We start from the raw sequence: 72,089 nt of genomic DNA, 5'->3' as shown, positions 1-72,089 counted from the left end.
GTACTCAATCTGACAATATAACCGCCTCAACTTCTTCCCACAACCTTTCTTACATAGGCGGCTGTTCATAACGGACCCACAACAATCAAACATAATCTTCAATAACACAATATCATGATGCAAAAGCTCTATTTTGCTCTCCAAAACCTGTGTAAATGCTGAATTCTTCACCTGTAACTTGTAAATCTACTACCGAGTGCAAAACTGAACATCTTCTATGCTTGTGTGAACTGGCTGTTTGCTGCAGAAAATTACAATTTTTGGCAAATCTAAGCATGCCAATGCGTCCGGAACGCCCAAAAACATAAAGATAGACTCCTGGATCACTGTATTCCTAGTTCGGGTGAGGGAGTTATGACCAAAAAACCTCTCTTTTTTGTTGTTTTCCAGAGCTGCGGAAACCTGTGTATTGACTGTAGCTCCTCAAACTGAGCTCTGATACCACTTTGTAGAGTGCGCAGATGATGGAGAAGGTAGAAAAGAAGACTATGCACACACACCAACACACATCGAGACACACACACACAATCGTTACCCTGCAGCAGCCATTCAACGAGCTGCTCTTCTCTTCTTCCTTTTTTGAACTATTATCCAAAGTATATTTACAACATAGTATAGTCAGTGTCCGGCCGCCCATAGCACTATGGACATATTCTTTAACATGCAAATCTGTAGGCGACCTTCCATCGCTTAGCTTTGGATGACTTCTTCTTTGACAAAGTGGGTACAACCCGACTCTCTGAGCTTGAAGCACTTGCTTGGCCAGATGCCTCTCCCTTCGGGGTCATGTGTTTCCAGGCTAGCCTATCTTCTCCTTGCCTTTGGCTCGAGCAGCCCCTTTAGGCCACTTTGGAGTTATATCTTTGACTACAGTTTCTTTAGGGAAAAGAGGCCTCACCGTTTGCTTCCCTTCCTTGACGTGAATGATTTCTTTGGGATGAATGTCGATGTAGAAGACTTCAGTCCTTTCGCTGCCTTCGTTGTTGGCACTCATCGACCGTCTGCCTTGGTTGACAACAGTGATGGCACTTCACCAATATCCCACCTGATGCTTTCGATTTATAGTTAGAACGAGCGACACGAGATGGAGGATTTACCTCTTGAACGTTGATGACACTGCAGCCTAGCAGTAGCACCTCAATGAAGGCAGCTAGTGCCTCCTTCGCCTCCTCTTCTTCCGTCCTCCAATTAGAAAACTCCTTCAGCCACTCGTCCATGATTGATAGTGGGCGTCACTTTCAGCATTGTAAATTGAAGGGTCTTACAAAAGCCCTCCTCTGTGGGGGCACCAAATGACGGACGCAAAGCGGACACCGAACCCCGACGGCCTCTAAAACGCCGGGGGCCGAATGGCGCGTCTTGATCCTGCCACGGTAAAGTGAACAGGGGGCACCACCTATCTTTGAGCGGGTAGGACGCAAAACCACGATGATATGAACACCGCAAGCCTACACACCGAGAGAGAGAGAGAGAGAGAGAGAGAGAGAGAGAGAGAGAGAGAGAGAGAGAGAGAGAGAGAGAGAGAGTGAGTGAGTGAGAGAGAGAGAGCGAGAGAATATCTGCAAATGATGAAAACCCTCGGGGGTGTGAGGGTGAATTATTTCTGCAATATTTACAAGGTGGCATGCCATGGTGGTAGAGAGGTAGGGGGAGGAGGTGGTGTAACCTACTTGGTGCGTTCTCTAAGGCGGCTCAATGATTGTGAATACTTACCACCAAGAGCATGCATACGTGTATGCATCGACCATTGGAGTCGAGAGATGGATGTGGTTCCCTTCGCATGGTGCAATTCCCAAGGCAAACCCAACACACAAGCCCCCTCCTCGTGATGGTGATAGTGTCAATCCTTCCTTCTACACTCTACCAAATGCTTGGTTCCTCATGAATTGCCCCCCCACCCGATAGTGACCTCTCAGTGCCAATTAATAGGTGTTGGCTGCTTGGATTATGGTAATCCCAGTGTGGTTAGGGTAAGCTTAATCGGGGAGACAAAGCAAGTGGTGGGCCCGCTGTGGTTGACCCTTGCTTTGTTTTGGGAGGTTATTAAAAGATGGGAATCTCTAGGTGGGCCTTTGTGAACATCACCTAGAGAGAGGATATTTACAAAAAAATGGAAATTTACAATGGCTCGGGTGAAAACTGAAGATAATGATGGAAATAACCTATAAATTATTGGGATGGCGTCGTGGTTACGTGTTGCCGGCGAATGGCGTGCTGTTGGTGCATCGGTGTCGAGCGTACTTCTTTTCGGAGTTGGCTGGGGCATGCCTTCGACGCATTTTCTCTTTTTGTTGTTGGCGGCGCGTGCTTTGGATCCTTCTTCTTTTGTTTGTTGATTTCATAGTCATTTTCTTCGTTGTATCTGTGGTGCGGTGCATATATGCGTGTGTGTGTGTGTGTGTGTGTGTGTGTGTGTGTGTGTGTGTGTGTGTGTGTGTGTGTATGTATTCGTGCATGAGGGCGGGTGTGTGTGTGTTTTGTATAGGTATGTGTGTTCAAAAACGTGCGTGGAAAGGGGGGGCTATATATATATAATATATATATATAGTTATTATTTTATTTTATTTTTCTTCTAGCGGATGGCCGGCGGCCTATTTTTTGCGCAAGGTAGATGGGGGGTAATAGGGGTAGAGAGTGTGTGTGGTGTGTGTGTGTGTGTGTGTGTGTGTGTGTGTGTGTGTGTGTGTGTGTGTGTGTGTGTGTGTGTGTGTGTGTGTGTGTGTGTGTGTGTAGGGTGTGTGTGTGTATTGCGAACTGCGCCTGCGCGAGGTGAATGGGCGGGTGTGTGGGTGATATGCGGACTGCTGCGCGCAGCGCCGATGGGAGAGAGGGGAGAGGGGGGGTGATTGTGTGTGTGTGTGTGGGTGGTCCTATGCGACGTTGCCCGAGAGAGAGAGAGAGAGAGAGAGAGAGAGAGAGACAGAGAGAGAGAGAGAGAGAGGATATTCTTGCTTGTGTGTCCTGAGCGCCCGGGTGAGAGAGAGCGAGAGTATCCGCGCTGAGCCTTGAGAGAGAGTGTGTGAGGGAAAGGGAGGGGTGAGGTTTTGGGATAAGAGAGAGAGTGTGTGTGTGAGGGAGAGGGATGAGGTGAGGAGTGGGGTATGGGAGATGTGTGGGTGAGAGGGAGAGGGGGGGGGTGCATTGTCTTGAATGGGAGCTTGAGGACGAGGGGGGGGAGATAAGTCAATGGTGGAGTGAGGGAATATATCCGCGGGCCAGCCGGGGGGGGAATGAGGCCGAGGAGAGGGGAATGAGGCCGATGGAGGGTGAGGGGAGCGGGTGGGGAAGAGAGAGGAGGGGTCGTGGAGAGAATATTAGCGGGCCAAAGGGGGGGGGGGGTAATGTGAGGGGGAATGTAAGGGTGAGTGTAAGAATGCGGAGAGCGGAAGGGGGGGGGTTTCCATGCGGCTCACACAGAGGGAGCACAAGAGAGGGGTCGGGAGTTTTTTTTTTTTTTAGGGCTTTTGCCTGGCCGGGGAGGGTAAATTGAGAGAGAGAGATATTAGGGAAAGGGGTATGTAGGGAAAATGAGAGAGAGAGAGAGAGAGAGAGAGAGAGAGGGAGGGAGTTTTTATCCAATGCCCGTAGGGCGGGGGGGGGAATAAGCTACGGTGGGGGGTTACTGAGAGTGGGGGGGTGAAATGAGTTTTTTTTCTCTTTTTTCGTTGATTTCCGAAAGTCGGCTATTAGTGGGTTTGTTTTATATCTTTGCATCCTCACTAGTCTAGCATCTGGTTTTAGTGGTATTTGATGTTGGCACACCTCTGGATCTACTCCTTTCATATCAGTGTGTTCCTAAGAAAATACGTCCTTGTATTTTTAGAACAGTGCCTTTGCTTTTTTCTTAATCATTTGAGGGTTCTCCTCTGACCCGAGATTCCATTCTTCTATTTCTTGGTCATCTAAAAGCAACCAATTTGAGCCTCCTCCCTTTTGCTTAGCCAATGACTCAGCTTCCTTTTCAATCTTAACTCCAACATCATAAGCATTGAGTGGGTTGCCTAGTTCTTCCAATCCACGCGCCATCTCTATTCTTTCAGTAGCTTCACTTGAACTGATTGCATTCATCTAACGCTATTCAACTACTGGTCTAAATTTCAACTTATCATGCTATGATTGGTCTAGCTGTTGGCTGTTCTGGCTGTCCATTTGTTCGACTAAACTGTTCTCTCCCCATTGTGCAACTTTGTGAGCTGATCTAGGTACTATTTCCTTTGCCTCTCAACCTGCTCTTTGTCCATCAAAACAACATTCAAATCTATTTTTGTCAAATGGAAGATGTTTATTAAGGTTAAAATCATCTCAATTTTCTTTTGTTCCATATTTCTTGCCAAAGCTCTTCTGGTCTAAGAGACGTTTTCCAGCTTCTTGTATTATCTATCTTTATTTCAATTCTTCTATTGGAGCCCTGAATTGTCACTGTTTGATTAGCATAATCATGTACTGCACCAATAGTTTTGAGCCTTGTGCTTTCTTAGCTTGTAGTCAACCTAAATGACTGGAACATTGTCATCCCTAATGGATGCTAGGTTTAGTGCTCTTACTTCAGCATCTGCCTTTCTTTTCAGGTTGATGAACTTTGCGACTTTTGGTAATGTGCATTTGATATTATCTAAGTCTATTTTCAACTTGTGAATTCTTTCACAGACCTCTACATATATTTTTTCATGTTCATTATCAGAGCTACAACCTGAACTAAAGTATTTCTCTTCTATTTGGCTGTCTTTACACTTCCACTTAGCTGACTTTCCTAGTCTTGTAGCTGGTTGACACTGTGATGGATTCTCTGTCTGATCCTTCACCAGTTCGATACCTCCAGCTTTGGCCAAGTCTAATCTAACTTGTCGTACTTCTATAGCCAGACTGTGACTACAACTATCATGGATTCATTCAATCTAGATATTTCCTTCTCTCCCATTTGCTGTAAGCACTCTTCTTGAGCCGTTGAAGGAGGAATCTAGATTTTTTAAATTTTACAAGCATTTAAACACTAGCTATTCTAGAATCTTCTTTGCTAGATTCTCTGTAATCTTGGTTGCCATATCTCACTGCTCTTCCCATTCATCCACTACCTTCTCTTTGCCTTTCACCTTCCATATGGCTATCTACTGCTCCCACTTCTTATTCTCACCAGTTTGTTCCCTCTTAGGTTTCTTTGGAATTTCTTCGATTACAACCCCTTCACTTTTGGTCACTACCCTTACTAGTACTAGTTCAGGTGCCTTCTATTCAAGTCCTTCTAGTTTGGCAGCATCTAGGCACTAAGCTACAAATTGACCATATTTCCCACATGTATAACAATTTAATTTATTTTTTTTTAAGTCACCCTTGCCTTTGGCCCAACCATTACCTCCCTGATATCTTCTCTTCCATTACCAGTACCCATGCTAGTTTCAATTTCCTTGGAGCCACTTGCTCCATCTGCTTTCACTACTTCAAGATTCGTCAATGCAATCATTCCCTTTTTGAAATGGTGAATCCTATTTCTAGAATTATTCCACACATGCCCATAAGTCTTGCAATATGTGCATTCACAATATTCATTAGATCTCTGGTCTCTTGATTTTCATTTTGAACATTAGATCTCCATCTTTTGGCTGAAGGCCTTGTCTTAGCTATTTCAACAATTTGCTTTGACATTTCTTCCATCTTTTTAGTCCACGTTGTTGGCTTTATCTTTCTCATCAGAGTCACTCTCGGATGAGCTGGAAGTAGTGCTAGACTCTAACCTTCAATTGATGACTCACTCTCACTAGATTGTCTTTTCTTGTGGCCTTTCTCCTTTTTGGCTTGCTCCTCCAATTTAAATGCTCGTTGAACCAGATCATTAAATTTTTTTGTGGGCGTTGGAACTTCATGTTCTCTTAACTTTGTGCTTTTAAAACCATTAAGGAACTAGGTTTGCATCCTTTTTTCTGAAGGAGGTCTTGCAATTGTTTGGTCAATTCCTTAATCTTCTCCACATAGCTTCTGATCGTCAATTTTTGAGTCATTTTCCTTGCTTGATTTTATCTAGTTTGCATAGTATGTCCTCATCGCCCCTATTATTTGAATAGTCTAAACAAAAAGCTTTTATCATCTTATTGTAGGATATGAGTTGGCAAGCTGGCTACTCTTTTAGTTTCCAAGGAAAATATGCCACCTGTTTGTCTTCATCTATGTCCTTGAGTTCAACATATTGTTTGAAAGCGTGGATACGTACATCTCGGTCAGATTTCTTCCTTTGAAATTGCAAAATAAATTTTCAATTAATAGAACGTTCATTGTTACTGGTTATGATCTTGTGAGTTGGTTTTCTATCTTTGGATCTTCTTTTACTGTAATGGTTTGTATCACCTTCCTAATCATTGTCTTCTTCAATCTTAGTCACTATGTCTTTTTCAATATTTTTTGTTGATTTATGTCCTTCTGATTGGTGACTTTGTTTTTTGCCCTCGCTTTCCTCAATACGTTTCTTACTTTGCTAAGATCCATGACATCATGTCCATCTCTTTGCTCTCTCTGCACGCCTTCACTTGGAATGGGTCAAATGCTAAGAATCCCTTGATTCATCAGTTGTCCTTGGTTGTGGAGGGGCATCTGTCTAATGCCCAGGTTCTCTCTCAATATTAGAGCCTTGCTCTGACTCTTCCTGGATTCGATTGACATGGTCCAAATCATCCATGAATCTGGTAGCTAGCCTTCTGCCACGTGCAACTTTTCTCGGCGGCATGGTTGATTCTTGATAGCTCTAACATCAATTGGGGAGATAGTCCGCCGGCTATCAAGAGAAACTTAGCTCAAGAAACCATGATCTCCAAAATGGAATGAGTTCATCACTTATGCAGCTATTCCAAGTTGGTTAGCTAGAGTTAGTTCAGATCAGGTTATGACTTCAGATCAAACAAGAGTGGATGAAATGTAAAGACTCCAATTAAAATATAGACGGAACTGGGAAATGAGATTGAAGATTGAAACTAGAGACTGGAACTATAATATATTTAGATTAGTGTACAAGCCAGTACAACAATGTGAGCCAAGTCTACTCTGAGATCAATTAGAGTTATAAAGATACAAGAGCATAAAGAGCTCCAATGATACAAAGAAATGATAGTGTAAGTCCTATTGATCAGAGAGATAGATCCATAAAACTGAGTAGTGAGCCCTATTTATAGCCCTTGGGTTGGGCCTCTGAATGACTATACACTGTACCAATTATCACAGTAACTGGCCTTGGAATTACCAATCCAGCCAGCTCAACCGCCTGAGTGATTTTTTTTGGAGGTTGTTCCCACCATACATAGAGGGAACGACGAAAATTGATGTTTGCTTCATATTTTATAGTTGCCTTCACCATATCAATTTGCAAGCGTCGGCCTAATGGTAAGGCATTGATCTAGCAAAGCAGATGTTGTGATTTCAACCCTGGCCCCGACATCATTTTTTCTTTTCCAAAGGACGGCTCATGACCGATCATGAGCCGTCGATCCCATTGAAGGTGGGGGGTTCATTACTGTTATGTTTTGTGTGTGTGTGTGTGTGTGTGTGTGTGTGTGTGTGTGTGTGTGTGTGTGTGTGTGTGTGTGTGTGTGTGTGTGTGTGTGTGTGTGTGTCTCTCAAAATGTGACCCCAAAACCCTATGGGTCAGTGATTTCAAGCATGTGGGCTAACCACTTCACACAACACACATCATGTACCCATGCCCATGTTTTGTAAGCTCATAGTCTACATAAAAATGGGTTGTTCATGTTATCTTGGTTTAGTTTTAATGGGACATCTATGGCCGCAACTATCTAGTGTTATGTGCATGGACTTCAATGCCTTAGATCTACTCATCTCCCTTCACTAAGTGTCATCTATTATTCACTTTTTTGGAGGAGTGGTGTAAATGGTAAGAGTCATCTCTTTGTTAATATTAAGGATGTTTGCTTTGATAGCACTTTCCTCAGGGACAAAATCCGTACTCCTAGGAGTTGTCCCATATTGAGCTGTTGCAACAACTTCCATACAAAGGTGTGGCAGTAGTTCCGTATTGAACGCTATTGAAAGAGTCAGAACCCTAGTGAAAACGCTTATAAATTATCTCATTTTGGGACCTTTAGAATCTGAGATGACTCTTACGATTCTTAGAAGATTTGAGGAGAGCCTACAAGAGGCTATTGTTGACCATTTGTATCCCTTGAGTTAGAACATGATCCCAAGCTATGAGTGAATCATTTTTAAAGTCTTCTATCTATTGCATCACTAAGTTTTGAGTCTAAATCTGAGCTTCTTTGTTTCCAACTGTAATCTGAATCATATTCTAAGTTGTATCTCATTCAGCGAATCTATAATCTCAACTTATTGAGTCCGTTAGTTCATTCTATTTAGTCTATTTTGATGTTTTATAGTCTCATAATGAGTTCCATTTATTTGAAGTCTGGTGCCAGAATCATCTGTATATGCCATGTTTGATTCTATGCCATCTGATTCTACATTGTCTGGTCATGTGGTAACTGAAGTTCTAAATCATTAATCACACTTGACCAGCTACTCTCATATTGAGATTTCCTATCCAGTAGCTCCTAGTCCCCAACTAGGGAAAAGCTATCAAGCTCCAGCTCTTTCCATTTTGATAATGATGTGAATCATATCAATACTATCACTAAAGGGTTAGAGCAAGAGTATGATAATATTCAACCACATTCTCTGGGTGAGGACACAAAAATGGGCCGGGAAACAAAGAGTTGAAGCACATCAAGCTTCACAACAATCAAAGTCTTTAGTATGGTTTCAAAGATTCTCTCTTTCACATAGTGCCAAGATTACTACCAGAAAGGTAAGGCTAAGGTAGACACTGATTCCACTAGACCAGTGAGGCATAAATACAGACATTCTCAATCAATGAATAAAATTCATAGAGGAAAGGAACCTAAAACAACTAGAGATTGACACTGATTATTTGTTAAGCCAAGATGGCAAGAGAAGACCAATGAAGATTGCTGAAGTTGCATTGTTGGAATGTTGAGCTCAATTGGCTGCAAAGCTTCTTACCATATACCAAGTGAAATGGCATGAACTTTGTTGCCTCCATATATGTGGTTTGATATGCCCACAAGGAACCATCCAAGAAGTCATCCCACAGCTTTGTCTTGTTTTGCACCATCTTTCTAATGATTCATGCAATGACACCATTAGCCTTCTCCACAAAACCATTTGATTGTGGGTAGTAGGGTGTGCTATGACGATGTAGAATGTGAATCTCTTCACAAACTTCTATGAGTAAACCCTTCCTGAACCCTGGACCATTATCAAAAACAATCTCCAAAGTGTGCCAAATCTACAACTAATATTAGTGTAGAAAACCTGCTCATTGTTTTCCCATTTACCCTTGCCACACTTTGAGCCTCTACCCACCTAGTCATGTAATCTACAGCCACTAGAATGTAGAGTTTACCATTTTTTGTTCTAGGAAGAGGACCCATAGCATCAATGACCCACTTTTCAAAGGGTCCATTTGCAAGCACTATTTGCCTCAGTCCATGCACCAACCTTCTATTTCCATTTACCTAATAGTTGTGACAACTTTTACACCAATGTTGGGCATCCACATGCAAGCTTGGCCAAACATACCCCACAAGCAAAATCTTCTTCACGGTTGATTCTTGGACAAAATGACCACCACATGCCTCTTCATGCAAACCTTTTAGAATGGCTGGAATTTCCTTGATAGTTGGTACCCTTCTGCACACTTGATCCTTCCCTCTTTGATAGAGGGAGCCTTCTAGGAAGAGATAGAACCTTGCCTTCTTCATGAGTCTCGTCCTCTGAGCTTTTGTGAAATCTTGTGGAAACTCACCCTCCAAAATGTAGCCAATAATGGGAGCCAATGACTTTAATCCCTGGTATCTCGGTTCTTGACAGTTGTTGCCACCATGATGACCTGCACTTCTTTCTCAACACATGTAACTGCTTGTTGTACAAGTAAATTTGCATCTTCATTATGTTTCCTAGGAATATGATATATTTGCACTTCTTCAAACTGATTAAAAAACCTATGAATGGCATGAAATTTTGTCTTTAGGCTTTCATTCTTGCATGCTCAAATGCCTAAAATCTGCTTCACAATGAGAAGTGCATCCCCCTTTACCATGAGACGTTGTATATCTAAGCCAATGCACATCTTTAAACCAAGTAGGGTGTCGTATTCTGCTTCATTGTTGCTAGTTGAACCTGGTAGATTGACCTTCTCTTTCATGACCTTGAGCAACACTAGCCCTCCCCCTTCTCTACTTGGGGCCCGTCGGAAAGCTCCATCAAAGAATAAGGTAAAAGCATGAGTTGTGGCGATGGTAGTTTTTTTACTTTTGGCACCTTAATCTCCTTCTCATGCACCCTATAAGTGAGAATCCCTGCCAATTGTGCACGCACACTATCTTCTACCTTGAAAGAGTGTTGGAACTCTTGCAACTCCATAATCCACTTTGAGATCCTAGTACTAATATTCATTTGAGATGACACCCAAGGAAACAAATTTTTTGCAATGAAAATTACAAAGGTTTTGGTAGCAAGTAGGATCTACACTTTCTCACCGCAAACATGAGAGAAAGCATCATGATTTCGACTTCTGTATAGCTTCTCTCTAAAGCATTCATGACCCTACTAGCAAAGTAGATGGGTTGCATCTTGGTACTATGGGGATCTTCTTGTAGCAAAACAGCACCACTTGTTTCTTTTCCATCACTAGAGCTAACAAAGAATGTGTACTCCCAACAAGGAGGCATGAGTGTTGGTAGCTCTGACAGAATGAATTTAATGTTACAAAAGTACTCTTCAAGCTCATCAGACCATGAAAATTCTACTTCTTGTGTCAACTTTTGCAAAGGGTGAAGTAACTATGAGGCTAAGTGAATGAAGCGTGACATATACTACATCTTTTGAATGAATGAGATGACCTCCTTAAGACTCTTGGGTGATGATAACTCAATAAGAGCCTTTGCCTTTGAAGGATCCACCTCGATGCCTTTCTAAGAAACTTTATGACCAAGCAAGATCACTTCATCCTCACCTATGTGTCACTTGTTGGGGTTGAGTAGACCTCCCATGTTGTAGAGCTTCTTTAGACCATCTTCTACCCTTTGTAGCTGTAATGATTTTGAGCTATAAATGTAGAAATAATCAATGAACACCCTAATTGACTTTCCAAAGAATGATTGAAACACCATGTTCATGAAACGTTGGAAAGTTGCAGGAGCATTTGTCAGGCCAAATGGCATGACTCTAAAAGCATAACAACCCGAAGGAGTGATGAAGGTTTTTTTCAATTGATCCTCCAATGAAATCCCTATTTGGAAGTAACCTGAGTAGCCATCACACACAGTGTACTTCTCATGATCAGCTACCTCATTTAGTATCTCATCCTGAAATGGGAGGGGAAAGTGATCTCCTTTTGTTGCCTCATTGAGTGGAGGGTAATCCACACACACCCTCCACTTGCCATTCTTTTTGGGAGTGACAACAACGGGAGAGACCCACTCTAAATTCTCCACTGAATAAATGAAACCTGCTGCTAGGAGCTTCCTTACCTCCTTGAGTAGAGCGTGCTCCTTGATGACTCCTAGCCTTCGTAGCTTTTGAGCTTTAGGTGTGGTCTCTGGCTTTAACTCAATCTTTTGTTGAATAGAATCTACTCCATGCACGTCGATGTAGTCTTTAGCAAAAAGCTTAGGAAACTTCCTTAGCACACATTTGAATTGCTCTCTTTCATCCTTTGTAAGTGTTGTAGACAGCATAGTTTCTAACATTACTTCATCTTGCACATTTTGGTTCTCTTGAGGACCTACCTCTTCCAAGCCTTGACAAGAGGTCTCTTGGTTTCTTGGCTTAAGCCTTACCCCCATGACTTCGATGGAACGCTCCTCTTCAGTAATGCTACCGCTACTTTCTTCTTCTGAAGTGCCTCCAACTCACTTTGAGATGATTCTTCATGGAGCTCCTCTTGACGTTACTCCTTCATGTCAAAGACAACCTTCTTATGATTTTTATTCCTGCAAACCAACTTCTCACTTTCCCAATTCTGCAAAGCTCGCATTTTCATTAGCCATGGTCTTCCTAGGATAAATGGATAGCCACTTCCCTTGGTCGACATAACATAGAAATTCACAGCTTTCTTAGTGCCGAAGGCCTCCACAAAGACATTTTTACAAATGCCTATGCACCTAGCCTTGCTATTGTTTGCCATTTTCACTTTCATTTTAGGTGTCTCATGGATGTGCATGCCTAGTCTTTGCATAAGTCCTTCTGTCATGATGCAAATTTGTGCACCCCCATCCACTAGACCTTTCCTAACCAGCCTTCCTTTGACGTAACAATCTAGCACAGGTGTAATATCCTCATTCACTTCATCTTGTGCAATTTTTACAACAGGCACACTCTCTTTTACCTTTTTCCTAGTGCTAGCTAACTGCCTTTGTTAAACCCCTCCTAACTTGTGGGCATAATGCAAGAAACTGAGGCCAGGAGATATCAGAACCCTTACCTCTCACGTCTTCCAACAAGTTGTATGGAGCCATACCATGTCCAACGGGGAAGTCTTGGAGGTTGATACGACGTCGAGTTCACTTGGCTTCCTTGGTCTCCTTCGCCTTCTTTTCTCGTCCACGGTCGCTTTGTGACGTTGAGGCAAGCTTTTCCATGCATGGGAACCCTCCCATATATCTTTGCCCTTTTACCAAAATATTTCCTATTATATAAGTTACTTTTGATTTTTCTTCCCTTTTTCACAAAAGTTTTAGCCTTTATTAAATAAATAAGACTTATGCTAATCAATCACGATGTAGCATAAATAAGTAAGCTTTCTTTGTTGATATCTCTTTTGACCTTAAATATTAAATATATATAAATTACATTATATAGTTTAGTATTTTCTAATATATTTTTCATGTATATATATTATTCCACCCTACCAAATATTTTATTCACTAGTTTTCATTTTCAAACCTCAGCCCCACTTTCAAATTTCAATAATACCTCCATCTAGATGATTGCCAATCTTTTCAAAACTCTAGGTCATGTTTTCATACACATAAAGGAGCTTCCACTTGAAGGCAAGAGAGAAGTCCACTCAAAGGGGACCACCAAAAGACCTTTGCAGCCACAAATAATACATTATTTGGCTGAAATTTTTAAGTAGAGAAGAGCCCTGAATCTGAAGGAGCGTTCAACATGAAAGATGTAGCTCGTGATCTCAACTTTTAGCTCAATTGTTTTCAGAATTTTTGGAGTTATGAACACGGAGATATGATTTTTGTAGTGGACCCTAGTTTTCTCGTGTAATGGTGACGCAGGCCATCCCCAATTTTCTTCCCTCTAGAATGGCTATGGTTCTACAAGTCTTCAAGCATGATTACAAGAGACAAGGCTCTTTTAATGAGGTCTTGGCAAATCTAGAGTGATTCTATCACCATTTTTGGAGGATCCATCCTCATCAACAACTATCCACCTTTGACAATCTCTCTTGTAAATTTCTTACCTCTCTCTTCTCTCCCTAATAAGCTTATGTCTAGCCAAAGCTAGACTATTGTAAATATCTCCTATCCTCTACATCCTACCCACATCCTCTCATCTTCTCTCTCTATTGACTCTGGTATTTTAAATAATGAGGAGATAAGATGGGAGCCACAGTCACATGCACCCCATTTTCCTAGTCACCAAAGTGGGACACTCACCTCAAATAGAAATATTGTTAAATCCTCCCCTCCTTCCCTATATAAGGAGGCCATGAGAGCTCACTAAAACACACACACACACACACATACACACACACACACACACCTATCCATACACACTCTTGTGCTACATGCTTGTAGCATAAACCCTAATCACATAATCACAACACCATCATCATCACCATCACCATGCACAAAAGATGAGCACCACACCTCCACACCACTTGTAATTAAGGGTTGAAGGCACAATTTCAAGAAGAAGAAGGGTGGACACACTCATGATCTTCCTCGCTATCAACTCCCATCTCTCCATTATGCCTCCTACGATCTTGTTCCCTTCTCATTTTCCTGCCATACGCTACCTATTGTATTCATCTTTTGCAAGCAATCAACACACTCCATCTTGGTGCCATACTTTGTGTCGCTTTGGATACATCTCATTGTGAGTATGGTATATGCTTGTTCTTTGCCATTTTTTTTTCTGCTTATGTTAAGGTGTGCGGATTCGCCACCATACACACACACACACTCTCCCTCTCATATTCCTATCATCTTGCTACTTCCATCTTGAGGTGTGCGGATTCACCACCTTTTGTATGAGAAGTGAGCATACTTGCATGTATCCCTGACCTCATTATCTTTCTTACTACATGCACGAGTAGCGAGCCCATTCTCACTCACTCACCACTCCTCTCACCTTATTCTCTGACCACCCCATTCCACATTTGGGTGTGGATCTTGAAATTGTTTTCCATGGCATGTTTCATTGTGTATATGTATGCGTCCTAGCCGCATATCTTGCTAGGTAGTGCCCCTATTGCGTATTCCCCATGATGAGGCCATTGTGCATAGTCTTGGTGTAGAGGCCACCGGGTCTATTTTTTTCACTTCCGCCTCTCATTTGGTGCCCCCACTGAGGAGGGCTCTTGAAACCTTCAGTTTACAAGGCTGACATGTTTACTTCTCTTGATGGACGAGTGGCTTCTTGAATTCTCTAATTGGACCACTGAAGAGGAGGATCTTCAAGAAGGTTTGACTCAAGTCATCAAGACACTCTTGCCAGGGTGTTGTATTGTTAGCATAGAAGAAGTGGTAAGACCCTCTTTCCCTACTCAAATTGTTTACATTTCTCATCATCCCCGCAAGCGTAAAAGCAAGGCACAAGCTGCATCATGCTCACATTGTAGCCAAAAACCGCACCTTCGACATGAGTGCAACCCAAAGTGAAGAAAAGTCCATCATTTTCTCCCTCGACATCCGCACAGGCGTTCTCACATCAGTAGGCTTTCAAGTAGCACCAGGCTTCTCTACATCTACGTCCACATCTTTGCCACCTATTCCATCTACGCCCACAACAAGCCTTCACAACTTGAGGAAGCTACTACAAACGCGTGGTCCCTCCCTCTCACTTGCACCAAAAGATTCAAGGGTTTTCCAGCGCCAACAATCACCCCGTCTCCAAAACAAAAGGGTAAATCCTCCAAAGTCTTTCTATACCTCACTCTCATCTCATGAGCCAGGAACTAGAAACAACAGCATGGATTCTACGTCGTCTACCGAGTGAAGTGGCGGAGCTTGTCATCGACAAGGTCTTTGACACAGGTTTTGCTTGGCGGAAAGACAAGACCCTCCACCTTCAAGGGGTGTTGCTTGTGAATCAAGGCTATGATGACGACTTTACAGCTTGCTATGTATCCATCCAACTTGGATTAATACAAGTGGTAAGACTCACCACCTACCTCATCACACCTGTGTATACACTAGATGGCACTCTATCTTGCAGGAAAGTGAAGTTTCTCAAAGAGAGAGAGTTCAAGCTTTTCCAAGAGCTTGCTAGAGGGGCAGTCCTAGAGCTAGAAGACGAAGACAACCTTGTCCTGTGGTACTATAAATTTGACCTCGACTACCAAGAGCTTTACACCTCCAACTATAACCTTCCACCACGAAGGAGAGAGCCTTTCCGAATTATCATGTGATGGACCCAGCGCATCAGCCTTTTGCAAGGAACCAAACTTATGCACCACAATGAATTCAATCAATCAAAGTAATCTTGGACCGCAAGATGTTTTATCAGCAGATCATTACAACCATGTTTGGTAGAGAACGACTGCAAGAGATAAACACCTCTTCTCTGCCCTTTATCCTCCCTATGATTAATCATGAAGTGTCTTTTGATGTAGTTATTTTCATCCTTGTATGGTATGTTTTCCATCTACCGAGCACCCATGTATTGAATCTCTATTTATATTATTTTTTTTTAAAGATTTCTAAGTCGAGTTAATTTTCTCACTCTCACAATGGCAAGTGTAGCATTTCCAACCTTTACTGGTAAGGTGGGTGAGGATGCTGCAGACTTTCTAGACAACTTGGAAATAGCATGTGTCATCTCTGCGAGAGATGATGATGCTTCGCGCTTGCGCATCTTCCCACTTCTAATGAAGGTGGAGGCAAGATCATCATACAATGCCTTGGCACAAGCAACCAAGGAACGGTGGGACTTATTAAGAGCAGCGTTTGTCAAGCGTTTTGGAGAGGGCACAACATCAGAGAAGCTATGGCAATTGTTGACAGAGTAGAAGCAGGGCAGTATGCTGGAATACACATCATATGAGTCAAAGTTTATAGATTTATGGGGGCGATGGGTTGCATCGCTAAGAGAGGATGAGGGGGCACCTGATTTCCTAAAGAAGGATCGGTTTGTGGCTGGGTTATGGCCAACTCTTAAAGAGAAGGTGAAGGGAAGGTTTCCTGCTACGTATGAGCTAGCAGTTGAAGTGGCCCGCCTTAAAGACAAGAAGTTGCGCCTACAAGCCAGGAATATCGATGAAGAGGAAGCAGTTAGGACCCGACCACCTCTAGCACCACCTACAACAGCCGCCCAGAGGATTCAACCACAAGAACCAATTGAAGATCAGCAAGACCTGCTCAACGGAATCACCAATCAACTTGAGAATCTCTCAGTCCATTTGATACAACAAGGGCATGCACACAATCGCAACCAAGAGCAAGGGAGGGGACAACGAAGGAAAAACCAAGAATACCACTGCTACAATTGTGGGGAAAATGGTCAAAGCATGTACTATTGTCCACACCCAAGGAGGCAGAATTTCAAAAGAGGAGCCAGTCAAAACCAGGTTTCACCACCGAGAGCAAGACCACCACCCATTCAACCACAACCATCACCACCACCACAACCTCTCATTCCACCCTTACCCCCACCACCAGTTGGCAATCAAACAGTAAGCATCATCAGTCTTGAAGGTAAAGGAAAGGAGAAAGTGGAGGAGGATAAGACCAAAGTTAAAGGAGTAGATGCCATAGGGGTAAAACGCGCTAGGCATGGTGAATCTTCCCAAAAGGAAGAAAAGATGAAGACTAAAGGGGAATCTAGCAAAAAGCCGTCCAAGTCACGACGTAAAATTGACATTGTAGATTTCTCTTTGGGTGAATGTTCTAAACCATATGATTTAGTTCAAGATGTTTCTGTGTAGGGCCAAAAAATCACCTGGCCCCAATTACTCCACCTAGCACCTAGGGTGAGGAGACAATGGACAAAGATGGTTAGCACGAGACGACCAAAGCCAAAGATAGCTGGGGCTATCTCTGGGAGGAATCTAGATGACATACTACCAGTGATGGATGCTTACATCAAAGGGCAACACATCTCCAATATCTACATCGATGGTGGCGCACAAATATGCGTCATGAGTGAAAAAATGATGCACCGTTTGGGTTTAGAGGTGAGTCAGCCGGCACCATGCCGAGCCAAAATGGCAAATAATGTAAAAGTTCAATGTGTTGGTGTTATAAATGCAGTTAGGATAAAGGCATTCAACACCAAGGTAGATGTGGACATCTTTGTCATGCCACACAAAGGGGAGGGCTATCCTATCATTCTAGGGAGGCCTTGGCTTATGGCTATGAGAGCTAAGCAGGACTGGGACACCGGCATAATCCAGATGAAGGATGCAAACGGGAGGCCAATACTTTACGACATGAAGACAGGTCGGCAATGCGACATGGATCTAGAAACCTCTATGGATGAGTTTTCTAGTGGTGACTCTTCAACCACTTCAGAGGAGGAGTCAACAGTGAGTGAAGAAAGTGACAGAAGCATTGAGGTGATGGGGATCATTCTCAAGGACCCTAAGAAGATGGAGCAACCTGATTTCTCATCATCAAACCAAGGGGAGACACCAGGTATACAACCTCTGGTAGAAGCACGTAAGCTACATCAAATGCTCTCTAGTGAGTTGTGTGGGAAGGAGTGTGAAGATTATATTTTGATGCTAAGTAATTTTACCACATTGTTCATTGATGAATATGATAAAATCACTGGCATCATAGTAGTTCAACATCACATTAAGCTCAAGGAGGGAAGTAAACCTGTAGTGCAGAAGCTCAGGCGGCTAGGAGTAATTCAACAAGACGCCCTGCTCAAAGAGGTGAGGAAATTGCTAGAAGCCGGTTTTATCTATCCTATTGAAGACTCAGAGTGGGTTTCTCCAGTGGTAGTCACACCAAAGAAGAATGGTAAGTGGAGGGTTTGTGTTGATTACAAGCCTCTTAATGCAGCCACAAAGAGGGACCATTTTCCTCTTCCTTTTCAAGACGAAATACTCAATGAGGTAGCAGGACATGAGCGCTACACGATATGTGATGGCTACTCAGGCTACTTCCAAATTAGCATCGCTGAAGAAGATCAAAAGAAGACAACCTTCATCACACCATGGGGATGTTTTGCTTAGAGAGTTATGCCTTTTGGTCTCACTAATGCTCCAGCCACTTTTCAGCGATATGTGACATTTGTTTTTCAGCCATTCTTTGGAAAATCAATCCGTGTTTTTATTGATGACTTTTGTATCTATAGCTCTCGCTCTCTTCATTTGGAGAAAGTTTATGAAGGTCTAGCTAGGCTACAAGCTTTGGGGGGCCAACTCAATGTGAAGAAATGCCACATTGGTGAAAGCAAGGTTACTCTTCTTGGCCATGTGATCTCGGCCAATGGCATTGAATCTGACCCAAGCAATGTTCAAGCCTTGGTGGCTTTGACCTCTCCCACCACAACAAAGCAGTTGGTCTCTTTTCTTCAAAAGGTGAGGTATTTGAGTAGGTTCATTCACTTGCTCTCCCAAGTGGTTCTCCCTTTACAACAAGTTACCCATCAAGAGATCTTCACTTGGAGTGAAGAAAATGAACAACAATTCAATGAGGTAAAACAAATTCTAGCTTCACTTCCCACCATAGCACCTCCAAAGTGGGACGAGCCATTTTATGTAAACCCTAGTGTGGGCAATGACACACTTGGGGTTGTATTGATGCAAAAGGATCCTCAAACTTCTTTCATGCGTCCTATCTACTTCTCTAGTCGAATGATGACTCCATCAGAAAAGGGATACACGACAGTGGAGCACATGGTGCTTGCATTAATGTTTGCTACCACAAAATTTCACTCTTATTTATTGTCTAGACCATTCATAATCTTAACAATGGAAGAAGTATTTCCTTATGTAATGCAGCACATGGATGTTTCTTCTAGGATTTCCAAATGGCTCACAAGGCTACAAGAGTTTGACTACACAATGCAAGTGGAGAACTCCACAAGGGCCAGTCTAGGAGGTATTCTCACTCATCGCCACTATGAAAAGAAGCTAAAGATAAAGCCAAATGATCAAGATATTACACCTGTACTGGAAGTCCCTAAGGTAGAGGAGGCTCACTCTCTTTTCTTTGATGGAGCCTACAAGCGGAAAGTGGATAGAGTTGCAGCAGGCATTGTCATCTTCAACAAGCAAGGGAATAAGGTTTTCTCCATTGGGAATCTCTTGGATTCTCACTCTAACAATGAGGCAGAATATGCAGCCTTAACTCTTGGGTTAGAGTGGTGTGTGACACAGGGCATTCAACGGTTAAATGTATTTGGTGATGCCATGCTTTTAATAAAACAAATACAAGGAACTTGGGCTTGTAAAAATCATAGCTTGCTAGGTCATTTGCGCAAAGTCAAGGAACTTTTAGGAAAATTTCAAGTTGTACAATTACATCATGTCCCTCGAGCAGAAAATCAAGAAGCAGATGCTCTAGCTAGAGAGAAGTTGCAAGATGTTTCAGTGGTGGGTGCTATCAAGTTGAAGCTGCCTCTCTTCCAAGGTAGCGATGCTATGCCTGACATCATGAGTTTCTTGGACACAGGAGAGTGTCCTAAGGATCTTACTAAGGGCCAAACGCAGTGGCTTGTGCGCAAGTCAACAAAATACCGCCTTATCAATGACGACCTCTACTGCAAGGGTAAGGATCAAATTCTTAGGCGTGTACCTCTCTCTAGAGAGATCACTGAAATCATTTCAAGTTGCCATGATGGTGTTTGCGGAGGACACTTTGCACTTGACATCACTAGTAGAAAGATTCTACAATCCGGGTTTATATGGCCTAGTCTACATAGTGAGGCGGTCCGGGGCGGGCAACAAGAGAGGCGACCTCTAAACACCCCTCAAGGCCCCCGTGCTGCTCAATTGGGGCTGGGGCAACCACAAGCACAACACAACAACAAACCCACAGCCAAACCCAAACAAGATAGGGGCACCACCTAGTTATGGTATGCGAACTAGGACGCAAGAGAGATTTTGGCACAACCAAGAAGATGCACCACACAACACACACAAGAAACCTCACACCAAGACACACATGAAATGGACCAGAGAGAGCTAGAGCAAAGGGAAGAGAGAGAGGAAAGGATCTTGCGTAATACCTTATTTGTGACTTGCAAATGGAGATGGTTCGTTATGATGCTATCGTAGAACTTGTACAAAAACTCACTCAATGCTTAGTGATTGCTAAACATTGCCAAAACACACACACACTGTCTTAGGGTGTGGGAGACCTCTCACCACAATACCCTCTTACAATGGACAAAAAACTGGCAATGAAAAACACACTAAAACACTTTCTAAAATCAAGATCAACCGATAAAAACCCAAAATACACAAGTCACCTTGAATTCACCAAACCGTATTGCACAAATGGAAGGACGAAGATTTGAACGTCGAATCACGCCTTTGATGCACCAAACCTCAATTTATTGATGATGAAGGAGCATATACAATAGTGGTTTTGAGATTTGTGGAACTCACGCTCTCTCACTTGCAATGTGTAGCTTGAAGGCTTCTCTCACACCAAGAGTGAAGCTCACAAGTGGTTGCTACACCTAAGTCTCTCCTCACGCATAGAGTGTTGGGGTGCTATGTGAGATGTTGAAGGTTGTTTTACAAGAAGGAGAGGGGCCTATTTATAGGTTGGAGACCCCTCATTAAAATTATTGGAAATCCTAATTTACAAGCTAACAAATCAGGATTATGATTTTTTTGAATATCAAAACATTGTGGGCCTTCTTTGTCTGCTTGAGTCATGGGTGTGGGCTCAAAAGAGAGTATTATTGATGGTAGATAAGGTGAAAGTAAGTAAGGAGAGAGAGAGTGAGAGAGTTACTTTGTACATGTCTTGAGGTGAGGTGTCTTTTATGGTTAGGTCAATGCTATTTTGTGTTAGTATGTTAGTGGTTAGTGTTAGTAATCACTAGAAAGTTAATGATATATTTACAATGGGTAGAATGGGGTGGATGGTTGGAGTAAGATGGTTGAATGAAGTGAGCAAATCCTTGTGATGGTGAAGCTTGAAGAAGTTTTGGACTTACTTGTGTAGGTTCTCAAAATGACTATCGATCTTCTTCTTCGTCTTCTCTTCTTTACGCCACCGCCGCCAAGGTTGATCATCGTGATGAAAATGGTAATTCCGTTGATGAGATCTTTTGATTTGCAGAGGTTAAGCATGGTACACATGCTGAATTTATGTATATATATAAGGAGTAAGATAGAATTGTACTTTGGAGATAATAGAGAGAGGCATAGAGATGGTGTATGTACATGGAGAGCTCATATGAGAGCTATGGGAGTAAGTAGGGAGGTTAATGGTGAAGAAGGTGAGAGAAACCATTGAAGGTGCAGGTTTGAGTGAGGGATTGAGAGAAATGTGTGTGTGTGTGTGTGTGTGTGTGTGTGGACAAGTGTGGAAAGAGGTGAGAGAAGACTATGGGCTACTTGTGAGAAAAGTGGGCAGACTGGGTTCCACTCAAAAAATCATATCTCACCGCTGGTAGCTCCAAAAATCATGAAAATATTTGAGGTGATTATTCAAAGCGTGGGCTACATTTTCTTTATTGACCACCGCTCCAAATTCAGAGTGGAGATGGATATTAAAAATCCCGCCAAAAGACCTGTTTTTTCTTCACAAAAAGTCTTCAGTGGCCCCCTCCTTTGTTGAATTTGTACAATGCATCCAAGAGTGAGCCCCTCCTTTGTCATATCATAATACAAAGCATCCAAGTTGCCCTTGACACATGCATGGAGGAGGATTATTGGTGAATAAAGAAATATATACATGGTGGGACTAGTGTATGGACTATTCATGGACTTTAGCTCAATGAGCACATGGTGTTAGAATAATGAGTAAAAATAATAATAAAAATATAGAGGAGTTATGGATATGGAAAGATATTGGAATCATATGATATGGTACCTCCTTGAATTATTTTGGGTGAAAGAGGAAAAGGTATGCAAGTAAATAATATAATAAAAGTAACCAATGAGTAGAAATCAATTTTTTGTTTTCACGAGGGTGAGGGTGAAAATGTGGGAGTGATTTGTATAAAGGAAAAATATGAGGTTAGAGTATGTACATATTGGCAAAAAATATAATTATGGTGTAAGAGAATGAAAGAAGGTGTACATAGGTTTAATAAAACACACACCTAAGTAAAAATATTTAAATAAAATACCAAAATAATTATAAAAAATCCATATATTTAGGCCATATATACAATGAAATATTTACACACAAAGAGGCCATAATATACTTTTATTTTTTTATTTATTTTTATTTTTTTGGCTCAACTAGCCCAGTGACTAGCTAGCTGAGGGTTTTTAAGGAGATATGGAAAAAGTCCCGTAACTCACACACGCCTATGTACAGTGAAATGGTAGGGATAGCCATAGTGTTTGGGTGAATTTGGTAGGGTGAGGTAGCTTACTATGGCAATTATGGAGAGCCGAAAAACAGCTATCAATAGGGATGTGCATCATTGGTGTAAAACATGCAAGGAATGTCAAAAGGCAGGGGATAGGAGGCTCACATATGAGCCACGGACTCCTATAATCTCATATGGACCATTTGAGAAATGGAGAATTGATGCTATTGGGCCTTTGCTAAGGAGCCAATCAGGTAAATTTTATATCATCATGGGTGTGGACTACATGACCAGGTGGGCTGAAGCAGTTGCCACCACCTGGATTACAGCTAAGGAAGTGGCTAAGTTCGTATTTGAAAACATTTGTTGCCGTTTTGGCACTCCTCTTGAAATAATTTTTGACAGGGGACGAGGTTTTAGAGGAGACCTTGTAGGAGAGCTAATGGAGAAGTTAGGTATCTCACGACGACACTCAACTCCCTACTACCCACAATGCAATGGTTTGGTGGAAAAGGTAAATGGTATGATCTGCAAGATCATCACTAAACATGTAAACAATCACAAAAGTGATTGGGACAAGCATCTTATGGCTGCACTTTGGGCTTATCGCACTTCATTTCGCACATCCCTTGGGTTCACACCATATCACTTGGTGTTTGGTAAGGAAGCCATTTTACCCATTGAAGTACAATTGGCTAGTCTCAGGGTGCTAGCTGGGCAGGTGGAACGTCCTAATGCTCATCTCCACAACCACATTCTTGATCTAGAGAGGCTTCAACTAGACAGAGAAGATGCTATCAACTATTATGCAACACAGGCAGAGCAACGTCGACTTACCTTCAACAAGGGACTTAGGGCAAAAGGTCTCAAGAAAGGTATGTTGGTCCTACGGTATGATAACAGGTTTGACACTAGGAAGGATAAAAAGTTTTCACCCAGATGGGAGGGGCCATTTGTCATTAGAAACCGCTACGCCAATGGCAGTTACCGATTGATGGATGCAGATGGTAGGCTCCACAAAACACGTGTCAATGGATGGAGGTTGAAAAAGTACTTTTTGAGGTTTGATCAAGCACCTATGATGGAAATCCCCGAGGAAGGAGACTCCTCCACCTCAATTGAAGAAGAATCAAGTACAACGCTAGAGGCATGAATACCTCTAGCCTTCGGGGGAGGGCTAATGAGGCAAACTTTTCCATGCATGGGAACCCCCCCATATATCTTTGCCCTTTTACCAAAAATTTCCTATTATATAAGTTACTTTTGATTTTTCTTCCCTTTTTCACAAAAGTTTTAGACTTTATTAAATAAATAAGACTTATGCTAATCAATCACGATGTAGCATAAATAAGTAAGCTTTCTTTGTTGATATCTCTTTTGACCTTAAATATTAAATATATATAAATTATATTATATAATTTAGTATTTTCTAATATATTTTTCATGTATATATATTATTCCACCCTACCAAATATTTTATTCACTAGTTTTCATTTTCAAACCTCAACCCCACTTTCAAATTTCAATAATACCTCCATCTAAATGATTGCCAATATTTTCAAAACTCTAGGTCATGTTTTCATACACATGAAGGAGCTTACACTTGAAGGCAAGAGAGAAGTCCACTGAAAGGGAACCACCAAAAGACCTTTGCAGCCACAAATAATACATTATTTGGCTGAATTTTTTAAGTAGAGAAGAACCCCGAATCTGAAGGAGCGTTCAACATGAAAGATGTAGCTCATGATCTCAACTTTTAGCTCAATTGTTTTCAGAATTTTTGGAGTTATGAACACAGAGATATGATTTTTGTAGTGGAGCCCAGTTTTCTCGTGTAATGGTGACACAGGCCATCCCCAATTTTCTTCCCTCTAGAATGGCTATGGTTCTACAAGTCTTCAAGCATGATTACAAGAGACAAGGCTCTTTTAATGAGGTCTTGGCAAGTCTAGAGTGATTCTATCACCATTTTTGGAGGATCCATCCTCATCAACAACTATCCACCTTTGACAATCTCTCTTGTAAATTTCTTACCTCTCTCTTCTCTCCCTAATAAGCTTATGTCTAGCCAAAGCTAGACTATTGTAAATATCTCCTATCCTCTACATCCTACCCACATCCTCTCATCTTCTCTCTCTATTGACTCTGGTATTTTAAATAATGAGGAGATAAGATGGGAGCCACAGTCACATGCACCCCATTTTCCTAGTCACCAAAGTGGGACACTCACCTCAAATAGAAATATTGTTAAATCCTCCCCTCCTTCCCTATATAAGGAGGCCATGAGAGCTCACTAAAACACACACATACACACACACACACACCTATCCATACACACTCTTGTGCTACATGCTTGTAGCATGAACCCTAATCACATAATCACAACACCATCATCATCACCATCACCATGCACAAAAGATGAGCACCACACCTCCACACCACTTGTAATTAAGGGTTGAAGGCACAATTTCAAGAAGAAGAAGGGTGGACACACTCATGATATTCCTGGCCATCAACTCCCATCTCTCCATTATGCCTCCTACGATCTTGTTCCCTTCTCATTTTCCTGCCATACGCTACCTATTGTATTCATCTTTTGCAAGCAATCAACACACTCCATCTTGGTGCCATACTTTGTGTCGCTTTGGATACATCTCATTGTGAGTATGGTATATGCTTGTTCCTTGCCATTTTTTTTCTGCTTATGTTAAGGTGTGCGGATTCGCCACCATACACACACACACTCTCTCCCTCTCATATTCCTATCATCTTGCTACTTCCATCTTGAGGTGTGCGGATTCGCCACCTTTTGTATGAGAAGTGAGTGTACTTGCATGTATCCCTAAGCTCGTTATCTTCCTTACTACATGCACGAGTAGCGAGCCCATTCTCACTCACTCACCACTCCTCTCACCTTATTCTCTGACCACCCCATTCCACATTTGGGTGTGGATCTTGAAATTGTTTTCCATGGCATGTTTCATTGTGTATATGTATGCGTCCTAGCCGCATATCTTGCTAGGTGGTGCCCCTATTGCGTATTCCCCATGATGAGGCCATTGTGCATAGTCTTGGTGTAGAGGCCACCGGGTCTATTTTTTTCACTTCCGCCTCTCAACGTGACTCCTTCTTTTTCCTTACCTTTTCCACAGCCACTCTTAATGCCATTTTCTTCCATGTCCACATCATTTGAATTTTTCACCTCTACCACATGCACATTTGGATCTGGCAAAGGTGAAACTCCTTCCACTCCTTGTGGAGGTGGTCTTGCTCCATTTGGCCTTTGTAGAAGCCATGGTTGTTGACTAGCTCCTTCAACTACATTCATCACTGGGTAACTCAAGTTAGGTCTCCCTAGCTCCCCACGAGGCCAAGGACAACTATGCATCCCATGTTCAGACTCTCCGCAATTCCAACATTGCAAAAGTTGCCTAGGTTGTGGCTCTCGCTCTTCAGCTTTCTTTGTTTGTCCCTTGGGACCTAGAGCTTGTGCAAGATGAATTGACAAGTTACTTAAGGATTCATTTAATTTCTCAATTACCTCTAATGCTACCTCAGGAATCTCTCTAAATGTTGATGCTTGCAATTTTTCCTTAGGTCTAGGACCCTCTATTGTAACCTCTCCTCTTAGACACTTGAGTTTTCTACACTTCTCAACGGCCCTAGTTCCAGCTGCATCAAAGGTAGCAGGTGCACCAACCTCAACTTTTATCTTGAGTGTGGGAAAGAGACCGGCTATGAATCTCTCCTTCTTTAGGAACTTTGCACCATCAGCAGGGTTAGCAACATTTCTCACCCATAGAGCCCAAAGACGTAGAAACTCTTGTTTATACATGTAGTAATCATCTAAGTCTTTTTGCTTGTGAGAAATGATGTCTTGCCATAGCTTTTGAGTGTTCTGGGGGTCAAATAAGTATTGCTTGAAATGATCAACAACTTCATTAGAGTTTTCCTTAACCTTCTGAGATAAAGAGTCAAACCAAGTCTAGCATCTTTCCTCATAACTACCTCAAACATTTATAAGCGTTCCTCATGTCCTATCACTCTTTTTATGCGGAAAGCCATTTTAAATTTGCTAGAAATAGCTTGGCATACTCGCTAGGCTCTCCAAAAAAGAGAGGATATCCTGACATTTGGCATTGGGCCTCCATTAATTGAATCGATTTCAAAGTGACACCATGTTGGTATACTTGCAATGCCCACCTCTCTCAGTTTTGCCACCACAATAGTTTGTAAGGCCTCCATATGAGGAGAAGCCAATGGTGCACATATATTTGGTGGATTCCAGCTTTGCACGCTGATGAGATCTCTATTTGTGATCGTGGATGGTACGAAGCAAATTCAGGGGCAACTTTGGGGGCCTTGGGGCGGAAGCCCCCGAGACTTTATTTTACCCTTTGTCAGAATATTCCTTTTTGTTGGAATATCTTGGCCTGACAACGGCCGGAAGACAATCGGAAAATGGCCGTCCGGTGGCTGGTGTCCGGTGGTCCATGGTCTTTGGCCGGTGGCCGATTTCTAGGAGGACTTGTCTACCCAAAAGCGGCTACACATGGATGCATGGGAGAGTCCTACTTGGTGGACTTGGCTATCTAAGGGCGGCTGCACATGGGCATTTAAAGGCTCCCTTACATCTATAGAAGGAGGCCTTCTCACGAGTAATTTGATAGAATGGTGTGCACACTTGACGCACACAACACATCCTTGTGTAAGAATTGTTAGTCCCTTGTATTCCTACTTGCTCTAGTTGTCTAAATTTCCATCTAAGCTCTACCTTGAGAGCGCATGAGTGGATAATGCCATCACTTTGTAATAGTGTGTTAATCTAAAGTTTTTGATTTTCCACTAATCTACTTTGCATCGTATCTCTCTCTACTCTCCCTGCTACTAGATCCTTATTGTATTCCGCATTTCTTTCACACCACCTTTTTTTTTCTTAAAATGATTTACACAATAACATTTTCTAAATTGCAATCTATTCTACAATAAAATGAAAATATGCATATCAAATTATCAATGATAATCAACAAGAGGCAGGATGACAGGGTTTGGTGACGCGAGAATTTCTCCTACTCTTTGAGCACCAAACATGAACACCATACGCTGCTGAAAATGGATCTTTCTACTGATTGCAACAATTATTTTAATGTGTTGAGCCCAATGTGGAGTGAAATGGAAGGGAAAACCTCTATTCCTCGGCCATTATCCATGGATTATGCATGACCTAATGCTTAAAACAAAACAAAAATATAGACGTCCAAACTAAGGTCGTACCTAATGAAAGGCAAAATAAAAGAATTTACCAAAGCATTTATCTCGGCCAACCTAAGAGGACCTAAAATCCTAAGAATTACACATTGAAATTGCAACTTAGTACTAACAATTATGTGTATCTTTTGTCTTGCAATGGGAATGAAAGGATCATACAAACTCTTGTGATTTATGCAAAATACTTGAATATTCTAAACGTTAAACTTACACAAAAACGTACACAAGCCCTCCTAAGTGGGGGCATCAAAATTGAGGCCCTCTGGGGCAGGCAATAAGAGAGGCGACCTCTAAACACCCCTCAAGACTTCTCTGCTACTCAATTGGGGTTGGGGCAACCACAAGCAAGAAAAAACAACAACAAAACCACGTCCAAACAAGTAAAGGGGCACCACCTACTTATAGAGCGAACTAGGACGCAAAAGAGGAGAATCCTTGAACAACACAAGCAAGAAGGAAGGGTACATTGTCACTAATATCAAAGCTACAAATACACACACCAAACACCGAGAGAGAGAGAGAGAGAGAGAGAGAGAGAGAGAGAGAGAGTAGGTGACATAATTAATCAATTACTAACTTTGCCAAGAAATTAGAAAATATCATCAATTCACTATAAACATAGTGGATAACTGCTCAGGATTTACTCAAACCAAGCCCCTTGTTCCATTCATGCCTTAATATTTTACATGTGATTAATTCAGATAGGGAGAATAATGCATCAAACAATGGAAAAATATCACCAGAGGTTGAATTAGAGAAGTGGATGTCCATGTTACCTGTCATCATCACCACAAATAAAAACATGAGAATGATAGTACATGTTGGTGGAAGACAAGTGTCTTAAGAAATCCACACTTGTTATTGATATCACCCTAATGCAAAAAGAACTCTAAGTGATAAATGACCTGAGAGGAGGAATCCATGAGGTGAAAGTGTTGTGGTAGTAGTACCCTCAAAAAAAGCCTAGCTTGTCCCTTCTTCTTCTCTGTCCTTTCTCTCTTGTCCTTTATAGAGAGGAGTCCTCTCATGCCTTGCTTTTCCAAGAAGTGGTATAGTTAGGTTGGTAAGAGTGGTGGGGTCCCTTTTTGGGAGTGGGAGGTATTCTTGGAGTCCAACGGCTTGAGTTGGTTAGAGAGTGGGTTCTTTTGGTTCAAAGAAATAATAATAATCCCTTGCCCCAAGCATACTCATGACATCCCTTCTGTAACCCTTTTCATTTTTCAAAAAATAGGTTCTGTGGGTGTGCTTTATCCTTAGAGGACTAAGGCTAAAGTGTTTGGGTCAAAGAGAGAGACAGAGAAAGAGAGAGAGAGAGAGAGAGAGAGAGAGAGGCCCTCCACCACCCACACTAGGTATTGTGTAAGATTATCCCCGAAATATGGGGGGCACTAGGCCCCCCATAGGGGTACTAGTGCCCTCCAATTTCCAGAGTTTGCAGTATTTTGTTTGGATCACAAGTATGTGGGGAGGCTATGCAGTTTTGAAGGTGTCCTCTCACTAGTCTCCATAGTTTGGCAAAAGGCTTGAATTAATTTCTTGATATCAATAGAGGCAAAAGGCAAAAGGCAAAAGGCAAAAGGCTTGAATTAATTGCTTGATATCAATAGAGGCATCCTTTGGATGAGTATTGCAAAACAAGATGGGTTTTAGTTGAGAAATGATTACTTTATGTGCCCAGTCTGAAGGTCGATTGCTAGACCGTTTTATGAATTTGATAGGTGGATAGGGTATGTTGTCTTTTTTTGTCAATCTTTTGATGAGTAGGCCATTGTCTATGGAAAGATTGAGATTGAGAAATTTGGTTGAGTCTTTTTTCTCATGCTCTATTTCTAGACAATCAAGATAGATTTTATGGCGATCCATAAATAAAGTTGGATCTGAGGAGTTTATCGAGAGGATGTCATCAAAGTATCTAAAAGGAGTACCCAACTTGTTGAGGATTGATGGGGCATCGGAGTCTCTTAGTGTTTGTTCTATGAAATCATATTCAAGGGAGTGGAGATATAAGTTACACCAAAGTGGGGAGCATGCGAGTCCCATCGGGATACCATTTATTTGCTTGTACACCATTCCCTGGCATTGAATGAACATGTTTGAGATTATCCATGTGTTAAGGGCTATGACCTCATCCATAGTGAAGGAAATCCCGGATTTGTATGCATGATGAGACCATGTACCTTGGATGCATCGGGTGGGAAAAATTCTAAATGAGATGAACTTTTCAGGGATCGATGTGAGGCATGTTTGATTAGTCGTGAGAGGTGTGCAATTAGCCCATTTTTCCCTTGATGAGGGATGTTTTCATAACATTTCTTAATATCCCCCGAGAAGAGGGTCTTGGCGTTTGCTGGGAGATTCAAAATACATTCGTATACCGAATCAACAATCCACCAAGATTGGATGTGGATGTTATGGCATAGTAGTGCCTTTTGTTTGAGTTTCCATGCTCTTGTTTTGAGGATCAGAATGCATGTCTTAAGGATACATTCCATGAGTAATGAGATTTCAGAGTAGCAACAAGATGCCCCACAAGTTATCCATCTAAAGGCATTTTTGTGGCATTTGTATATTGTGGTGATGTAAGGGAGTGAGCAATGTGAAGGTTGTGTTATTGGGTTGAGGTGTGTCAAGATGGAGGAGATGGTTTGCTCCACACTCATCTCGTAAGTTTGGAAATCTTTCCAATTCAGTCTCTTCCTTGCTTCTGTGGTGATGAAGTGTTTGCAAATTATTACAGGGTGGTTTGCTGCTTTATCTAATCATGTGATAAAAAACTTTTGCTTGACATTCTCTATTTCTGCATTGTGATTAGGGTAGGTTTGGTGTTTTCTTTTGATGGGCAGAAATCTATGGCAATATTGGGAGAATAGTGTATGCGCTTGATATGCATGTCTTAAGGATACATGCCATGAGTAATGAGATTTCAGAGTAGCAACAAGATGCCCCACAAGTTATCCATCTAGAGGCATTTTTGTGGCTTTTGTATATTGTGGTGATGTAAGGGAGTGAGCAATGTGAAGGTTGTGTTATTGGGTTGAGGTGTGTCAAGATGGAGGAGATAGTTTGCTCCACACTCATCTCGTAAGTTTGGAAATCTTTCCCATTCAGTCTCTTCCTTGCTTCTGTGGTGATGAAGTGTTTGAAGATTATTACAGGGTGGTTTGCTGCTTTATCTAATCATGTGATAAAAAACTTTTGCTTGACATCCTCTATTTCTGCATTGTGATTAGGGTAGGTTTGGTGTTGTCTTTTGATGGGCAGAAATCTATCGCAATATTGGGAGAATAGTGTATGAGCTTGATTGTTTGTAATATGTGAGGGTAAGCATATACACTGATTATTAATTAGGTGATCTAACACTTGGTGAAGTTCATTCATGGCTTGTTCAAGATTAGGAGACTTTGAAGGTATATGTCCGAAACCCTGTTTGCATAAGGTAGAGAGAGGGTTACTCATGAATGTTTCCAAGTTGGTAGAGATGATGTGTCCCCAAATGTCATCTACGTCGTTAGGATATCTCAAGCATTGGCATCCATGTTTATCTTGCGAAGTGAATACTTCTTTGGCATTACCAACCGTAAGTTTTAGGGGTGAGTCAAATGACCAACTAAGCATGCATTCTCCCCAAAGGGGAGTAGTGATCACACTTAGACCAAAGAAGAAGAAGCTGAAAAAACATTTCCAATTAGGTAAATCTAGTAGGGGGTTTACAAAACGGATGGGGATGAAGATCCTTTTCATTTTTTCCATCTTAGATAAATGCCAACGACCATGCGGGGCCCTAAAAACCTGTCATTTAGAAAGAAGCCTAATTTCAAAAAAGTTACATCATACAAGAAAAGCTCAATCATATAGTAAAGATTTGGCAGTGTTTCCCACATTAGAGCTAAAGGCAGCCCTATTTCTAGGTGTTGGGTGAGAGTTTTGAGTGGGGTTAGGAGGAAAAATGGGTGTGCCAGGAGATGATCTACTGCTACTCACAAATGTAGAGGGTGAGGGGTGACCACGCCTAGGAGTGGGTGTGGAGGTGTAGGAGCGTGGGGGGGTCATGTAGCATCCGCGACTACGAGTGTGCCGATTTTGTTCACCTCGAGCTCTCTTCCTCCCATCCATATGCTCGCGTGCAGGTGTTATGGCCTGCTTTATAAAGAGATCTACCTCATGTTGCATATTTGTAGTTGGAGGCGATTGATTAAACAACACTGAGAATCTGATGGCTTCCTTCAATTTCTCACGATAGAGCATGTGAATCAGCAGGCTTTTAGAGCTTCCTGCGCTTCTTTCGCCAGCCAGCTGAGAAAGAGTATTGTAGAGTTTTTGAGAGAAGAGCTGGGGAAGAATGCCTGAGATGGTGCATAATCATCCATAGCGCTTGATCGAACCAGAGCACATTGTTGTCCTTGCACTGGTCGGCCAACCCAAGCAGCTCGTAGCCACATTTTAAGAACGGTCTGTGGATATTCCAGATCTATGTCGTGCAGTTGGTATCACGACCATTAGTCGAGATGACCCCTTTAACCCCTATTACACAGCCAAGCACTGCTCTGCACCTGTGGGTGTCAAAAATTGACATGCTAAACGGCACCGCAATTAGAGATGTTTGAGGAATTTCCTTCCAAAATCTGCATCAATCCGATTCGGCTAGCTTGCTTATCACTGTTGTTCAATAGCGTGAGGACCACGCCTTCACTACAAGAAGCAAGCACAGTAAAGTTTCCCAATGACCAGGGCTTATGGTCAGCCTCAATAAGCATCAATTCAAGAAACCTGTCGGGTATATATGGGTCTGTGTAAGACTCAAAAGGCTTCTTGGTGAAGGTGGGTTGTGGGCTGGAAAGAGAGAAGTCGCGCTCTGTAATGCGTTGTTCATCCTCATCGAGGTCGGTTGGGAGAAGGGAGCTGCTGGTTTCTGTGGGTGGTGAGAGAGTAATTTCTGATGAGCAGCCATTAAGCAGGTACTTCTTGCGCTTCGTTAGCAGGGGGTCATTGCGCAGGGCCTTACCATGATTATGCATGAAGCGCCTCATCAAATTTGGTGAATTGTCTAGCCACTCCTTGCGCTCTGTTTCGTCATGCTCCATGATGGTGGGCAGATTTGTGGCCAATTCTTGCAGATGTACCACTGCATCTTGCGAGTTCTCCCTGGATAATGCATATAATCGAAACCACGCTGCTATGTCAAGCTGTCACAAGATGAGGGCTTCAGAATTTTCGTCAGCACTCAGGGCAAACCCATCAAGTTGAATTAAAGTTTGATGGAAGCTTTGCTCACGGATGCAGAGAAGCAAGCCTTGTACTATGGGGGGAGGCGTAGGAAATAATACTCCATAACCCATTTGTGAAAGTGGTGTGTCCCAGCTGTCGCCCATCTGTGGCAAGAGTTATAGAGTTAGGTAGATTCATATGCGGTGCAGTCGAGACGGGCCTAGCCTGCATTATTGCCTACTTTTCAGGTGTATAATAACTTGGTGCCCATTCTTGGGTTGGGTGCTTGGCTCCGACTGTTACACACACAGTATGGGTCTTCTTAAAAAATATATATAAAAGAAATTCATTAGACCGTCCTATGTGGCCCAAGTGTGTGAGAATACAAACCTCCTTCATTTTTTATGGGGAAAAAATAATAATGCCATACCAGATCTTGCCCATGAAGCTCCAGAAACGGAAGGCCTGGCTGGCTGTATGCTCTTAGTTCAATAACAACTATCCCCTACAGTTTAACCAATCAAACTCCAGTAACAATAATAGACCAAAACAAACTCATAAAATTCAAGAAAACCCAAACGAAAGTTTAAGAAAAGGCTAAATAGCCTACTGCAATAAAATTGTTTTGATGGAACATGGCCAATCAATTCTCTTCTAGGATTTTTCCAAAAATACTTAGCAAAAATAGCAACATTATTTCTCTGGCCCTTGTACGAAGGCAAAAGAGAGAGGGTCTTACGGACTAGAGGTAGGCCTATGGTCTACTCTAGCCACTAGAGAGAGTAGGTGACATAATTAATCAATTACTAACTTTGCCAAGAAATTAGAAAATATCATCAATTCACTATAAACATAGTGGATAACTGCTCAGGATGTACTCAAACTATCATAATAATCAATATCTAATTCTCCTAAATTATTTTCTCATGTTAAACTGATCATTTAATATGGGGAAGTGCCAAGGGAGAAAAAGCTAGAATATTGGTTAAGCTAGCCGACCGGCCACATTAGGGATCCAAAGGAGGGAAAATAGGGATCCAAAGGGGGGGCCATCTGCAAAACATCCATGTGCAACAATGGGCTAAAAAGACCCTAAGGTTCAGCCCATTAAGACTTCCAAAATGCTAAGGTTCCAAAAATCAAAGGTTGTGTCCAAAGGTCCAAGGTCAACCTTAAGGGAATTGGATGCTTTGTGTGTGTACAAAAAAGTCTTTGCAATCCCTACTTGGGAGGGGGCGAGCCTTGCATGTAGGGGATGAGAGAGAAAGCCACACACACACACACACACACAAGCTCCCTTTACACAAAGGGAATGAGGGACACATGTCAGCTCCCTAGGCCAGATGCCCACAAGGTGTACCCAATTCCTATTGGATGGCCTTGGAGGTGGACCAATGAGAATTAGGCTAGAGTAAATCTAGTTTAATTAATTTAAAAACACTTAATAAAAGAACCAATGAGAATTAGGTCCTCTAGAAGACTATTGGACAGTCTCCCAAGGGGTCCAATGAGCATTCAGTAGCCCAATGGCTTGCCTAATTCCTATTGGCCAGGAGACAAAGGGGTCCAGTGAAAGTTTAGTTGAATTATTAAATTACCTAAAGCTCTCACAAAAGGGGAAAGGGGGACACATGTCAGAAGGCTATCACTTATGCTACTTAATAGTCATTGGCTAGCCCTGGGGAGGTCCAATGGGAGGATAGCAAGAGCAATTAGCAAAAGGGCTCGCCCAAGAGAGAGGGGGGGCTGACGTTTGCAAGGCATTATCACACACACACTCTCACACAATCTATGTGAGAAGCAAGAAAAAGACTATCTCTTCCCAAGCTTTAATGGAGAGCTCATCACCTACTCCAAGCTTGTGAGATACAAGCCTACATCGAGACACTCTTGGCATGTGGATGCAAATCCAACCAAGAGCCAAGCTTCAATGCATGCTCATCTCCTCTACCATGCTAATTACTAAGCTAAGCTATGCTAATATGAGTGATTATGTGAGGAGATGTACATCTTTCTCGTAAGATACTCCTTCTTCCTCTCAATCTACTCTCATACCCTGCTAGCTCTCACCATCTTCGAAGGTGTGTGAGGTCTTGGGTCTGAGAACGGGGATAATTAATGTTGTGTTTGCTAAGTGTTTTGCTTAGTGCATGAAGCTTTCATCTTCATTGCACTAGCTAGTCTTGAAGGAACACAAAGAATTGTATTGTACAATGTCTCTCTTGATGGGAGAAACCATAATACAAAGCCTTTTGGAGGGGGGACCGGCTCCATGCAAATCTGGTCCTCAACTGTTGTCAATAGCTTAATTTCTCTCTCTTTTGAAAGTATTGTTCATGCTATCTAGCTAGGTGTTATGCTTTTTGTTGCTCTCTCCACCCAAGCACTCTTGTAATTCTCATTAGGAATCTATTCTAATGAAATGCCCACTATGTTCATGCTAATTTCCGCTACACACAAGTTTTTAGGCCATTAAATGTTACATTGGTATCAGAGCACAAGGTTTCTCTTTTCTTGCTCAAGAAGGGAGGTCCTCAAGCTAGCTATAAATGGTTGGTATTATTAATTGCCTGTGAGTAAGTAGAATAGGGATTTGTCAGCCTTGCAGTGTGCCTGCCTTCGTGCAGTTAACGGGGCATCACCGTCGAGAGCTATGGTCTTAATAGTGGAGTCCTATGGGGCTTGCCTACGGGTTAACCACTATTGAGCTATTAGAAGCTTGACAGGAGCCGGTGCTGTTTTGGTGTTGAAAGACCCTCTCTTCTATTCCTTGCAATTAATGGTATTCGAGCCATGGGTACAGTAGCTTGAGTGCTTTTTCTAAAGGGGTAAAGAGGAGTAGCAACTAGGGCTTGAAGTGCCAAAGTACACCTAAAAAGTTTACACCTAAAAGTTGTTAGAATGGCTGACAATAGTAAAGAGAGTGAAATTAATGTTGATAACTTTTATTTTGCTAATGAGCAAGCTACTAATGATGCTCCGATGCTTGTTAACTATCTTGTTTCTAGGCTTCAACAAGCCATGGGCAATCCATCTCTCCAAAGTGAAGTGCAACGGTAGCTCCATGCTCTTGGGATTCTCCAAGCTCATCACCATGACGAGAGAACACCTAGGAAGCCTCCTTGTGAGACTCCCAAAAGTGTTCTCTCTCCGATTCGGGAAGAAGAAGAGAATCCATACGAAGGGCTCAAGAATTTACTTCTTGATGATGCATCTCCTTCCCAAAGGAGAACTCAAGAGCCTCCACCGAAGGAACGAGAAAGAAGTGAGTCTCCCGCCACCTTGACGGAGATGGCTCCACGAAGACGGCGGGCTAAACGCTCTCCATCACCACCAAAGCCGAGAAGACCATCACACTCTTCTCCACACCATAATTCAAAGAGGGATGATAAAAAGCAAGAGAAGAAAAAGGCGAGAAAGAGGACACCCTCTTCTCCATCTTCTTCATCCTCTTCCTCTTATGAAAGTGATAGTGAAGACGACGAAGATCTAGACAAGAAAAAGGTGAGAAAGAGGTCACCCTCTTCTCCACCTTCTTCAAATTCTTCACCTTCTGAAGAAAGTGATGGTGCAACCTTTGAACCATCAAAAAGAAGAGGCCATAGGAAATCCTATGCCACATGGAAGAGGTCATCCAAGCTGAAGAAGTTCAAAGAGGGAGGGAAGAGCATCTCTTTCCTTACCTATGATGGCACCTTTGGTGCTACGGAAAAAGTCTTGGCCTTTATCCAACAGTTTGATGTGGCGTTTGGAGATGAGGGCTTCACGGAGTCCTCTAAGCTACTCCATGTTGCTATGCACTTTCAAAAGTCCGCCAGGCAATGGTGGTCTAGCGTACGAGCCAACGGTGAAGCTCCATGAACATGGAAAGCTTTAAGAGATTCCATTATGAAGCAGTTTTTGGCCACCGATGCCAAAGACAAAGTACTCACCGAATGGCGAAGCTTAAAGCTCTCTCCCTATGAATCCATCCACAAATATGTAGACAAGTTTTGGGACCTACAACTCAAAGCCACTGTCTTCAAAAAGTTGGATTTTGGAGAGCAAAAGCAACAATTTTGTGCGGGCTTAACCGAAGAAATGGCGGAGTATGTCAACTCCCAAAGGCCACGTACCATATCGGCAGTAATAACCATACTATGGTGGCCTCTCAAATCAATTTCCAAACGGGGGCTAAAAGAAATAATAAGCCCACAGAAAATAAGGGTTCCAACGAGCCTAAGGGGAAGGACAATGTCCAAAAGTCTCCTAAGGGCAACTAAAACAAAGCTAAAGAGAAGGGAGTTTACAAAGGTAAAAAAAAACTCTCTCTTGAAGAGCTTGAGCGTTATCGCAAGGATAATCGGTGTTTCAAGTGCGGCGAACAAGGGCATGCGTACAGCGCTTGTCCCCAAAAGAAAAACCGCCAAGATCCTCCTAGAGCTTCCTTGGTTGAAATCCAAGAGGAGGAGACTCACCAAACTCACCACAAAGGATCTCCTCTATGCCATGCTTGGGGAAAGGTAAGAGAACATGATGCTTTTATTCTCTTTGACCCTACTTCTACTCACAATTTTATATCTATAGCGTTGGCCACCAAGCTAGGCATACAAGCTTACGAGATGGGAGATGTCCTACCGCAGACAGTGCCTTCAAGGCGCAAGAAGCTTTAGTCACTCCCTTAATCGGGAAAGTGAGGCTTCGTGTCCAAGGCTATGTGGACAAAGAGGACTTCTTTATCTCTCCTCTCAAGCATGAGGATGTAATACTAGGGGCACCATGGTTTGACCACCTGGCTGCCAATGTTAAATTTCCTGAAAGGAGAATCTCCTTTAAGTTCATGGAAAAAGACATTGACGAAGGAAATTTGGAATGGCGGTCTCTACACCAAAACAAACTCCATTGCGCCACAAGGGAAATGAGATGAGGGCACCACCTAGTCTTGGAAGCGTGGACTAGGACCGCTACACAAAGAGAGAGAGAGAGAGAGAGAGAGAGAGAGAGAGAGAGAGAGAGAGAGAGAGAGAGCTATCACTATGAATGAAGCATTAACCTTAGTGTGTGTACAAAGAATGGATAACTTCAAGCACTCCCAACACAAATAGCATGTAGATTACTAAACAACAACTCAAGAATTAACCAAAATCACATCAAGCACTCTCGCACACACATAAAAGATCTCTCTTAATTAACATAAGTAAGAGGAGGGGAGGTTACTAGCATAAAACAATTTGCACTCTAGAATGTGCAAGAATAGAGTGAATGAATGAGCTTTATGGGCTCATGATGAGTGATGCAAAGACTCAATGGGGCTGAGGGAGACTTGAAATTACAAAGGGGGGGGGGGGGGGGGGGGGGGGGGGGGTCTTTATATAGGAAAGAGAGTGGGAGTGAGGTTAAGATCCAAGTGCAATTTGTACAAATGAAGCTTGATTAGGGACATTCCACCAATGAAGAAGCTCCTTCCAAGGGATTTGTTGACCAATTTGCAACTAATTGGCTCCATCATCACTTGTGTTGTCTTCACTCCTTCCTCCATAGCTTGAGTCCAAGAGCTTCCTTATTTTAAAATGTAAAGAATCTACATAAAATCAATACATATCTAGTAATAATAGAAAGGGGTTGAATGAGAACTTATGAATTACAACAAGATTAAGCATGATTTGAGAGGTGATTAGAAGAGGAATTCGTGATGGTTTTTTGAGCTTGAGAGAGAGGAGGAAGGAGGGGAGGGTGAGAAGACTAATGGCTGATTTTTAGAGAAGGACTCAATGTGGAAAAGGAAGGGTGTGTGTGTAAAGGGAGAGGGGGTGGTCTCCACCACAGTTGAAAAAACTAGCATCCGCCATTTTGGCCATATCTCCTAGACTGTAGATGCAAAAAAAAAAAAATGGTCAGAATCTCCAGCTCATCAGCTACAACTTTGATGAAGACAACTTTTCTTGGATCGGAGTGGAAGTATTTTTTAAAAATCCAGCAAAATCATGTGTCTATTTCCTTCCTTTACCAAGTCTTCCACCTGGGTCCCATCTGTTTGAATCATCATATGGCTCCAAAGCCATGATGATATGAGCCACTCATGACCCTTGAATCATGGGTGCATGGATCCAAAACCACATCATATCTTTTCTTTTCACATTTACATATTTTCCCTTCTCTTTACCACTAGGTTCTCCCTTTCACCTCCGGTGAACTAGTCAAGGAAAAATTCCCATCAAATCATTTTTTTGAATTTTTCCAAGAGGTTGTTCTCACTCTTTCTTTTATTGTAAACCTCTAGAAGCAAGGAAGACCAACAAAATATAGTAAACAAAAATTTGTGATAGGCTCGGATCAACATGTATATAGATGCTAAGGAAATGGGTAACACTATCCCCATTGTACATACACCAGCTTTCAACAAGTCAATAAAGAGCTCTATTTCCGTGTACATGATTTTTGTTAAAGATTCTCAAAATGAACCTAATGCTTTAGCAAAAGAAAATAAAAGCAACCAAAAGGAATTAGAGTTATCCAATTTTCTCAAGGGGTTTCAAGATGTTTTTATTGACGACATCCCTTGTCAGCTACCTCCTAAACGAGGTAATGATGACCATGCAATTGAACTTCTTCCAGGAAGTTCACCGCCTAACAAACCTCCTTATAGAGTTTCTCAAGCTCAACAAGAGGAGATTATGCGTCAAGTGCATGAGTTAGTTGAGAAGGGCATGGTTAGGCCTAGCTCATCTCCATTTTTCTCACCTGTGCTATTAGTGCAAAAGAAAGACGGCACATATCATATGTGTGTCGACTATAGACCACTAAATACGATCACTATCAAGAATAGGTTTCCCATTCCACGGGTAGAAGACCTATTTGATAAGCTACAAGGATCGACCTACTTCAGAAGGATTGACCTAAAAAGTGGCTATCATCAAATAAGGATAGTTGATCAAGACATTGTAAAGACCGCATTTCGCACCACATTTGGTCTTTACGAATACATTGTCATGCCTTTTGGCTTGACCAATGCACCAGCTACATTCAACCGCTTGATGGAGAAGATGTTCAGGCCTCATCGAACCTTCACAGGAGTGTTCTTTGATGATATTATCATCTACTCTAATTCATTAGACGAACACAAGCAACACCTCCACGTAATATTTCAAGTTTTAAGAGAGAATAAACTTTATGTTAATCGAAAGAAAAGTGAATTTTTCTTGCAAGAGATTCAGTATTTAGGTCACATTATCTCTCAAGATGGCATCCAAATGGATCCATCAAAGTTGAAGGTAATAAAAGGATGGCCTAAACCAAAGAATCTTCATGACTAAGAAGCTTTATAGGTATGTGTGCATACTATAGACGCTTCATAGAAAAGTTCTCACAAATTGAGGGACCATTACATGACCTAACAAAGAAAATTGTTAGGTATACCTGGTCTGCTAAGGAGAACAATGCTTTCGAAAAGCTTAAAGAAAAGCTTATCCCTCAACCTGTGCTTACACTACCGGACCTCTCAATACCATTTGAGGTCCAATGTGATGCTTGTGGTGATTGCCTTGGAGCTGTTTTGCTTCAAGAAGGGCACTCCATAAGCTATGAGAGTCGAAGGCTCGACCCTGTTGAGCAAGCTCTACGCATATATGAAAAGGAACTCCTTGCAGTTCTACATGCCTTAGACTCATGGAAGCACTATTTATTGGGGACTCCTTTCATTCTGCGAACAGATCACCAAAGTCTTAAGTACTTCATGACGCAGACAAAGCTCTCCGACAAACAAATGAGGTGGGCAAATTTCCTTTTGCAATTTCATTTTCATATTGCTCACATTGCTGGCAAGCATTATCAAGTAGTTGATGCACTCTCAAGACGACCGAGAGTGAATGCGGTTTCCATAGCCACTCACAATGATCTATCTTCAATGATAGATGAGTCCGCTATTGATCCCGATTTTAGAGATGTGATTTCAGCCCTTGCATTAGGGAAGAAAGAAGAACCATTTACTTTACAAGATGGTTATCTTCTCTACGGCAATAGACTATGTGTTACTAACTCACTACATCAGAAATTAATGTATGAATCTCATGCTCCACCTTATGCGGGGCATAGAGGGATTCAGTCTACCTTAAAGGGAATTGAAACATATTTCTATTGGCCTACCATGAAAGTGAACATACAAGAGTATGTTTCTAAATGTGTGGTATGCCAAAAGGCAAAATTTGATAGAGGGAAGCAACTTGGATTGCTTCAACCCTTGCCAATCCCTAATTCACCATGGGAGAGCATATCCATGGATTTTATCTTTGGATTGCCTAAGTCTATCTATGGGAATACAGGAATATGGACGATAGTAGACAGGTTCAGTAAACAAGCTCATTTTATACCTGTCAAAAAGCCCATCTAATGACAACCCTCTTCATTTCACAAATTTTCAAGTAACATGGCTTGCCAATGTCCATAGTGTCGGATAGAGATCCTAGAAGGACCAGTAATTTCTAGAAGGGTCTCTTTGAGAATTTAGGGACAAGGCTAAACTTCTCTTCGGCCTATCATCCACAAACGGATGGCCAAAGTGAAATAGCTAACCTAACCATTCTCGATCTACTCAAAGACTATGTAACGGAAGTAGATCAAAGATCCCAATGGGAGAAGTACTTACCCTCAGTGGAGTATGCTTACAATAACATTGTACATACTTCCACGGGAAAAGCACCTTTCGAGGTAATTGAGGGAAGATCAAAAAGTCCCTTGCTACTTAAGGTACATGGGAAGATCTTCGCTGCAGATGAGTATAGCTTAGACCTACAAGAATCTTTTCAAAAGATTAAGGATGCTATCTCTATCTCACAGCAAAGGCAAAGGTTGCTGTTGACAAGCATAGAAGAGCCCAAGCCTTTAAATGGTAATGTCATAATAATCAATATCTAATTCTCCTAAATGATTTTCTCATGTTAAACTGATCATTTAATATGGGGAAGTGCCACGGGAGAAAAAGCTAGAATATTGGTTAAGCTAGCAGACCGGCCACAGTAGGGATCCAAAGGAGGGAAAATAGGGATCCAAAGGGGGGGGGGCATCTGCAAAAGAGCCATGTGCAACAATGGGCTAAAAAGACCCTAAAGTTCAGCCCATTAAGACTTCCAAAATGCTAAGGTTCCAAAAATCAAAGGTTGTGTCCAAAGGTCCAAAGGTCAACCTTAAGGGAATTGGATGCTTTGTGTGTGTACAAAAAAGTCTTTGCAATCCCTACTTGGGAGGGGGCGAGCCTTGCATGTAGGGGATGAGAGAGAAAGCCACACACACACACACACAAGCTCCCTTTACACAAAGGGAATGAGGGACACATGTCAGCTCCCTAGGCCAGATGCCCACAAGGTGTACCCAATTCCTATTGGATGGCCTTGGAGGTGGACCAATGAGAATTAGGCTAGAGTAAATCTAGTTTAATTAATTTAAAAACACTTAATAAAAGAACCAATGAGAATTAGGTCCTCTAGAAGACTATTGGACAGTCTCCAAGGGGTCCAATGAGCATTCAGCAGCCCAATGGCTTGCCTGATTCCTATTGGCTAGAAGGCAAAGGGGTCCAATGAGAGTTTAGTTGAATTATTAAATTACCTAAAGCCCTCACAAAAGGGGAAAGGGGGACACATGTCAGAAGGCTATCACTTATGCTGCTTAATAGTCATTGGCTAGCCCTGGGGAGGTCCAATGGGGGGATAGCAAGAGCAATTAGCAAGAGGGCTCGCCCAAGAGAGAGGGGGGGCTGACTTTTGCAAGGCATTATCACACACACACTCTCACACAGTCTATGTGAGAAGCAAGAAAAAGACTATCTCTTCCCAAGCTTTAATGGAGAGCTCATCACCTACTCCAAGCTTGTGAGATACAAGCCTACATCGACACACTCTTGGCATGTGGATGCAAATCCAACCAAGAGCCAAGCTTCAATGCATGCTCATCTCCTCTACCAAGCTAATTACTAAGCTAAAGCTATGCTAATATGAGTGATTATGTGAGGAGATGTACATCTTTCTCGTAAGATACTCCTTCTTCCTCTCAATCTACTCTCATACCCTGCTAGCTCTCACCATCTTCGAAGGTGTGAGAGGTCTTGGGTCTGAGAACGGGGATAATTAATGTTGTGTTTGCTAAGTGTTGTGTTTAGTGCATGAAGCTTTCATCTTCATTGCACTAGCTAGTCTTGAAGGAACACAAAGAATTGTATTGAACAATGTCTCTCTTGATGGGAGAAACCATAATACAAAGCCTTTTGGAGGGGGGACCGACCGGCTCCATGCAAATCCAGTCCTCAACTGTTGTCAATAGCTTAATTTCTCTCTCTTTTGAAAGTATTGTTCATGCTATCTAACTGGGTGTTATGCTTTTTGTTGCTCTCTCCACCCAAGCACTCTTGTAATTCTCATTAGGAATCTATTCTAATGAAATGCCCACTATGTTCATGCTAGTTTCCGCTACACACAAGTTTTTAGGCCATTAAATGTTACACAAACCAAGCCCCTTGTTCCATTCATGCCTTAATATTTTACATGTGATTAATTCAAATAGGGAGAATAATGCATCAAACAATGGAAAAATATCACCAGAGGTTGAATTAGAGAAGTGGATGTCCATGTTACCTGTCACCATCACCACAAATAAAAACATGAGAATGTTAGTACATGTTGGTGGAAGACAGGTGTCTTAATAAATCCACACTTGTTATTGATGTCACCCTAATGCAAAAAGAACTCTAAGTGATAAATGACTGAGAGGAGGAATCCATGAGGTGAAAGTGTTGTGGTAGTAGTACCCTCAAAACCAGCCTAGCCTGTCCCTTCTTCTTCTCTGTCCTTTCTCTCTTGTCCTTTATAGAGAGGAGTCCTCTCATGCCTTGCTTTTCCAAGAAGTGGTATAGTTAGGTTGGTAAGAGTGGTGGGGTCCCTTTTTGGGAGTGGGAGGTATTCTTGGAGTCCAACGGCTTGAGTTGGTTAGAGAGTGGGGTGTTTTGGTTCAAAGAAATAATAATAATCCCTTACCCCAAGCATACTCATGACATCCCTTATGTAACCCTTTTAATTTTTCAAAAAATAGGTTCTGTGGGTGTCCTTTATCCTTAGAGGACTAAGGCTAAAGTGTTTGGGTCAAAGAGAGAGAGAGAGAGAGAGAGAGAGAGAGAGAGAGAGTTTTGTGCAAGAATCAAGCTTTAATTTAAATGATTGATGCGCGTGTATAAACAACTTGGGAGAGAGTCAAGAGAAAGAATTAAGTTTGATGATGTTGCAATCTACACATTATCTTAATGTTATGTTAGGCCTCTCACCATACAACCCTCTTATAGTGTTTTCTCAAGTAAGAAAACAAACACAAAAGCTCTTGAGTCACATACAAGCAAATACTACAAAAGAATCTAAAAATGAGAATGTGTCACCTTAAACCAAACGAGATGAAGTTGCCAAGTTTGAATTGGAGAGACTCAAGAGAGTTTTGAACTGCGGTTGCACCCAAATTATTGACTCAATTGATGTGCAAGAGTAGGTACAACTTTGATTGGAAGTTATGAATCACTCACTCTCTTGCAATGCTACAGCCAGCTCGAGAAGCTTTCATATACACCACAAGTAATGATGTATAGAGAGTTCACTCTCTCTTCCTACAACTAAGATGCAAAATGGTACGCTCAAAGTAGTGAGCAATAGTGTAGATATCATGCCTTTTACAAAGGGAAAAGGGCTCTATTTATAGGTGACAAGAGCCCTTATTAGGATTATCTCCTGATCAATATTTACATAGAAAACCATGTTTATAATTTTTTATATATTCTTATGAAAGTGGGGCTCTCTTGTCTCTTGAGTCACATGGATGTGGGCTCAAGAGGAGAGAATTATTGAGGTGAAATAGAGAAGATTCTAGAGAGGTGAGTGATTTATGTGTGAGGTTGCCTACTCTAGTAGATAGTAGAGGGTGCAATTTACAAGAAGTGTTAGTAGTTTGTAGTTAGTAGGATGGGGTAAACTTACATGGCATATGCACTCAAGGTGCATTACATGATTTATTTCTTCTAATGTCATTCAGAACCCCCAAATTGAGTATGGAAATCGAATATACGCTCTGCTCTTAGCACTTGCTTATGAGAATATACACAATTTGATGGAAACCACAAGACGGAAAGGGAGTTTTTCACATATCTCCTCCAGAGAATGAAGCGGTTGTAGAACTCTGTCTGTGTAGTTCTTGTGATCATGGAAAAGTTAAATTTTTCATGATCAAACTCCTCCTTTGGTAGATCTTGAGCTTGGTTATTTGCTGATTTTTTCTCTTTTTGTGAAAGGATGAAGAGGTTATGGTAATATGAATTGGATTCTAGAGAGATAAATTGAGCTATATGTGTGTAGAGATGATAATTTTCGAGCTATGGATTAAGGGAGAGATGAAAATGGTGAAGAGATGAAAGGAGGCATAAAAGGTGCAGGTTTTGATGATGGAGGAGGAGGGTGAGTGTGTGAGTATGTGTGGAAGTGTGGAAAAGGTAGAAAGGAACCTAGCTCTAATTGCGTGTGTGAGGTAGGCAAATTGAGGTCCACAAAAAATTCAGAAATAATATGCAAATGAAGTCAATAAATTCTGAGTGAATGTGAGCACATTCTTGGAATCACATGTCAACTTTTTCATTTGGAACACTTCTTCAGAATTGGATAGAAACATGTGTTTTCTGCCCAAAAAAGTCATTGACTAGGTCCCTTCTTTGTTTTGATTCTCTTAAACCTTCAAGAGAGTGACCCCTCATGCCTAGGAGAGTGACAAAGGACTACTAATTTATTAATATCCCCATGTGGAAATGGATTTTCCACAAATATATGATATATATGTGATGAAAAGAAACAAAGTAGTGTATAAATAAACCAAGATACCCAAAGTATAATTTTTTTAAAAAAAAATTAGACACAAGTGACATGATAGAGTCAAATGAGAGGACCTCCCTTGATATTATTTGTGGGGATTAAAAAAAATCATGTGAAATGTGAAGAGATTTGAGTGATAATAAGTGATGGCGGGGATATTAGTCATTCTTATGAAATATTAAAATGTGAATATTTCTAATGTGGAGTAATTTTATTTATTACATTGGATTATATACAAGAAGTATGATGAAGAGTAAGGATGCATGGCATGAATTTTTGGTTTGATAAAACACACACCTAATTGCAAGTATTTACGTAATTAATTATAGATATTTATAAAAATATATGAAATGCGTGAGAAAATAATTGTACATAGACCCTTGAATAAAAATAGATTATATACACAAATAGATCATAATATAGATCCATTTCTTTTTTTGACTCTCCTAGCTAATAATAAGCTAGAAAAAGATTTTAGATAAAATATGAGAAAAAAATTCCCTAACACACACACCTATGTACAGTGAAAAGGTAGTGTTAAGGTGATTTTTCTTGGGTCAGGTGGATCACTATGGCAATTACGGAGAGCCAAAAAATGGCTATCACTACTATGGTTTTCAAAGTTTTGTCAAAACCTTAAAAGTACACTTTTATGCCATGTTACGTTACCAACCTAGTGCTAAATTAGAGATGGTTCCAAAAGTCTCTAAAGTTTTCATTAGACAAATCAAAGTGGAATCTTTTGGAGTGGACCATTAGCTTTGGATTCTCCCTAACCAAGATTTTTTAGCACCCATATTCAGTGAAACTTGGGTTTACCTTGCCAACCTACTAGCATCTACAATGGAATATTGCCGGTTCAAAATACTTAAAGAGGGAGAGTTTTTGGACAAAGGGGAGCATATAAAGGCCCCTTTTAATTCAATTTTATTGATCAAGCTAAATGTGCCTTGAATGCTGGCATGTATATTGCACAAAAAGAAATGTGGAGTTTGAAAAAAGCAATCCAACACCAATTTAGGAATTTTGGGAATCATTCAAGTCCCATTTTACAAAAGTGCAACTTGAATCTTAGCAGTGTTAAGCATATTGGGGTATGTTGGATTTCAATCAGGTGCATTTTTAAACCATTGGTCTATGTAAGCTCACTTATTATTCATTAAAGTAAAGGTCATTTTAGAGCATATTTATCTCCAACTTGTGGAGAATTTGAGCAAATTACATTGGATATAGTGGTGAGAATTTAAGCATTTACAATAAATCTTTGCATTAACATACAAGTTCTCATCCCTTTCATGAATTCATTATCAATCAAAACTTAGTCCAAATCTAGAGCTCCATCAACCTTGATCCCTAGATCCAATAACCTGTATACCACCAATTCTCACTTCAAGAATACTCACAATGCATGGAGCCTAAAACAAGGATCACAAAATTAGCTATAAAATGATATACCACCAATTCTCACTTCAAGCATACTCACAATGCATGGAGCCTAAAAAGGGCCACAATTACGAGCTGGACATAACCTGAGATTCCATTTTTTTATCTTTTTTGCAAAAACCACAAAAGTGAGTGATGTTATATTAAACATATCAAAACATCACAATACTATACCTACTCACAGTCCAATCCAAGGCACCCATAGGACCATAGAGATACATGAGACATCATAGGGTTCAAAGAGAAGCCAACAAAGAAAGCCACAGACTTAGATTAGCCCTAAACTAACGAAACAACATTGATGCCACAATACCATTTGTCAACCAATTGATACAATCAATTCCCTGCTTTCTTGCATGATCTCAAAAAATTACCACAAGAGAGACAATTCTTGAAGACCCAACAATTCATGCCCTTCCATACTTGCTTGATATAGAAAGATCTAACAATTTGCATGCAAATCACTAGCACTTGGCTTTTCATCCCCATCCCTCCAAGGAGTAGGTTGTTCTTAAAGAACCCTATCTTATAGGTCTTTTGTACCCATTTGCACGTCTTCCTAGCTAGCCCACTTATAGTCGGGCAATTCTTGAAGAGGTGAACAAGGTTCTCACTAGCCTTTTTGTATAATGCCAAACATCTATTAGATCCAGTCCCTCTGGTAGAGATCTTCACTCCCGATGGCAAGGCCCCCCTATAGAACTTTCCATAGAAAGATCTTCATCGTCAGAGGCCAGTGTGTCTTCCGAATGTTATTTATTACGACCATTCACCTTGCCTTTGGCCATTATTTTCACTAGAGCTTGTTTAGGGGACATAACCAATAAGATGAGACCAAAAAATAGTGGTATATGTCTTTGGTCTTTGGTTAAATTGCAAAAATGTCTATCCTTGGGCCACCGCCATGCCTTTCATTTGAACACAAACTCACACATTGGCATACAATAATTTTCTAGCCCATCCAAAACTCTGTTGGCTAGTATCCTTCAATCCCATTGAGGTGGAATCGTGTGGCTAGGTGGTCTACCCCTTTTTAGCTCATGTTAATGTTGTCCAAGAAATGGCCCAAATGTCAGAGTCCTTTGTTGTTAATATTTTTAGCCATTTTTTCTCCAAAATGTGTTAAGCTAGATACTTCCAAATTTAGAGAGCCAAGGGGACCAATGATTTTGGAAGAACCTTGCTCCTCTTCCCATTCTAGGGCCTCTGTAGCTCTTGTACACTTTCATACGATCTCGCCAGATGTCCCTCCTAGTCTTAAGCTGGATAACACTCTGAGCCTCCTCTTACTCCAAGGAAAGGTCAAGCACTCAAGGATCAAGCTTAATTTTGGGCCCTCCACCCCATTCAGGAGAAAATTATTGTTAGGTTTTCATCTCACAGTTGATGGCCAAGAAATGGCTTGAACATAAGTGCGAGCCATTGCCCCATTCATAACAATAATTTTGATGGCTCCACCGATCCCAAGGAGCACATGTCAAGCACTCGAGGCTCAAAATTAAGGTTGAGGGCCTCCACCCTGTTCAAGAAAAAGATATGTGGCTCCATTGATCCTAGGGGGTAGATCAACGAGTGTTGGATGTTGAAACTTAATTTCACACCTCCAACTCATTTTGACAAAAACATCATGTGTTCTGGACAAAACTTAGGGGGCCAATCGATCATGGAGGCTCAAACATTAGTGCAATCCTCAACCCCATTCAAGGCTCGCACTTATGGGTAAGAGAGGCAATAATCAAGTGTTAAGACTCAAAATTCACATGTGATTCTAATTTCATTTTGGGCCTCCTCTGATCCCAAGGGAAGATCAAGCAGTGAAGGATCAAGTTTAATTTTGGTTCCTCGACCCATTAAGTGGAGGGCCAACCAATGGCTTGAAATTAAGTTTGAGCCTTTGCCCCATTCATAGCGAAAACATTGATGGCTTCATTGATTCCAAGCAACATATATCAAGCACTAGAAGCTCAAACTTAAACTTAGGTTCTAGCCTCCACCCTATTAAAGAAAAAAATAATGTGCTCCACTAATCATAGGGGTAGATCAGTATTGGAGGCTCAAACTTAAGTTCGAGCCTCCAACCTATTTTGGCAAAAAAATCATGTGGCTCTGGACCAAACACAGGGGGCCAACCAAGCATGGAGACACAAACATCAGTGCAAGCCTCCACCCCATTAGAGGCTCACACTTATGGGTAAGAGATGCAGTACTCAAGCCTTAAGGCTCAAACTTTACCCGAGATTGCAATTTCATTTTTGGCCTCCTTTGGAAGGTTAAGCAGCAAATGATCAACCTTAAATTTGGGTCCTCTATCCTATTTAGAAGAAAAACATTGTTAGGTTCCATCTTAATTCGAGGGCCAAGCAATGGCTCGAACTTAAGTGCGAGCCTCTGCCTCAACTATAACAAAAGAATCAATGGCTCCACCTATGCCAAGGAGCATATGTCGAGCAGTTGAGGCTCGAACTTAAGTTCGAGCCTTCACCCTATTCAAGAAAACAATTATGTGGCTCCATTAAGTTTGAACCTCCACCCTATTTGAGAAAACAATTATTTGGCTCCACTGATCCAAGGGGGTAGATCAACAAGTATTTGGGGCTCAAACTTAAGTTCGAGCCTCCAACCCATTTTGACCAAAAAATCATGTGCTCAGGACCAAATTTAGAGGGTCAATCAATCAAGGAGATTCAAACATTAGTGCAAACCTCCACCCAATTAGAGTCTTGCACTTATGGGTCATTGCATTCCCTAACCTTAGTGGGCAAAGAAAACACATGGAGGCTTGAGCTCAAGTTTGATTCTCATGGTGATTCCTAGCGAACTAGGCAAAGATACACGGAAGCTCGAGCTTAAGTTCAATTATCACGATGTTTTCTACATGAGTGGGTAGAAGTACAAAGAAGCTCAAGTTTTCATTCTCTATCTTAATAAGTAGATCAAATAAATGGGGGTTGAAAGAGCCTCATGGTGATTCCTGTCTAAGTGGAAAGAGGCTCGAGCTTAAGTTCGAGCCTCATCATGTTTGCTACATGAGTGGGTAGAGGTAGAGGCTCAAAGATGGGTAGAGGTGGATAGAGGCTCAAACTTAAGTTCGAGCCTCGTCGTGTTTGCTACATGAGTGGGTAGAGGTAGAGACTCAAAGATGGGTAAAGGTGGATAGAGGCTCGAACTTAAGTTCGAGCCTCACCGTGTTTGCAACATGAGTGGGTAGAGGTACATAGAAGCTCAAAGATGCATTCCCTATCTTAGTAGGTAGATCAAACACTTTAAGGCTCAAGCTTAAGTTCAAACCTCAAGGTGGTGCCTAGCTATGTGAGTAGAGGTACACGGACTCTCAAATTTCATGATGATTCCTACCTAAGTGGGCGGAGGTACATAAAGGAGTTCGCGCCTCACAATGTTTCCTATATGAGTGGGTATAGGTATTTAGAGGCCCAAACTTGCACTCCTTGTCTTAGTAGGTAGATCAAAATCATTGCTCAAGCTCGAACTTAAGTTCGAGCCTCATGATGATTCCTACCTAACTAGGTGGAGGTACACGGAGGCTTGAACTTAAGTTCAACCATTCGTGTGCCTTTGACCTTGTCTTAATCCTTCACTCTAAAGTTGTTTTTTTCTAATTATGACACAAACATACATTATATAGTTGTCCAAGCTGATCTCTCCCTCTCTCTCTCTCCATCCACATAAATCAACCTTATTAGAAACTCCATTAAAAAATTTCAATGAAGAGTAAACATACAAATGCAAAATCAGATCAAATCACACCAACCTTATCCTCGAAATGAGGCTAAGGCTATTGACTCATTGAGAAAACCTTGGTATTTCTAATCATACTAAATGACCATAGATTATTGGAAATTCATAGTACAACATGCAAGCATAGATACAAGGCATGGAGGAATGTACGCATGCCAGCACCAAGATGGACCTCGACATCATGCTCCTCAAATAAAAATGTGTGAGCTCCTTGCAATGCGCCCATAGCTTTAGACATTTTCTAAAGTAGGGCAAAGGGGGCATTAAGCTATGCTCTTGATCACTTCAGGGTTGATGAGGGCCAATTGTAAGACTGCGGGGGACTGGACCATGCAACTCTCCACCCAACCGTGCCATATATAGACTCCTAGCCCCTAAATATAGCGCCCCTTGACCGCATGTCCGTCCTTGCCCTTGGCCTGACATTACTCCCCCCTTGGAAAAGCGTTTTCGTCCTCGAAAACACAAGTGGTAGTATCTTCATAAGAACACTGATGTTTTCCTTATTGGCATCCTCTACACGGGCCAATTGTCCATATGACCGATACCTGGTGCAGTGAGGAGGTTCAATGAAACCAAGAGCAAAATCTTGATTTTCAACATTGTTGTCCTTTTGCAACCACCCGTATCTAAATGGTAACTCATGATAACTCATGTGAGTATCTTGAAAAGCTCATAGCTACTGAAAGATAGAATAGGGAGTGTCCTCATGTCAGACTTCTGAACATTTTGGAACACACAGAACCACATGTTCACCCCTAACAAAGGTTACATGCCAACATACTCTGTCAGCACACCTACTAAGTCCTTGACTTATGAAACTATCGGTATCCAACCCCACCACAACAGGTGCTCAAAGTTGAAAACCTAACCTAAGCAAATTCTAGAATAAGGAGAGAATCACCTATTCAGAATGCATTGTGCTAACGTATGCTCTTAGCAGATCCTTTAGCACGGTTTACTAACGTATGCGCTTAGCATATCCTTTAGTACTAAATAGAATACTTGTAAGCTACCCATCCAACGTGGGATGAATAACAGCAGTAAGAGTGAGGTACTTTCCCCAACCACTTACAGACAGTCTTCCACGACTGACGACAAACTGTGACTCAACCATTGAGTATCCAGCCATATACTCGATATGGAATGGAGACAACCAACTAGGTTGAAGGTAGATTGGAGGTTCCAGCAACCAATCACTAACATCCATACTCAGCCATCACCTTGTATGGCAGGGTGTAAACTCATACGAAATCTGCAAGAGAGATTTCACTAGCAATGCAAAAGGGTGCAGAAAGAATAAAGTCCATGGATTTGCATGCCGCTCCAAATAAATTTTTGTTAAACACTAGGGCCCATAACACCTAGTGTGCATGCATTTAACACAAACATATCCAAACCGCAATTCCATGACGAGACTTTCCACGATACTTACGTGAAAATCTTGCAACAAAGTTGGACCATAATAGAATGTGACAACCCGGTCACACCTAGGAACCAACCATGAGACCTTCTCATGAACGTAGCATACTTTGCAGCAAAAGTTGGACCATAATAGAATGTGACAACCCGGTCACACCTAGGAACCAACCATGAGACATTCTCATGAACGTAGCATACTTTGCTATATGTAGAAACGACCCTCCGTTAAGGTGGTTTCACAGCACTTGTAATCACAACAAGTCTGTACTTAGTACCCGACAATTTTTGGCCACTGAAATTGTTCCTGATACTGTCTGCGTCAATTGGTCTAATGAATGGATGCAACCAGCACCTAGGGACTTCGTCGCGACACATCATTTCGAATTGGGCGCCAGTGTCAGTCCCAGAGACTCATATTCTCCACATGTGGAATATGTCTCAAGTAAGGATGCCAGGAAAAGTGACATCCATCAAATACGAGCTGTCCTTGTGTGTGGAGGTAACTACGAACACTCTACGACGCGAGTGAGAGGGACCCTCATTATCATACTTCACACTGGATAAACCAAACTCCTTGAGTTCCTAGACCGTGTTGTATCCCATGTGACAACATGTGCCAAATCGAACCCTACAAGTAGGTTCGTAACAGCATAAGGCAGAAAGGTAGATTGGACACTTGGCCCAAAATACTTTGTGCCAACATGCCCTTGGCATGGCTCTGCAACATTCAAGCGTACTTATACGTCTTGAAAAAAAACAAGCAAAGTATACAAAAAATGGAATAACACCAAATCAATAGATGCGTACCTGGAGATTTGAACGTAATGTTCACTTACTCATACGCAAACGGAGAGGAGCACATCTCCTACCTGAACAAACAAAAAGTATTGCACTGGGAACCATGGGTGTTGCCTTCGCAATCCAACCCCTTTGGTTAAAATCTACGTAGTCAAACCCCTTGGTAAGACCCTTTGTAGAAACTGCTCAAGTAGCAGTTAACGATAACCAACATAGTTAACCGTGTACATACTGATTGGAATCAACTTAAAAAGTTGAGTTTGTCTGCTACTGCGTGGTAGATTGCGGAATTCTTTCTTTGAAAGTCTAACTGGGATAGATCAAACTGTGATCCTCAAGGCAGATCAACTGTGATCCTCAATGCCTATGGGATGATGTAGCAGTCACCCGCCGGGTCGTACCCCAAAACACTATGTCCATAGACACTCCGTAGTGCTATAGAGAGAGCAGGAAATCCACACAAGTGAACTGCCTAGCTCCTGTGGACAACCATACTGTCTCAATTGATTGCTGCATCTATTCTTCCTTGTAGAGATCAGCTATTGAAGATTTTCAAAAACTCAACTTGAGTGTCGCACTGAGAACAGGTAGTGCAAAAATGACACTGTAAACATCCTGAATGACAAGACCCTTGCTTGTCCATTAACGTCGATGTATACTTCCCTGGGTAGATCTATTCTCTCTTGAAAACAGTCACCCAAAGAATGCCAATAGTTGGGTCTTACCCTTGGCCTAACGCTGGCTCTTAGCCTACGTGGCTCACAGCCCTTATGCAAATTAGTGTTCAATGGACAAACCGATGAAGACTAATTTGAGTAGCACCTTATCCATGTGCTAGCTGAGAGTTAGAGCACCTTGACTCAGACTGACTCTCTACCAAAACACGTATCAAAAGCTTCTTAGAAGATTTTCATTATTCCCTTAAAGAGAGAGAGAACGAGAGAGAAGAAGAGCATGCTGGGCTGCGGAAATTTCCTTGAACGACTATGACGTGTATAGTTGATTGCCATGCGCGTGTGCATCTTATGCCTAACGTGCAGCGTATCCCACAAGCATGCAACAAGTTTCTACTATGGCTCTCTCATTGAGAGAGGTAACAGAAAAACACAACCACATCTTGATTTTCAACATCCTTGGCTACTATGATGGTCTCAAACGTGCGAACCAAAACCATAAGTGCCTTGCACAGAAGAAACTGGTAGGGATTCTATGAGCTGACATTCCCTATTTTTCCAGTTCCCCAAACTTGTGTGCCAAAGCCCTTGATTCCAAATCAATGGTAGTATCTCGGCACAAGGGAGAAGTTGTGCTTCATGTAAAATTGCCAAAGCACTTTGCTTTGCACAATGACAGTAATTGCCAAGTAAAGTGTAAACATGGAAAAAAAAACTAGAAAAACTTGAACTTGGCTAACCTGGTAGGTGTTGCTGCAACCGGTTGTCATAAAATTCCAAAGGAAAAGCTCGCATAAAGGTGGCTCATAGCCAAATCTGTCGTGCGAGAGAGAGTTGTCGCATATGTATATTCGCCCTCCTGTATCATATAAATCCGTCGTATACGGAATGAAAGAATGTGCAAACATTTTGCCAAATTCGTCCCAAGTTTGTATGCTCATAGCATATGCCAAACATGGGGAGTCTCAATGCAAGATGCATGAATGGAAGCCTTGCTTCATAGAACTACATCTGGCCTCATTGCCTACAAATGCGATGGACAGCAGATGTCATAGCAAAGAGAATCAACCTTGTCGATCAAGTACAAAAAAATGACCTTGTCAAAATTTCATAGGGAAACGGCCTTGCCAAATTGTGCTACTGGATTGAGAATCATAACATTTCCCGATAGTGAGAAAGATAGCATCTACAGCTGAGCTATCACATGTCAACAATTGTCCAATACAACTTGTTCCAAAGCAACCTTTGCTTGACGAAATTGTATATGGTGGTCAACATTGCATTCAGCTCCTAGCTGTGGATGTTAATGTTTCTACATTACCTGCTTCTTAGCAAGCTGCAATGGCTTGGAAATGAGTATGCATCCAATTCATGGAGCCGTGCTCCCAGAAATCTTGCTTAAGTATCTGATGGGAAATAGTTACTTGAAATTATACTGACTGGTCGGCCTTGACGAATACCGTAATTGAATATGTCACAGGCCCTGCCTGAGTTACCTTTGTATCAACAATTACCCACGGACTCGCGTGTGGTGTCGAGGGATTGTATACTCAAGCCGTGCTTGATGTTGATCCCTCAACCAAACAATGGTTCTTAGCAAACAAAGCAATTAAAAAAAGTGAATGCTTACGGAATTCTCACAAGCCGTGCTTGTGCCTGCATGCAACAAGTACATAGCATGTGTGAAAAATTTGTCAAACGAAAACAAAATCGATTGCATACCTCATTACATGAATCATCTTGCCGCAAAAGCCTTGCCTTCCTTCTGCAAACCCAACAAGGGAGATCTTGCTGGTTATCATGTCGGTCGACCGCCATCTCTTCCCCGACTTGGAGATGATGCACACGGCCTATTCCTCGGCTTCGACCTCCTCGGCCTTCACATGAAATTTCCATGAACATGCATGCCTTGCATGCAATTCCCTGTGGCCTCAAAGGCCTTCCATCCTCTCTGTCGAGCCTTGATGAAACACCATGCAGCCATGTTGCACCTTATTCGCCACGAGAGAGAGAGAGAGAGAGAGCGAGAGAGAGATAAAAGCCAAAGAGCCATGCCTTCCTTTGCTTTCCCTCTCTGCCATGGCCTTCTTGCAGCACGACCTTGCCATGCATCCATGAAAGGATTCTGCCATGCTGCTCCTTCTTTGCCGAAAGGAGGGCGAGCTTCCATGAACCGCAAAGAGAGAGAGAGATCGAGAGAGAGAGAGAGAGAGAGAACGAAGATCCATGGCCTCCATGCCTCTTTCTTCCTCCCCCTTCTCCCCTGAGCTCTGATACCAGTGTAAGACTGCGGGGGACTGGACCATGCAACTCTCCACCCAACCGTGCCATATATAGACTCCTATCCCCTAAATATAGCGCCCCTTGACCGCATGTCCGTCGTGGCCCTTGGCCCTACCCTTGGCTTGACACCAATTGGGTGGCCGTGGCCCAATAGTGGCCTGGAATGATAGCGCCATGAGAGGCTCACATGTTGGTTGTAATACATGCACCATCATGAGATTTGGCATTGAAGTAGTGCGCCTATGAGGCTTATGATGCCAAATGGTTGTGCGAAGTGACATGCAAAGCTGAGAGGCAACACCCCACTAGTCGGCCATGCAACAATCCCCCAACTAGAGCAACATGACAGTAGAAAAAATGGAAGCAACGATACGTAGCAGAAACGACAGCAATAGTAATATTGTAGACAATGCCACTATTGTAGCAGAAACGACAGCAATAATAATGTACGCCTCTCCTGGATTTTCTTATCCCTGCAGCTTGTGACCAGCTATTTATTCGCCTGTGAGAAGGTATGTAGTTTCTTGTCAGTGCCCCTTATCAGGTGTTTCTTATGTTTTTCAGCAGATGACGAGGTTCCTCTTTGCATTGGAAGCAATAACTCACCTTCTCAGAAACGTCACCTCCCCTTGTTTTTGAGCATCCCTCTGTCGTCTCCAACTCTAGGTCCAAGAAAATTTCAGTGCCGTCTTGCTGTCGTTCACCTTGTTGGGTGTGTTGAATCTGGTGTAGTATTGCACTTCAGGGAAGCTCTTAACAATGGCCGTCACTCACACAGAGTACTTGGTTGCAAACAACAAGCGAGCTTCTACAGGTAGTAGGAGGCTTGAGGCCGGCATGATTGACGGCCAACTTGACGGCCGTCAATTTCAAATTTCAAATTCAATTTTAAACTGGTTGATAGCGACCACCGATCACTTTCAAATTTCAAATTCAATCTTGAGTTGGCTTACAGCTGGACATCGTCCTTTAAATGCGATGTCACTCTTGCATTTCTTAACCAAAGGGAACCTTGGTTCAGCCTCAAACTCAGGTTCGAGTTCTTTGCCTTGTTGGTTCAAGCCCCAAATAAGAGTTTGAAGCTAACTTCCTGGAATTGGCCAAGATGAAATGTTAGAAAATGAGGTTGTTTTTTTGGAGTTTTGCACTATTTCTCTCTCTTGTGGGGCGGAATTTCTCCTCTTCCTTGTGCTCTCAACCGGCATTTTTTGAATTGAAAGCAACACGATATTAACTTGAGACACATTTTTCTCGAACATCGGTTCTAGCATTATAGTCTAAGGATAGAGTTGCAGTTTGAATGAGGAGTTTTGATTGAGTTTCTAGCATGTTTCTCAATGACTTGGTATGAATGTGCATTGCTTGCATTGAATATAATAGCTTTTGTTTTACTACATTGTGGTCACGTTCTCACTTGCAACTCACACTTAACAAATGTATGATGGTGTGGGAGCATGCTCACAATGGAATCTATTGTGGTATTGTGTTATGAATGTGAAAATCTTGCACTCAAGTTCAAGTTTGTAGTATTAGTCACATTGAAATAGGGACTACAATTTGTTTAGGCTAGGTAGATATTCATTTTTGGTCAATGACTTGGTCTTGTAGCCTATTGGTATGAAGTCCTCAAAGCTTATGGATGTAGTTGTGTTATGATCTAGTTTGAAGTTTTTGTCTTGGTGAATGTCACCTCCCATTGCAAGAACTGACATTTTCTTGAGCTCAAGGTCATCTAAGGGTTTCTTTTGTAAGCCATTGTTGTGGAGTAGTCAAATTTAAATGTAAGTTTTCACCACAATTTTTGAGGCTTGCTTGAGGTCAAAATCAAGTCATATTTTGCTTTTGCAAGTCCTTCTTGTGGAGTGTTCAAGTGGTTTCACCTCAATCAAAGGCCCAAGTTGACTTAAAGGACTTTCCATTTAAAATATGCCAAATTGGTTGCCTTCATATTGATGAAACGCAACCAAAACTATTTAGCAACATATTGGGTGGTCTTCACATTGACGTAAAGCTTGAGAACATATTGGCCAAACTTGCCTATGTCATCTAAACTCGACTTGGACATTCCATGGCATCTCTAACATGCCTACCTAGCTACAGAACTTCATGTTAATAATTTCTCTTGGTGCTCAAATTGGGTATCTTCATCTTGATGGCATGTAGCCAAGCTATTGAGTAACATGTTGAGGTAAACCTTAAGAACATAGAGGATTATAGGCCAAACTTGTATATGGCATGTATACTTGATGTAGGATATTCCATATCATCTTTGACATGACCACCTATCTGTGAACCGGGCTTAAGTCTCCTATTACTTTTTCTTGGTGCTAAAACCTAAAGCTTTTGGAATATCTTCAAGACATAAGATTTGTCCCAAATTTGAGTATTTTTCCCAAAATTCCTAAATATGTCTTAATCCTAACTTTTACACAGAATCAATCTAGAATGTCTATCAACCTTACTTGAAGTGTTTTTGTAAATTCCTTGACCCAAAGGCAACTTGTGATTCTAGCATTATGTGGTTTGACCATGCTATCTGGTACATTCTTAATCATATAAAACAACTCTTCCCTAAGAAACATGTAGACTTCTACGTATCTCCAATTTGTTCTTGGCTTGGTGTGCAAGCTAGATCTCTTGTTATTGCCCAGATAGCTTGATGCTTGACGTCCTCAAGAACTTAAATTTGATGAGCCTGGCACTTACCTCACCACCTGTGTCAACTATAAGGGAGTCAAAATTTCCACTGGACTACTTGAAACATGTATTGATGATGATAATTCTCCATCTCTCAAAAGACCTCTCTCACTAACTACTCCTAACATGTCTTTTACATCTTTTCTAACTCCTAGCACTTCTACAAGCTTTAATTGAGGGAAATGTCACAGTTCTACTAGAGGAAAACGAAGAAGTACCCCTATTCAACATCTCCTTGACATGCAACTCATTTTGGTATGCATGTTATTTTTGGCCCCTGTGGGAGAAAGACTATTTTCGGCAAAACTTCTACCGTTGATCAAATCTTTGTACACTATTTATATCACAATGAACTCCTTGATTGGTTTTCTCCCAAGTTGTTCGTTTACAAATGTTTTGATATATTTTTTGGTAATGGCCCGTGCTAGCATCTTTAGTGCCATCAAAATCCTTGAAAGTGAAGGCTTTTCTGCTAATTTTATTTTTCTTGGGTGCCGGTGCAGATTAAGTGCGTGTAGAATGCAATAATTTATCTTCAAGTTCTTGCCTTCGCATGCGTTCATATGTGAGGGACTGTTGCAGATTTTGAAGTTGTTCCGCAATCGTAGGTGCCTGCGAAAGGTGTGCCATGATTGCGTGCTTTTTATATTTTTTTTCTTTTTTTCTTTTTTTTAAATAAATTTTTAAAAATAAATAATAATGTTTAAAAGGGCTATTTGATGATATTTACAGATGCATTATGCGAAATAAGTAAAAGATAATAAAATAAATAACATAAATGAAATGTACTTAGCTGAGAATTTGCGATGGCGTCCAGTCCGGAATCGCGATGCGCTAGGAAATTGCTAGAAAAGTGAGCGGTCCGATGGTGCATTAGCGAGCCGGTTGAATTTCGTGGTGCCCGATCTTCCATATCTCAAAAGCAATGGCAATCAACAATCCCGAAAGACGACCGAAGATTTTGTTTCAAGGTTGGCGGCCCAAGAATTCTTAATGAAGAGCGGAGTATGTGATTTTTACGGTTGTGTTTGTAGCGGTGCCGACCAAGGGGTGAAAGGCTTACTAATTGTGTCCAAAGCCAAAGTGTTAAGGATATTGAAAGGGTGTTTGTCTTCTTTAAAGGTTATTAACACTAGGTTGGTAATGGGACACTTTTATGTCCTGGGACACTTTTATGTCCTGTTAAGTGACCATTTTCCTTGAATATGTCAAGAGTTTCAAAATGGATTTTGAGGTGCTATCTACCTAGAAAGTTGTCTCATGAGCTGAAAAAAACTCGACATTCTTTTGGAATATCAATTCCATCTTTAACCTTGTCCTTGCACAACATTTCACAACCTAAACTGTGTGAAAAAACGGGTCCTATTTTTGGCTTTTTTCCAACTTTTTGCAACTATACCACTCTAGAATTCATGTTTGTGAGGTCTATAATGCTAGAGAACTATCTTTAGTAGTCCTCAACATGTCCTGATGCTTCTAGGGAGAAATAAATGTTAAAGTTGTAAGTTATGGCCAAATTACAAAAATTGTCAAATCCTGTTTTTTAGCCAATTTTAGCTCTTCTATGATTTTTTTGGTGGCTTTCATGATATCCAAATGCAGTTTTGATTTTCTATGTCGCATATTGTAACATAAAGCTAATATTCCTTGAGTTTTGGGGCACCTAATACCCTATCTTGCATAGTAGACAACGATGGTTGATTTTTTCAATTATAGAAGAAAACGAAACATTCTAGTATATCAAGTATAGCTTTTTCAATATTGTTAGTTTCTTGTAACAACTACATGCATTTTGTAGGTAGTAACCATATCTAGTCATAAGGATCAAATTTGGCTAGATATTGAATAGTTTCTTTGGGATTCTACAACTCATAATGTTGAACCCAGTTTTTTCATGTTTGCTGTATTTAGTACTTCATCTTTGTCCCCAAGATTCCCCTTGGTAAGAGATGTATTATTCTTTTGACATACTCCATGGCTCCTTATGAACCTAAAGGAAAATAGGGACTAAGAAAACATGCATATAGTATTTGTATTGAGCGTGGCTATAGAAACTTTGATGATAGGTTTGCAGAATGGTAAAAATTCAACTTTTTTGTACCTATTTCTTTTGGCAAAACAAAAAATAGTGAGTGAGAAGCAATCATATGTTCTGATCACCAACCCATTGAAGTTAACTAGGGAATTTATCTCAAGTCCTACAAAAATCCGTAATCTTATTTTTATGCAACAAAACGTAAGAAATGATTGTTTTGATGAAAATGTACTTGTCCATCAACTTTGGAGGCTTGGTGTGACCAAAAGATGAGAAATTTTACAAGTTTCTTATTTTTTCCATGTGTAGTAGGCCTTGAACTATAACCTCATGAAAGGATTTTACAAAATGAGTGGATCTACTATGGTTTTGGAGGGTTTTTTCAAAACCCTGAAAGGACACTTTTATGTCCTGTTAGGTTACCAACCTAGTGTTAAGCTTGAAGATGAAATGGAAGGCTGACCACTTGACCACTGAAATACCTCTTTGAGCTTAACTTTAAGTCTTTGAAGTTAACTTTAACTTTTAAGTTTGCATGGGATTGTGTGGAAGAACAACTCAAGCAAAAAAAATTGAGATGGCGACCTCCAGAAGGTTTCCAGGCTACAAGACAAAAGCAAGAATTGATACATAAACTAAGCCAATACTTTTGACAGTATTTTCTGCAGCTTTTGATGAGGTTGACATTTAGCTTTCCTTGTGTGCAGAGGGTGTTCTCGCAAATTGTGGTCGAGCTCAAGGAATTTACTCAAGATGTAATTGATTTGGGGTTCAAGTGCAATAAGGGTTCTCAATGGAATTCCCAAGGGTTTCGATGCATGATAGTTGAAAACCTTTGAGCTTCAAAACCCATTAAAATCCTTTGGAGCTTCAAAGTATCCGAATTTGAGAAGTAGCCATAGTGCTAATCCCAATCGAATAGCTTCCTCGCCAATCGATTATATATATATATATATATATATATATATATATATAATTGTCCTTCTTTCTCTTTGTTTACGCCTTCCGATGCCGCTTCCCAATGACAAGCCGCATTGACGTGACTCAAATTTCCCTGCTTGCTTCGACTCTTTCTCTCTCTTTCCGACTTCTTTCAATTATGCGTTGTCTCATTGTCTCGTCCGTATCTTCATGTATACGCAAGCTTTAGCTAGTGCTTAAATTTAATCGTTGAACATACCCGTTCTCGATCGTCTTGAAGCCGAAATTGAAAATTGATTGCCGACTAGTAGCCGATTTGCCGCCAATTAACGACCAAGCAAAAATTTCGTTTGCAAATTCGATCGATTAATCTTTGAATTGCCACGAATCCTTGAATCTGAGAATAGGAAGTCGATGAATTGCAATTTGAATTTTGTCGATTCGAGGAATCCCTTCTTGAGCTTGAAATTTGATGCCAATTTTCCTCGAACCTGAAGCTCTGATACCACTATTGGGAGAAGAGGGGAGATCAACCGCTTAAACAATTCAACACAAGCTTCCAAGCATCACTATCAACCTGTCCACCTCTTCTTCCAATTTCCAAGCACACACACTCACACCTAGACTATGACACACACACACAGTAAACATAGAATTGACATAGACATGCTTGTAAGAGAGTGTAAGAGATGTGTAAGAGATGGAGACTAAATTAGAGAGTACACAGCAAAATAACCATAGCATAAGAGAGTAGAGAAGCGAATCTGCAAGAGAAAGGCCTAAATCTAGCACCAAACTCCACGGCACCTCTCTTGTGGAGTTGGTATTTAATATATTATTTTTGAGTTTAAGGTGCCAAAATTTGAGGCCCCTCTTTTTACAACCACTTCACTTTTGTAGATGAGTGAAGCTCATTAGTTCTTGCATGACCCATAAGCGGAGTTCCCACTACAACTATTTACAAAGCCATAGTGGCTTATTGAAATGATGTTCTAAGATACTGCAAATATAAAATGGCCAAGAGTAATTGCCGTCGCCTCTTCATCAACTCCTCGCATTCCACTCTACAAAATCATCATCAACTCAATTAGTAAAATAAATAGACAGCACATAATTAACCATTACGCCAGCTATCCCAATTGCAGCTAACCACTACAACAGGAGGGTGCCCAGTCTCGTAACATGCTCGGCTGCTAGAAGTCTACTTGAGTGATGCTAATCACAAACCATGGACCCTTGGCAATTTTTTCTTACTTGCCCCTTTAACTGAAGGCCTATTGCTTACACTCATCAAAGATAGGGACAAAGAGGCGGTGAAGATTGGGTTGCATCAAATTTTGCATAATAATTGCCCCACTATCATTGAGTCTTATTTAATGGCATGCCCTTTTTCTATGAATAGCTTTGAAACCCAACGATGTAATACCTCTGGTGGGATGCCTTCTTGGAGTGAAAGGGTTAATCAGCACTACTGGCCGAGATTCTAGCTATACCACCCAACTTTGGAATATGCATCTACCTTTCATTAAGTGTGGATGTGACCATGTGGGAGAAGGAGATTTTTGCAAAGATGCCAACATCTTATGGTTTGACCATGCCCCATGGATGATTTTGCATAGCCTATCAACTTCTTTCTTGCCCCTTCCCTTAAGAAGTCCATGTTAACCTTCTTAAGGTGGATTGCTACTGAAGCTCAAGAGGCCATCAAAGCTCTGTTAATCCATGTCTTCTACCAAGAGAAACTCAAGGATGCAGTGAAACAGGTGGCTTTGTTCAAACAACTGCATGCCTCCATCAGTAACATCTTAGAGGTAGATACCTTCATTAGAAAGGCTATCTTCCCAAGCAAGGATTTGTCGCATGATGGCAGGACTCCTAAATGGGCCCATGCTGATTTCCAGAAAAATAACCATGGTAGAGGAAGGTATATGGTCTCTAATAGGATGGCATATTCTGCTCCTCCCCTTAATCAAAATTGAAATGCCACATCCCTAGTTGATTCTACCGGTAGCTGCCTGACCCCTACAACCTCTCACACTCCTAGCTTCCCTGTAAACCGTGGACAACCATCTGCCAACTCCAATGGACATGTGAGACATGCATTTAATTAAAGCTACTTCCGTAGTGCTAAGTCGCTACTTTATAACTAATGCTTGATTACTGTTGCAGGTTTCAAAAGAAGCTACTGGATGGTTGTCGTTAGCCCCCATGAAAAGGAAAAAGGACCGCCTTTTTATTAATGTCTTATACTGCAACTCTTTGATGGACTTACCCGGTCTAAGAACTTTTTTTGGGGTATTCTTTTTTGGATTAAACTTTGTTTTGTCCCCATCTTGGGAGAAATGTATGTTCAGTTGGAGCTTTAAACCTTCCCTAAAGCTATTACTTTATAACCAGAAGCTTGTGTTCACTTCCATTGCTGAGCTTTTTCCTTGTTTTTGTACCCTGGCCGACCCTGGGTTTGTTCCTAATCTTGGTCATGTTCTAGCTAGTGTGGATCACCTGCTAGTTCCCCCCAAGGTTAAGAAAGTACTTATGTTAGGGTTAAATCACATACCTTCTTGCTCCCCTAATCTACATGCGGCTGTTGAAGAACTTTATTCAGTTTTGTTAAGACTTCTATTTGACAAAATTGTCTTCTTACCCCCTCGGATGGACATCAATATTGTTAAGCTAGCTTTTTATAATTATTGTCTTGGCTGGTTATGTTGGAATTAGGGTTGCAAAGACACGCACACATCTGAGAGAAGACGAAGGAAGCTCAAGGCACACAATAGAGAGTGCGTTTCTTAGTATGCAATGGAAAGATAGATATCCCTAGAGTGATGGGCATATATACAATGCACGGGGGGAAAAACCTCCTAAAGAGGGAAAAATGCCTCGACGATCCTAGTGTGTTCACACACATCACTACCACATGTATATGGTAACAAATCCCCCCTGGAGTGATGCGGTGAATGAGAACTGGCACATGAGTAAAGGGAAGTGCCATGCCCTAAGGACATGATCAGTCCACAAAGGAGAGTAAGCCCAAAGCTTTGCGAAAAGCTTCAAGCTTCTCACGAGACAATGCCTTTGTGAAAAGATCTGCAAGGTTGTCTTGTGTTGGCACATAAGCCAAGCTGATCTCTCCTGCTGAGAGCCTCTCCCTGACATAGTGGTAATGCACCTCAATGTGCTTTGTGCAAGCATGAAAAACTGGGTTCCTCGCAACTGCCAATGTGATCTGACCGTCAGTGCAGATAGTGTTGGCAGTGTCCTGTCCAACACCCAAATCAGCCATAAGGCGTCTGAGCCATACACACTCAACAGTAGCTGTGAAGACTGCCCTGTACTCAGCCTCACAACTCGAACTGGCCACAATAGGTTGCTTCTTGCTCAACCATGATATACATGAACTGCCAAGCATGAAACAAAAACCACTTGTGGACACTCGCGTGTCAAAACAACCAGCCCAATTTGAGTCCGAAAAAGCATATAAGTCTGGCGGCAATGATCCCCCCTTGGGATAAAACAAGATGTAAAGTTCCACTAAGGTAGCGGAAAATCCTCTTGACAGTCTGCAAATGCTTAGACCCTGGGCTATGCATAAATCTGCTGACCTGTGAGACTGCAAACTAAATATCCGGCCTCATGTTGCATACATAAATGAGGTAGCCAACAACAGTTTGATAAAGAGTGACATCAGCAGGATCGCCAGCATCATGTAGACTCAACTTCAAACCTGTTTCCATGGGAGTGGCAATAGGTTTGCAATCCTCAAGTCCAAACTTACATAGCAATGTCTCTATGTAACTTTTCTAACACAAGGCAATACCACCATCACACTGCTTAAACTATATACCCAAGTAATGATGCAACAGCCCCAAATCTTTCATCTTGAAAGTGGAATTCAAATCAGCCTTAAATTCAGCAATATGTCTCTCATTTGGTCCAGTGATCAGCAAATCATCGACATAAAAAACCACAATGAGAAGTACATCACCCTCACGCTTTACATACAATGTGCTTTCTGTTGGATTGTTATGAAAGCCTCGTTTGACCAAATGAGTGCCAGCTTTCTCATACCAAGCACGAGGAGATTGCTTCAACCCATACAAAGCCTTCTTACATCTGCACACTTTGTCCTCTTGTCCTTTTATGACAAAACCGCGAGGCTGCATTAAATAAATTTCCTCAAATATGTCACCATTCAAGAAAGCAGTAACAATGTCTGATTTATGTACATCCCAATCAAATGAGTTGCCAATGCACATAGAAAATGCACAGTAGTCATATAACAAGTGGGAGAAAAAGTCTCTTCATAATCTATGCCTTTTGGCTGTGCATAACCCTTTGCAACAAGTCGAGCCTTATGGCGATCTATCTCACCATCCGGCTTGCGTTTCAACTTGTAAACCCACTTCGTACCAATGGCCTATTTGCCAGGAGGCAAATCACATAAAGTCCATGTGTCATTTTCTATAAGTGCATCATATTCTGATTGCATGGCAGCAATCCAATTTTTTGAATTCTGTGCTTCACCAAAAGACAGAGGCTCCTCAACATCATGTAAGCTAGACACAACCAAAGCATAACAATCTGATGCATAAGATGCATGGTGAGAGCCTAAACGAGTACGACTAGACAAAGGTGCATCCAATTTACTGTAACGCAAAGTGTGCGCCAGCCATTTTGGCATACCTCTAGCCTGCTCATTTTCAGTCCTTTCCTCATCAAGTACATCATGTACATCTGCATCAGTAAATAGGCTGATCTGTAACATTTTTAGAAACCCCCATAGGCTGTACATTTTCCTCATTGGAACTTACATTCGTATTTCCACCACTGAAAAGAGGCAACAAAGTGTCATAAATGTCCTATGAGCTTACATTACTATCTCTAGTACATGACAGCAAGGGCTGAACAAATTCTTCCACAAACACTACATCCTGTGAAACCAGAATACGTTTTGTTTTTGGATGATACAACCTATAACCTTTGCTTTCAGCACTATAACCAACAAAAATACATTGGACAGCCTTATCATCCAATTTTCTGCGCTGTGTTTGTGGCACCAAAGCATATGCCAAACAACCAAAAACACGCATGTGCTCAATAGAAGGCTTTCTATCATGCCATTCTTCATATGGAGTAATAGACTGCAAAGCTTTCGTAGGACACCTGTTTAGTACATAAGTGGCACACACGATGGCCTCAAGCCAAAAAGAATGCGGCAAAGCTTGACTTTTGACCATACATTGTGCCATTTCCATAAGTGACCTATTTTTCCTCTCAGCAACACCATTTTGCTGAGGTGTATAAGGCACTGTACATTGGTGTTTTATCCCACGACTAGCCAAAATGCATTGAATTCATGAGACATATACTCCCCCCCTCGATCGGAACGGAGGGTGCCCATAGTACATTTCGAGACATTTTCAGCCATAGCCAGAAATTGTTTGAAGCACATAAATACTTCGAACTTCGCTTTAATAAGCGAAAATACCCATGCATGCCTGGAGTAATCATTCACGAAGTAAAGGTAATTGCCCAAGGACGGAGTTTGCATGGGCCCACAAACATTACTATGCACAAGCTGCAACCTGCATGTGGCCCGAACTGAACCATCCTTTGGAAACTTAGAATGCTACATCTTACCCAAAATACAGCCTTCACAAACATGTTTGACAGGTGCTTCAAGAGGCGGCAAAGAAGCAACCATATTAGATTTCTGCAAACGTAGCAAACTGGAAAAATTCAGATGATCAAAACGTGCATGCCAAAAGTTTTGCATCTGAAATAGCCCTTGAATCTGCAACAACATTTGTAAAATTTTTTCCACACTTGTCATACAAAGTGAGCTTATACAGCCCACAGCACAAAATGCCAGATGCAACAATTTCATCACCAAAACTGAGATCATGAACTATACATCTGTCATCCACAAATTTGACTACAAGTCCAAGTCTAGCAAGTGCGGATACAGATAAGAGATTCTTCTTGATCCCAAGTACATAAAGTGCATCAACAAGTGTGAAGGAACTGCCATTTGTAAGCACAATCTTTCCAACTCCCTGAACCGGATAAGAGGCATTATTGGCACAAGTGACTGAATTTCCACGAGGGACAGTCTTGAGAGAGGTGAACAATTCATGATGTGAGGTAATGTGCTTTGTAGCACCACTGTCAAAATACCACACATGTGAATCTGCAGCAATTGACAAGCATGTATCATGGACAACAGGATTGTAAGTGCACTCTGTGCTAAGAGCCCATTCTGCATCAACATCAGTAACACAGTCTCCTTTCATAGAAGACTCAACAATGGCTGCATTTGTAGTGGAACCAGCATTTGCAGTGGAACCACCCTCTTTCTTCTTAGCCTCTTTGGCCTTCAACTTAGGACACGACTTGATCAAGTGATCATTAGATTTACAATAATGGCAATGCATCTTCTTTTTGCCCTTATCACCAAAATTTCCAGACGAAGTGCTGCCAGCAGAAGCATTGGGAACAGAAGCTTTGCTACTCGCAGCAGAACCATAAGAAGTGGTTGCATTGCTGTTACCACCCTTTCTTTGAGAAGCAATAAAAGCCTGTTCAACTGCACGTTGTCTAGTCCTGTTTTTTCTAGAAAGTGACTCTTGCAACAGCAATGTGCATAATGCATCAAACTTGATAACTTTTGGATTTCCTTGGGTCATAAGTCTCCAAGTACTAGCAAAAGTGTGGTAAGAATCTGGTAAGGCATCAAGAACAATCTGCACAAGGGAACTGTCTGAAATGACTTCACCTGCAGAAATAAGTTGCTCATTGATATCCTTGACACTAGCAAGGAAAGTGTCCATATCATCTTCCTCATGCATAATCTTTGACTCCAACTCTTTACGCAGCAAAGTAATTTTAGCCTCATCATTACTTGTATAAAGACCAGCCAAAATATTCCAAGCCTGTTTTGCAGATTTTGTTGAACGGATGTGAGGAACAATGGTGCGATTCTCAGATAACGCAATCAATGCATAAGCCTGCGCATCCTTTACGTTCCCAATGAGCTTGTTCTGCCGTAGGCAAAACAACTCTAATAGCAGCAATCCTTGCAGCAAGACCTGCAACATCCTCAACATCGCCTGCATCCTCAGAACCAGGACGTACATCAATGCCCTGCACATTATTCCAGATGCCCTTTGACACAAGAACATGTTCCATCATGTAAGCCCACATAGGGTAATTGTCCCCATCCAACCTGTCCTCAGCAGCAAACATCTTGAACACATCTGTGTTGTTGTCAGCCATGGTAAATGCTGCACTTGATGTAAAAACTGCCCGAAAAGAGGTGAAACGAAGCGGGAACAACACGTGCCATATAGCACAAACCATTTTATAAGGCACCTGTTATGCAGAAAATGGCACTGACAGAAATTCTACACAAAATGATGAAATAGCCTGTGCAGACCTGCCTGTAGTGGAAACGGAGGCCGAAATGATTCCGAATTAAAAATTTGAGCAGACTGAGCTCTACGAGCTCACCTAAAATATTTTTCAACCTGTGAACCTCGCTAAACCTCAATGTAATCAGAGAAAATGAGCAGGCGTGTGCTGGAGAAGCTGGCGACTAAGCCCGAGAAGACGTAACCTGCTCTGATATTAATTGTTGGAATTAGGGTTGCAGAGAAACGCACATAGCTTGGAGAAGACGAAGGAAGCTTAAGGCACACAATAGAGAGTGTGTTTCTTAGTGTGAAATGAAAAGATAGATAGCCCTAGAGTGATGGGCGTATATACAATGCACGGGGGAAAAAACCTCCTAAAGAGGGAAAAAATGCCCCGGCGGTCCTAGTGTGTTCAGACACAACACTACCACATGTATATGGTAACAGGCTACCTCGTAAATTTGGTTATGATCCCGATGTGGATTTGAATGTCATCTTTACCACTCTCAAAAATCGATACCTTATTACATCTGTTCACAAGGCCCAAACAACCAACTTTTTATTTGTAAAGCACTAGTACAAGAGGCAATTCAACAAAGACTCACTAGGAATAACTTCCTTCAGTGCTCAGAAGACCCTTCTGATATTATAAGGGATATTCTTAAAAAGATAAATATACCAGCCTTAGCACCTTTGCCCTTCCTAAGGGCATATTTCAAATTACACAAAAATAGTTTCAGGTGGCTAACTTGTGGTTCTTCTAGTATTTACTCAAAAGTATCGTTGCTTATGGCATGCCTATTGACATCTTGCCTCCCACAGTTGAAACATAGAGCAAAGATTCTTAACCAAAAAGCTCTTCTATGCCATAATCTAAAAATATAGTCCTATTGGATTATTGAATCCATCTATGATTGTGTAATTAACCTACCAAAAGGTGCTAGCTCATTCTACTCAGAAGAAATTAAGAAATTCTATGAGAATATCCCCCATAATGGAGATATGGGTCTAATCCCTCTTATCAATAATCTTGTTACTTGTGCTTTCCAGGTTGCTAACACCCCCTTCATTTCTTTCCAGGACTTCCCATCTTTCTATCAAGAAGGGGCTTGGTCAAAAACCAAATATAAGAATGGACTTTCCTTCTCTCTTGATGATGTACTTAGTATCAATACTTGGTTGATTAACCATATGTACATTCAGTGCTTCCAAAAGTTCTACCAACAGACTAATGGAATTCCCATGGGGCTTGCATGTTAACCCATTTGGTGTAATCTTTATCTACATGCATTGGAGTACATCCTTAGGATATATTGTCAAAAACCAGAATGGTTCATAACCAAGGAAGGTATCTACCCACCATAGCTCACCATTGAAGGAAAGAAAGCTTTAGAAACTGCATTCTTGAATCTTTCCCTCTCCATAATTGATGGAAAAATTTAGAAAGCTCTATCTATAAATCATACACTCCTTCAGATTACTCCGATAAAATACATCCACAGAGCTAGCAATAGGCCTAGTAACTGGGCTCACAAAGTCATCCTATCACAACTAAAACCTATTTTATTCTGCAACTCGGATACCCTAAAAGCCTGTTTAGACATCCACCAGCTAGTAGCTACTTTTTGTAGAAATGGATTTGAAACAGCAAAATTATGGAGATTGATCAGGCAAACCCTACAAAGTTATTGTTCCTCCAATTTTACTTGTGAACCCAAGGCACTCTTACACATACTTTCTCTTAATAAGGGGCACTAGGACCCCCATTAGAGGGGGCCTAGTGCCCCCTCTCTATCCCTAGTGTGGGATTGGAAGGAGGGATACACACAGCCTATAAATACTTATTTGTTACCACATGGGCATATGCACCAATTTTTTAAGGAACTCTTTAGGTCCATATGATACCCCTCTTAAAATGGCCCCCATTAAACAAAAATTGGAAAAGCCTAAAAGAGGCTTATGTAATTATCATCTCATGCATGTCTAAAAATGTGTGGAAGGGCCATCATTTATTGACGCGAGGTGCAATTTTTCCCTCACAGGCGGTAGCCCCCACAGAAAGACGTTTTTTCAAGCTTGGCTAAGGAATGGCTCCACTCCACCACTACCCTTTGCATGCATGACCATGGCTTTAAAAGAGGTGCCTTTTACGAACCTCGTGCAAGCAAAGACATACTACATACAAGTGCTTGTGTATGACAATACTCAGGTTAAGCCAAGGGTATTGTGCAATACTCAGGTGCCAGCCTCCTACTATAAGGAGTTTTTCTTTGCATTGTATTTTTGGATGACATCTATAACACGTGGGTTTCCTTTGTGACACCTGTCTTCCACTAACTAACGAAATTTTTTCTTTTGGCTGTGATAGTGACAGGTATAGAGGAACCCTTTACCCTAAATGCTTCTGCAAGAATATTCTCTCTATGGTTTGAAAATGGCATGCCTATGTATCATGATCAATTTCTAGCTTTTTCATTAACCATGAAATGGTAGTCTTTCATCCATTTGTTACTCTTTTGAAGAGCCGTGGTCTTTTCACACACACACAGATACATCGTTGGTTATCAGTACAGAGAATACAACCTGTGGTGAGTGCTCATATCTGCAT

Source organism: Adiantum capillus-veneris, chromosome 26 (assembly GCF_014529385.1).
Source record: "Adiantum capillus-veneris isolate H3 chromosome 26, ASM1452938v2, whole genome shotgun sequence".
Taxonomy (NCBI): domain Eukaryota; kingdom Viridiplantae; phylum Streptophyta; class Polypodiopsida; order Polypodiales; family Pteridaceae; genus Adiantum; species Adiantum capillus-veneris.
The sequence above is the reverse complement of the archived record's forward strand: the minus strand, read 5'-3'. Positions refer to the sequence as shown.